Source organism: Ixodes scapularis, unplaced genomic scaffold (assembly GCF_016920785.2).
Source record: "Ixodes scapularis isolate PalLabHiFi unplaced genomic scaffold, ASM1692078v2 PGA_scaffold6__148_contigs__length_123643588, whole genome shotgun sequence".
NCBI lineage: Eukaryota > Metazoa > Arthropoda > Arachnida > Ixodida > Ixodidae > Ixodes > Ixodes scapularis.
In genome coordinates this window covers 10099518-10171606 of record NW_024609881.1, presented here as the reverse complement: position 1 = coordinate 10171606, position 72089 = coordinate 10099518, and the positions used below count along the sequence as shown (strand labels likewise).

Here is a 72089-nt window from a genome sequence, read left to right as displayed (position 1 = left end):
TATTTGGGGGCATACATTGCCGTGATTGGTATTAATAATAATATTAAAATTCGGCATTGCAATACGTAATTTTTCAAGCTTTGGTTATGATCTAATTTCAAACGCGCGAACAAATATGACAACCAAAAGTGTGCTAATTATCATCACTGGTGCCAATTGCAGCATTTTTAATTACCAAGTAATAAAATAAGAGTAGTCTAAAGTCAATTAAAACATTCTAGCTATTGTGAGAAATCCATGTAAAATTAATTAATTGTGGTTAAAGTATATTTTTCTATCGAAGTCGCAACCTTTGACAATCAGCAAAACGCAAGTCGCCGCCAATATTCTTCCAAGCGAAATGCCCAAAAGATTTAAAAACCAATTAAATTATTCATTTTTTTGTGACATTTAGTTACTTTCATTTTTACGCTCAGTCGGTTTTTCCAATCCCAGCCTTTCCAGTTCAAACGAACGCCTACTTGCTTGCACCTCTGCTCACTGCAGCACGTTTCGTTGGTGTTGGAAGCCGGTGAAACAGTAGTGAGTTTTAGCATTGCGTATACGAGCGAACGCAAGTGCTGTGTGTTTGCGTTAGCTTTGCGTGTTCCTCACTGCGCGTGCGCGGAGCCCACAATTGCGGTCATGGATAGCGCATGGCGATGAGGCGCACGCACAACGTGGGACTTGCAGCTCTAACGCAAAGGCACACCGCTTGCGTTTGCTCTTATGCGGAATACTAAAACTCTCCAGTAAGGTACAATCCCATACCGGCTGCAGCACTACGTAGGGACAGTGAAGAGCGTTGTTTGCATTCGGAAATAACATTTCGCGAGCCATGATCGCGAGCAGTTCCGCCGTGCCCGCCGAGCAGGAGAATCGGGGGACCCTCACTAGAGCGCTTCCCGTTTCCGCCGCGGGAGGGCGAGCGTCGAGCTGGAGACACGAATACTTCTGTTGTCCAGTCCTCAGTCACTAATTAAATATAGGGTGAACACTCACCAGGCTTGGTCTAAAATAAACCGTAAAAATCAAAGCCTGCACGTAGCAATCTAAACTTTTCGTCAAAGGTGTATTTCACACGTTGGTTTTTATTGTCAAATTAGAAAGCGTAGCTCCCTTTCTGTAAAACATAGGGCCAAGCAACTTGCCTGGGTGAACGGCGGGCGGCAACGCAGACCGAGCTTTTAGACCAAGCCTGGCGACTTAGGTCACCCTACACATTTCTTTATTATCATGAATAAGTTTACTTATGAAGTTCACATAACGACTTGAGACCGACACGTGAGGGGACAATATTCGCTGTTGAGTAAGCGGAAACATGATTTTTCGTTTGCTGTTTGGAAGTGCCAAACCCTGGTTGCAGGGTATGCCATAAAAGACATTGTGATCATAGGATAGATCTGAAGGGAAATACACGACATGTGCAGACAGACGAGGATAATAAATTAAATTCTTCAAAAGAATCCAATACACAATGCTTACTGCAGAAAGAGATACATAGATATGTAATATATTCCTATTGAGGGCCACGGCTTCACGAAATCCAGAGCAACTGCCCAAAGTATGTTTCACATTAAAAGGAAAACTCTGAATTTTGTAGACAATGAATTAAATCTCTAGAAACCTCCGGATTTCAGGTAAAAAATAAACCCAGAACAACACGCTCCAATTTCACTCAGAAATAAACTGAAAAAATCTGAACCCTTGTTATGTCACATACTTGGTGCCAGAGGGCAAAAATAAACTTCAAGATGCTCCAAGCCCTTCTACCTCATTGTTGGGTCCACAGGGCAATGCACTCAAGTGCCACTCATGATAGCATGGCACACTTGCCCCACTTTGACCACCACGAATGCCAATAATGCTCGACAGAGGTGGCAAGCTCTGCCTTTTTCATCGCAATGGTCATCAGCCCAGTGGCTCCCTGGGTAACGGTTACCATTACCAGTTGACAGTGCCACCCTGTTTTCTCCGGTTTCAGAGGAAACCAGCCGGAAATGGAAGACGGGCCATTGGAAACCAGCAAGACAAAATTGCGTGAAATTTAAATGTAAAGATTCTTGGCTTGACAATCTTTTCTTATCCTGGGCGGATGGATAATCTGGGACAGAAGGCTTCGACTCGAGCAAACCCTTGAGCCACTCTGCCTAAATTAAAACTAAATTTTGTTCTTGTTTTTTTTTTATTTTTTTTTTGTCACCTTCCAAAGCCATTTTCACCATTTCCCCAGCAATCTTAGTTTGCTTAATCTTTTAGAAACCACATATTCCTTCTTCAACCCCTATAATTCCAAAGCAACAAAAAAGTCTGACTTAGTCTCGGTATGTAAAAGACTTATACCTACAATGCTAGGCTGTAACCTTCGCCTGTCCCCATAGTGTACAATTCATATCTCTCTCCTCAGATCTTGATCTATAAGTTCTGGCTCTCAGCAGCCATCTTTGCCACACAGAGAGCAAACTTATTTTTTGAATTGTGAAAACAGTTGTTTTCTTAATCCAAGTTTTTCTGCATAGTATACTTCTTTTCCATTCTCAACTCTCTCATATCTCTTTCAGCTTCCTTCACTGCCCTTTTAACTTTGTCCTCTTCATTCTTTTCTTGGATTAGCTCAGTACTTGGTAAACATCCCGCTTCCCGTCTTCTTTCTGCACACCCTTCATGTATAGGAGCCCGACATTTAGCTTGCCCAAAGTCAATTCGCCACTGACATTAACATCTCCTCAAATTCAATTTCACTGCTTGCCTCCCTCTCCTTCAAAGAAAAACCGAATCACCCTGCACATCTTCATCTGGGCCTTTTGCTCTCCTGGTGGAGGATCTCCGAATTGGAACAGACTCCAAGGAGGCTGTGGACATCAGTACAAGACACACTGCTTTAGAATATGACTGCCTGTAATCTAGACACCCTCACTGTTCTCTGTTTATAAAAGCGGTAAAAACAAACAAAAAAAACTCACGACTTGAGGACTGAATCGGTTCCATTCCAATCGCTGCCCAAGGTCAGGTTCGTAGGGAGTCTCGCAAGATCAACAGGGACGCACGGGACCACTTGAGATGCTAGGAACCTGATGCAATGAGCAATGACAGTAATTAAGAACAAAGTGAGCACACAAGCTACTCAGACACCTATGAGAGTAATACACAAGAGACACCAAGGATTTGGTCATTTCAGGATAACTATGATGAATGGATGAGGAAAGGAAACGCCTCCGTGCCTAGTAATAGGTGGCAGCCGTTACCACCTGACGTTTGAAACACGGTCATCTAAAATCATGGTGGGAGAGTGCGACTAGTGGAACGATCGACATGATCCATACGCCAGGCCCCGAGGGATGGGAATCTGCCATCCGAGCAGTCACACACTGTCCGAGCAAAATAGAATTGAGTGGCACATTCGTTCCTTTCATCTTTCTGCACGATCATGATCGAAACATCACGTGCACTCTATGTTCAACCATGAAGGGTTACTACATTTAACTCTTACCCACTTAATAAAATGATTAAAACTGTTTCTCGCTACCACCACTAGGGGATTCTTTTCGGCCTCTGGTTCGCCAAGAGAGCATGTCAAGCCCTCTTTCTGCATCTGGTGCACGCCCTGGCTCTGCCCGCGCCTCCCATTGAACAAACCCTCTCTATACACGGCTCTGGCGATGACTACTCCGCAGGTTTCGCTTCTCTGCAGTACACCAGTACGTGGTGAGAAGTGCACTCAACGAGACTAACTAACCTTCCAGCAAAACAGACCACGAATATGAGAATAATTCCGAAACTTCCAAATACTGTTAGTCTTTCATACGAAATGTGATCGAATAGTACATTAGTTGAGACAATAATCAAAAGTTCTGAAAACTCGCATAACCATATCGCAACCATCCGCCAGCGCAGCACGGCCTGAGCTATTATATTGTATTATTAAAGTGAAATCAAGTTTTGGCCCAACGTTGGCGCGAATTCCTCACATTTTGGTAAAGCGTAGCAGGATGTAGCAGGGTAAGCACTTGGCACAGCAATCACATCACTGCATTAGATGTCCCTATATTAACGCTAAATTTGTTTGAAATTCGTTGAACCACAGGACCCTCAGATCCACCTATTCGGGAGAGCCGCCATGTTCCTCTTTCCAGAAAGTTTCGAGTCTTGCTCAATGTGGAACATGTACCAGGGAAAACTATTTTTTTACTATCTAAAATTTAAAATATTTGAATTAAACTTTCAGTTTATACTGTTTGATCTCCTTTATATAAATCATGCATCAGTTTTGATAAAGGTTGTTTTTTATGCATTGGATGCTTTGAACATGTGGAAAAAGCCAAGGTCTTGGACATATGTGGGGCAAGCCACAGAAATAAAAGAGCCTAGTAAAAAAAAAAATGAAAGCCGTTTACAATTCCCTGTAACGCCGGTTAGAGCGCAGCTCTTGAGGAGGAAGATGGAAGCATACTGAGGGATAGGTGACTCATTGAGGTCACGTGACCTCGTGGGGTCACGTGACCTCGTGGGGTCACGTGACCTCAAGGCTGTCACGTGGCTTCTGGGGGTCACGTGACCTAAGGGGGTCACGTGACCTCAAGGGGTCACGTGACTTCAGGGGGTCACGTGACTTCTGGGGGTCACGTGACCTAAGGGGGTCACATGACCTCGGGGGTCACGTGACCTAGGGGTGTCACGTGACCTGGGTGGGTCACGTGACCTCGGGGGGGGGGGGGGGGTCACGTGACCTCGCGGCGACGTTGACGCCGCTCAAGCCGGAAACGGGCCCCTAAGAGCTGCGCTCTAAAACACTCATTTGTTCCTTTTAAACCACTGCATGTAATGAACAACAAAAATATTGTGTGCTAGACCTATTCGATTTTAAAATACTTGAAAACATTGAAAACACCACTTTCAAAGGGATAACAAAGGTTTCTCAATGTTTTTATAAATACAAAATATATACATTCTATTCAAACCTAGAAAGTTGTAATCCATATATTCTAAAGCATATGCAGGCAAATTCGGTTGTATAGGAGAATAGTTAAAACAAAAATTCTTGTTTGTAAAATGCTCCAAAATTAGAGAGAGAAAACTGTGTTTGAATGTTACAGTAAATGCATAGTGACAATCTTCAAAAAAGGGGAAAATAATTTATAATTTAATGCAAAAAATTGAAGCTACAGAAGACTGCAATGGAGCGGAGACAATGTGGTGGCAACGACAACCATTTAAAGAACAGCGCACGCAAAAATGGCTGAAATTTATGCAGTCATGGGTTGCCAGTTTTTAAAGCACTTATTTGACTCATTTCGCTTAAAACCGATCCTTACTAGTTTTTAATGAAATATAAATATTAAAAAAATTAACACCATAAAACCCCAAAATCGGTTGTTCTGCAAAAGATTGCCATTATTCGACCCGCATCTCCGCTTAACACATTGAGCAATCCAGTGGCGTAGCCAGGATTATATTTCGGGAGGGGTTCAACGGCATTCCTTCCCCCCCCTCCCTTCCCCCCCTCAATGACGCAGGGTGAGCTCGCCAACACGGACGCTCAGGCAGCGCTGTTAGATAAGACGGGTAACGCTGCATTGTCATTTTTCAAAACAGAGCAGGCTTCATTTACAGGAAAATGGGCATGGTGGCTCAATGTTCTACCGTCGTCGTACTTGCAGTCCTCACAGCACAAAACTCCCTCCGCTTTTTGAGGTAGCACTGCATTACCAACGCGTGAAGGCCAGACAAAACACAAGGATAGCTTTCAAAAAAAAAAAATAAGCAGAAAAAAAACATCTTGAAGCAGGAAAATTGAAACAACCGACCACGCACAAACACTAGGGGCTCAAATCTAGGGCGAAGGTAATTCTGAGCAATCACACAACCAAAATCTATTATAAGTTAAAGGTTTCTTTGCTAGGCCGCTTTATCTTGTAGCGTGGTCCAAAAACAGCAGCAGCATATCCTCGGAGTAAGAAGTCATCAGTCCGAACTTGTTGTTCCGTCACTCAGAGAAATGGCATGACGTACCACACAGAAACTACACGCCGAACGTGGAAAGGAACTTGACAACCTTTGCGCCTATGCGTAGTGAGAATATGAAGGCTTGTCTCTTCGGAGTTTCTGATGTTCCGTGCAACGAAGAGATTAATCTCATAAGGAATTGCATCGGACTCCACCTCGACATACAAAGCAGAAAGCAAGACGGACTTCGTCGCATCCGTGAGCGACGATTTTCGTAAAGTGAGATAAAATTCGCAAAAAAATAGGGAAATTTTAGGCGTCCAATGCAAGAGGAAGAGACGTGAAGCACCCGTCACGTCTGCAGTATAGACCTTTCCAGAAAAGGGCTGCTGGCCGGTTTTATTTTCAGTGTTTGTGCGTATCGCGCGTGATTTGCTCGCTTCCCGAAGCGACGCACACGCGCGTGCTGAGCTGTGGAGATTGCACGCTGAGCTGTGGACTTGTAAACATTGGAAAGGTCTATATACGCGGTCGCCCTGTCCAGAGGCCCTATTTCAGAACGTCCATCATCTTCTCAAGATCCTAGAGACTCTGCTGAGTGCTGATTCTCTTCACTACGACGGTTGAAAACATAACTGGGAGCATCCACTTCAAATGCGCGACTGCTCGGTCTATGCTTCGTTTCAGCTAAGACCAGACGCAGCCGATGCTACAAGGCCAGGCACGTAGCCAGGGGGGAGGCCCATGGGGCCCGGGTCCCCCCCGAAATCTTCCATTTTGCTGGGACCTCCTCTCCCCCCTCCCCCTCGTACAGCATTTTGTCATGGACGCCCCCCCCCCCCCCCCCCCAAAACAAAATCCTGGCTACATGCCGGCTACAAGCACGAGTATGTGGCCCTGAACAGTGCTTGCACCGCACGAATGCGCGTGCTTGGCAGGGACGCTGAAAGCCCGCAGCTCGCGCTTTTAGCATCGGCTGCGTCTGGACCTAAGCTGAAACGCATTAAGTATAGCGCTTTTGAATGTTCGCCGCGACATTAAACTTCACGCGGAGGATGTCCCGAACATTTTTTTCCGTGAACGCAGGCGGCTGCATTTTAATGTTTGGGTGCTTGGAAAGCAATTTACAGAGAACCTGTAAATTGCTTACTAATACAACTAGTCGCAGTTGCCTTTTTATTCGCTGCAATTTCTAGTCGAGAGCATGCAATTCTGATCACGAAATGTGCGCGTAAGCGCAGCGCCACCCGTTCCTTACAGTGCAATATGTTTTTTTTTACAACTGATTTATTATTCCTTACATCACTGACATGACATTGTTTTATATTATCATTGTGGGTTTGTTTTATTATGTTCACTTTGGTTTGATTGAACTGTGTATTTCAGTGAAAAATAGTTTGTTATACCTTGCCTTGAAATTACCACCCTTCACACCACAAATGTTTCAAAATAGCCGTTCTCTATCTACCTGAGATCAAGTTTCGCATCCCATCGAATAAACATGAATTAAGCAATAATGCATATTTTATTAATTTGAACATTTTCTGCCCCACATACAATTTTCCCAAAAGCATATAAGTTGGAGATGGTCCGCGCTCCCCCGTTGCTCCGTGCCTCGCGCAAAACCGACTGCGTGAGCAGGAAGGCGAGCGGGCCCCGCGGGGAAGGGGGGGGTAGCTTTGGCATTTCGGAGGCGGTTTCAACCCCCCAAACCCCCCCTCTGCCTACGCCCCTGGAGCAATCATATATAGTTTGCACTGGAGCAATATATACTTTGGAAGATGCAACACTGCCATCATTGCACCAGGTCTGATGCAAGCAAGAGGGAACATGTTACAGTGCATTCATACATGTAAAATGTATGATCCAAGCTTCATCGACCAGTGTTCAACATTTTTGAACCTGAAATGCAAACCAGGCAAACCCTCATCACTGCAGCTTGTAATCGTATTAACAAACAGTGTCTCCCCGAAAGAATCTACGCTCTTCTCTTTCACCACAGAAATAAATGATGCATTTCCGAGTGGACAGTCTCTGCCCAAATAGCTCTAGTAGTTCGAACCAGATGCCAGGGTTTCAGAACTCTTATCTTATTAAGAAGTTATGTTATTTTCTGAAAATATAGACGAAAAAACAGGACCCATTCTCGGTTTATCGCCGTCATTCAGCTTCATGTATTCCGTCACTTTCCCATTGAAAACTTCAGAAGATCACTTGTAACCTTTTAATTAGATAACAGTTGGTTCTGAAGCTCCTCCATCTGGTTTAGAACACTAGCACTACATTCGGGAGGAGATTGAGCGCTCGCCAATGTATAGCTTAGCTTAATTTTGAAGTGAAAAAAGCCCATAAATTTTTTCAGGGCTTCCACGTGACGTTGTTGCACCATGCTGGTGGTTACTCCACAGTTCTTCTTGTTGAGAACAACGAATTCGGTAGTGCGAAATGAATATTGCAGGAGGCTGTACACACAGTAGCAAGGCCATCAGAATGGCACCTGATATGACAGCAATGACTGCCACATATATATTTAAACTAAAGGAAAAGAATAAGAAAATGCTTCGTACGTAGTACACAGATTCTGAGTATTTTGTTGACATATTGTCACTGCTGGTTTTCAGAAACGTAGGCACAGGTATACAACCATGAGTTGCGGACAACAGAGCCAAAGTTTGCATCCTTCTAGTTCAGGCCACAGGCAAGGCATTGAGATGCAAAAGTTGAAATCGGGAAAGATGCTGAAAATGGGTGGCAAACGCCAACAAGCACCAACAAACAATCAACGACGGTACCTTTTGTTGCCTCTGTTGCCTTTCTTCCCGCTCTTCTACCCTTCCTCCCGTGGCTTGCTCCGCCGCTCGACCTTCAGAGATGTCCTTGGCGGCCAGTGATTGTTCCCGCAGTTCCAGACCTTCGATTGCCCGTGGTGGTCGCGGGCACGGCTTGCTTGCTGGCGGTCGTGTTGCGAAAGGAAATCTGCTGTGGCTGGTTTTGCTGGCGAAAGCTTGGTGCACAAGGTGGTGCTTCAAGATGCCACGGTTTACACCCCTGCATCAGGATAAATACACTTATGTTAGAGGACTGACCAAAGAAAGACCGCTCACCACGAAGTAGAACACGACATTCTGCGGCAAGCCATTCCAGCAGACGAGAGACTTGTCGTCATGTTCTGTGATAATCGGGATGCCATATTGTCCTCCGAAAAACGCCTGCCCTCGATCATTTGAATATGAAGTTACAAACATCTTCAATATCGGCGTGAAATTCTCTGGCGCTCACCTAGAATGCCTCGAATGACCCAAAGAAAGGAACGATTCAGGGATTCTAGTTCAAAAAACGTTTGGTGTCGATTGCCACGACTGCTTGCGGAAAGTCGCCTACGGCAAATGAAGACAAGAGAAAGCTTTAATGAAGAAATAAAGTAATCGTCTCCACTTTCACCTTGTTTGTAGGCGCGTTTTACGCCTAAAGAGCAAAACACGAAAACCGCGTTGCCAGACTCTGTGTATTTTGAAGTGTTGTGTTGACAATTTTAGTTCCGCTAGGAAACAAGTTTCCTTGTCCCCGTGTTCTGTGTCGTGTCCGCCAGGTGGGACGGCGGACTCCGACAAACAGGCTGTCTGTCAGTGTCGTCTCTCGCTCGTTATCGTATGTCGCTGTCGTTTGTTGCTGTTTGTCACTCTAGTGGGATGCGGCTATCAGGGCGACTAAAGTCTACAAACACCAAAACGGCATGTTCTTGCCGTTTCTTGACCTAGAATTGAAGTTCACTGAGCACCACGTGTGTTGGCTCTATCACTCTCGCATTACGAAAGGACTCTTACCTTTTGACTCTTATCACTTGAAGCTAGTTAAGGGGGCATTGCATCATGTCTACAGGCAACCCTAGAAAAGTCTGCCACCATGAATGATGGATGCGGTATTCAACCTTTTTGCAGCAGGTTCTGTAGCAGGCAAAATATTGGTCTGGAGCAGCCACCGATGCTTTTGGAGCAGATGCCAACATCTGTTAGCACATGACTTGAGGATGAAAAAGTGATTGCATCTCTAACACGTTCATTAAGGATGGTTTTAAAGAGTTCCTCTTCGATACTCAAGCATATTACTTATTATCGTTTTTGGTAAGAAAGGGTACGCAGTTCTCTTAAATAAGGCTCTGGTCACAATAGGTTTCGTTTACAATGAGTATTAAAAATTGTTGAAAAGTGAATCGTAGCGCAATAGTTCATTGGGATAAATTCTCTCTCCGCTCCCAATTTTACGCTCGGTAGTTTCCTTTGCCTGTAAATATTTCTGTAAAATTCCAGCAAGAACCAGCATATCCGCTAACACGTCTACCAATAAAAATGTGTCTACGTTCAATGCACCTGCCAAACTGAAGACTTCAATATCGTACACTGAAAAAACAACTGTCCATAAGAAATATAGAAGCCTACACTGGCACTTTAAAGGTCACACTGTTCTTTAGCGGCGTAGAAACCAGAGTTACGTCAAAGTTTGTTGCTCCTTCGATCGACAGCTGCACAGAAACTACCGTGACTAGCGTATTTATTTGAATATACATAAGCCGGTGTTTTCTTCTCTCCATCTTTCTCTCCTTAATTTTTTTGTTTTTTTATCATTAGAGATTAATTTAAAATGAGGACAAAAAAGGTGTACCCGAATAATCCTGAGCATAATTTGCATGCCTATCGCGCTAAGCCAGGAGCTTCCCCGGGTCAGCCGCTGCTCCTAGCACCCCGGTGCAAAGCGGTGAAGCACGACACGTGCACGCCGGTGAGAGGCAGTAAAGGTTGACGCCAACGGCGCAAGTGTTACGGTACTTTGCATCCACAGAACGGAGGCATTTGGCAGATAGGATTATCGAGTGATATCATCAGAAGTACAAGACCCTGGTTTTTTCTCACAGTAGCCGCCATCGCCTATTCTTTTATTCTGAAAAGTTTTCTCAGTTCCCGATACAGATGAAAGCGTCTGGAAATTCAGACGATGTTAGCGATCAATCAGCCAGAGTCGTTGATGCCCAGCATCAACAGCTCTGTCCAGTTGATTAGCAACATCAAAGCACATCATGGCATTTGTCATCTCCTTGTTTGTGTTCTTTCGTCGGCTAAACCAATGTTTTCGATCCTTCGACTGTGCTCTGACCTAAGACAAAACAAACTATACGGTGACTTGAAACGCCGTGAAAGTCATAATTGTACAATTTTCCTTTCCCTCTACTTCTATTAATATTAGGGTCAACCAATAATGACTTTTTTTTTTGGTTGGTTTAAGCCTATCTTGGCGCAGGTGTGACGCAAATCTTGGCAAAAATGGCATTTTGCCGCAAGATGCAGCAGACTTTTGTTCATGGCACAATTGGCACAGCACTTTCATCACTGAATTATTTTTTTTTTTTTACTTTTAGAGCACAAGGCATTAGATAGGGGAGTGAAAAAAATAGTAATGATAATATCAATGGAACAAAATATACAATACTTAAAGAATGGGGAACTTGAAATTGGCAATAGATGCACAAAAAGTGCAAGGTTATTAATTGATGTGAGCGATGTGGGTAAGCGGTTCCAGTCTTTGGAAGTTCTGGGAATAAAAGAGTCATAGTAAATGTGAGCGGCAAAATAAGACACCGACTTTGTGACGATGGTCAAGGCGCGCTGAAACAAAGTGGGGGGGGGGGGGGGGAGGGGCGGATGATTAGTTGTGATTTAAGCTGAGGATTATGGTGATAGATTTTATGAAAACAACAAATACGAGAGACTATGCGACGATGTGCGAGGCTCGAGAGTAACAAATTATCTTTGATTGATGTTGCTCTTGTGGTGCTTTTAAAAATGGCTGTTATGAAGTGTGCAGCTCTGTTCCGAATACCTTCGAGTGAGTCAATGAGATAAAGAGTAGAGGGATCCCGGATGGAAGCTGCATACTCCGGCTTGAACTTAACTAGTGTTTTATAAAGGAATAGTTTTAATGATGACGGGCGAGATAGAAGTTGTGTTTGAGAAGACCAAGCATTCGATTGGCATGGTTAGTCGCATAGTTAATATGAAGTTTCCGAGAAATGTCAGAACTTAAAATTATGCCCAGATACTTGTATGACTTTACAAGTTCTAGGGGTGTGTTATTAATACTATCAGCCAAATTGAAGTTGGCTTTACATGTTATACACATTATTTTACATTTGTTAATATTGAGCTCCACTGACCAGAGTTAACACCAGTCTAGTATGGAATCTAGGTCATGTAGTTTTAGTAAGTCAGTCATTAGGTATTACTTCATAACTGGAACAGTCATCAGCAAAGAGTTTGAAAAAAAAAGCGCCAAATGCCAGTCATTAATATATACTGAAAAGAGTAGAGGTCCCAAAACGGACCCACAGTGACATACTTCACTGTTCTGTCGTCGTTCCTTCGTTGATTGACTGACGACAATAAAGTTTAATCGCTCGTCGAGCTTTTCTCTGTTCACCGGAGACTTTAACCGATAATACTGGGAGGTCTGCATCTTGACGAAGGATTTACCTCACCTTCAACAAGGCCCTAGAAGAAACTTTTTCCGACCGCACAGTTAACACTTATGGAAGCTCTTAGTCGCACGTTCATCATCTGTGTTAGGCCTAGGTTCTCTGGGCCCCGCCTACAAACAAAGGCGGTGTAGTTAAGTGGCATTAAGGACCCATTCCCGCTCATGTCCTACAGGCTCCGGTTCGGGACAAAGCCGGACAATTTTCATGTACCTTAAGGTCTGATCCCCCGACGTTCTACGGTCCCCGGCCTGGAACAAAGGCAGCGGAGTTAAGTGGCATAAGGACCCGTTCCCCCTCACGTCCTACGGTTTCAGGCACCGGACAGAGCCCAACAATTTTCGGTTTGTCTCTTCGGCGCCTAGCAAGATGTTGCAACTATGCCCCAGAGTGGCTGACAGAGGTGGGAGGGGCAACAAATGTTCGTAAATCACAGCAATAAGTATGTTGAGTGCATAGTCGGGGTGGTCTATCGTATTCTGCTGACCTGCGACCGAGTATGGGGCCATTTGGCTAGGCGAGGGGGTACGCTGGAGCAATACCAGTGGCGCAGTGCCGTGGCACAAATTGGCCTTAGCCGTTCGCCCGTCCCATCGTGCTGCCAGTTGCAATGGCAAGCACCGTGTTGAGGCTTCTTCTCTGTTGAAGAACTGATCATTGGGTTAAGTTCTAATAAAAAAAAAACGAAACAGGACATCAATAACACCACCACTCATATGTTCCCAGGTCTTTTAAGCGGGTCAGACAAAAAAAAAAAAGCCGTTTACAACTCCCTGTAACTCCGGATTAGAGCTGAGCTCTTGAGAAGGAGGATGGAAGGGTACTGAGGGACAGGTGACTCCCTGAGGTCACGTAGCCTCAGGGGGGGTCACGTGACCTCAGGGGGGTAGCCCTCATGACCCTCGTGAGGGTAACCCTCGTGAGGGTAACTCTCATCTCATAACCCCAGCAACCCTTGTGAGGGTAACCCTCGTGAGAGTAACCCTCGAAACCCTCCTGAGTGTTACGAGGTTTACGATTGTGGTCACCCTCACGAGGATCACGAGGGCTACCCTCGTAATCCTCATGAGAGTAACCCTCGTAATCCTCACGAGGGTTACGCGCAATTACGCCGACGGCGACGCCGCTCAAGCCGGAAACGGGCGCTTAAGAGCTGTGCTCTAAATTTAAAAAAAAAAACTTAATTTACCGCTGAGATTCCTTGCTCTGTCTGCGCGCATCTGCCGCTGCTGCCAAAGTGGTAGAATCGCAATACATGTATGTGTGTTAGTAACCCACTTATAATTTTGTTAGTGAAGAAAGTGACCTCCAATCGACTTGCATTTGCGTCGTAAAACACTGCCCTTTTTCGACTTATTTTCTATGTGACCGCAGGATGACAATTTTGAACACTGTTGCGGTTAACTACTGTAAGATTTTTTGGGTCACTATTTGTTTTGTTTGCTGTTTAAGTACAATTAAATTTAATATATCTTGAGTCTTTGTGCCAGGAAAGGATCGACAATATTACTTCACTCTCTCTGCCAGCAAAGTTTATTTCATTTTGAATTTCAGCCCTGAATGTTTAGTTAGAAGCATCTGACATGCCCATTCGCTTTATGTTGCTTTCAATTTATACATCTAACATTGCCAACACATTCTTAATGGACGACCAAGGCACGTCCTAGGGTCTAATGTTCTATAATTCATTGGAAAATAATTATGACTGTTGTGGGTTAACAACATCCTTTTAATAATATATAAAAAAAAATCTAAAGTGTAGCCATCAGTGTAAATCTCTTTTCGACTATGCGCTCAAATCAGTACAGAATTGGCGGCGTGATGGGAACTACAGGGAGCACTCCTCTAGCGATAATCATCATGATCATTTGTGACGTCACTAGTAAAACAAACTGGGACTAACCGCGCAGATAAATTGGATGCCACGGTGCGTCGCTTCATGCGCTGTTTGGGTAATACGCGGCAAAGCCTGTATCACAAGTTGCATTTATTGGCTGAAGTGATATCTGTAGTAGGACATTTTACCAAAGCTTGAAACCATTTTTTAGGCGTAGTTGTGCTAATCGGAAACTGGAAAGTAGTTTGGCACTGTGCTTTCGAAGCGCTCGGCTGGTGGTGTGCTGTTCTCAGCACCAGTACAAAAAACTGGACGATGAAAATAGAATATCCAGTGCTTTACCCCACTGAAATGTATACCACTGCGAAAAGAGTGTATTTTTTTTTTTTTTTTATTGTGATTCAAACAAAATAAAAATGAGAAGAAAAGATGCCTCATCAATATGAAAACAGGAAAGTGAAATTCGAGGACCTCTCGCGTGTGTAGTAAACGCTTCAGTGAAAGCGACTCCATGTATTCTGTTGGTTCGAATGTGTTGTGCGAGTGCTGGCCTCTTATTAGTTCCAAGATGATTCCTTTTTTTAGCTTTGTAACCCACAAACAAACATTTCCTCAGAACAACTGGCAGGAACAAGCGGCTCCTGGCTTCCGGAGTCGTTTGAACTAAACCCCTACTTATTCCCCCGGTCGACACGAAACGTGCGAGACCCCCTCACGATCGGTCTTAAATCTAGTAACTCAGTGACACTTCAGCGTCCCAAAAAATAAGATGTACAACTGCTATGCATTACTACCGTTTGCGTGTTTAAATTTGCTCATCCAAATGTGCATAATGCGTAATGCGCTTCTCAGCGAGCGATTTTAAATTTGTAAGTAAGTCTTAGTAAAACTTGAACAGAAGAAATGAATCAATCACCTGAATTTGCCGGGACCATGTCAGACTATTTAAGAATTTATGAAAATGTCTGACTTTTCTTTCGAGCAGAAATCGTGATGTGATAAACATTTTTGCCAAGTATTCGATGCAGAAGGAGCTAAGCGCCAGCAAATGTCGAGCAACACTTGGATAGAAGCGTCGGTATCGGCAAGCTCAATTAGTTGAAACAAGTGCACCGTGCTTTGCAACACAACTGTGCGCGCGTAAACAGCTGAGAAGACAGCACATCATTTACTCTGGTTAATGCAAAACCTTTTTCTACACCAACCTCCACAAAACCCCAAAAAAAGAAAAAAAAAAAAAAAAGAATCAGCGAGACTGTGCATCGCCTTGACGCACGCCGCACAATCTGTAACGTGAAGTTCCAGGCTTGTTTTTGAACATTTTAAAGTTCTTTTAATATAAAATGAAACTTCATTAGAAAGATCACTCACAAAAGCGTCATACATGTTTCTTTAATAAATAACCCATTTATAATCGGAAGAGGTGCAAACAAACATAGCCACTCTCTGCTTCGACATAGCGCGTCCTCTGCTTGCGTCCTACCGGCACCGTCACACGAGGGTGCCTGCGAGGTGGAGCCAACAAAACATCTCGTCGCTAATAGGGGCTACGATTATCTGCCTAATTTTTCCTCGAGTCTTTTGCCGCTTACTCGCTTTCTCTTGTTGAGATTGGGGAACAAAATTACCGGGTAAGGAAAGTGAGCTTAATTCTCAACTTCAAAGTTGTTTTAGAAAAATGGTAACTGCACATTCAAGTTTATTTTGTCGACAGCCATAAGGAACCATCGTAGCTAATACATTAGGGACTTATCGTAGAACGACGGCGTTGGACTGCGGGCCCCATACGAGCTCCGTCCACCCTGAAATTGACGGCTCCCCCAAGCAACACAAAACTCTCGCATGCTCTCGCATGTGATCTACGAAAAGTGCCCATTAACGTGAAAAGCAAGCGCAGCTAAATTATTGATTCATGCGACAAGATAGAGAAACAAAATTAACCCTGTCCTTCACACAGCTGCCAATTCATGCTTCTGGCTATCTTTCTTGAATCACCTCCAAGGAACCAAAAAAAACTTTTCGGGAGACAGATACAATTGTGTTTAATACGATGCTGGGGCATTTCAGTACCTTTTGCATTCGGTACATTTTTTTACGAAGTGCGAAGCCAGCACGACAAACGCACCAGTCTCCCGCGTCGTCTGCTCCTCGTGCCGCTAACAAGTATGGGCGCGCCGTGCCAGGGGGAGGAGTGGCGCTGCGTATGCGGGGCGAAACTTAGCCGCACAGCCCTATATATAGGCCAAACTGGCTGATCTGTAAATGATCGAGCATGCAAACATGCACTTTCGCTGCGGTCTACCACCTTCCTTTACACTGCGTCAAATGTATGCGTCGGCCAAAGTTTGGCAGCATCACGATTTTGGGCAAAGGGGCTGATAAAACAGCGAGAGAATTGCTGGAAGCCTACAAGATAGGAAAGGAGGGTGATAATTGTGTCAAACAACGCTGTATTTACACAAGAGATAACTTTATGAGCATGTGGTGACGCTATTACCGTGTGGTCGTTTACCTCAGTATTTTCTTTTTATTAACGCATTGTCTAGCGTTACGTCCGACAAAACACAAAATAAAAATTCAAGTTACGCCCAAAGTAACTTTACCCCAAGGTTCGGAGTTACGTCCGACGTAGCTCAATATAAAAATTAAAGTTACGTCCAACGGAACTCAAAATAAAAATTAAATTTATGTCCAGCCGAACTCGAAATAAAGAGTAAATTTACGTCCGACTGAACTGGAAATAAAAAGTAGAGTTACGTCCGACGAAAACCGAAATAAAAGCTAAGGTTATGTCCTTAGCTTTTATTTTTAATATAGATTGCATAGCTAAGGCTATGCAATCTATGCGTATGTTTCGCTTTACGGCCGATGCACGACGTAAATACAAAAATATTGTGAATTATTACTGCCTTACGCCCGATGCAGCATTCGTGAATCGGTTAAAATCTCAGCTCTGTCCGTACCTTCAGCTTTGTTGGGAGGGCTGGAGTGTGTTCCTCACACATGGAGGCTGCTGAAGCTGGGTGGGTTGGATGCCCGTCACATACATTTCTTTCTTTTTCTTTCCCCTCCTTTAAAACAATTTATTGAATTTCTTTTTTTTATATGAAAACACTTCTTGCTATTTTTGCTGTGTTTGTTACACCTGCTTGTAGCCCTTGCTGGCTCGGGCTGATAACATAGTTAATATGGCTAAAGGCTGAGGGTCTATTGCCATTCTCGTACCAGGGCGGCCCTCCCGAAACATTTCTTCATTTAAGACACCCTGGAAGAATACACTGCCAAAGCTAATGCGCGTGGCGACTTGAGTGGTACGTGGAGATTGTGAGAGTTTTCAACAAGTCTGCCAGAAACCCTGCTGCTGTAAACAGCATGTTCGTATCACATTACCATTCAACCTCTCTCAATAATTACTCCGAATGTCTATGATTCTCAGAAAGTGTTGCAAGAAATCGTCTTAAAGGAGAAAAAAATTTGTCTTAAAAAAAGGGGAAATAGGAGAAAGAAAACAATAATAATGTGATGGGCATCTGTACCTTGAGGTACAGATGGAGTCACAATTTTAACCAATCAACGAATGCTGCATCAGACTTAACGAGTAATAATTCACAATATGTTTTGTGTTTACGTCATGTATCGGCCGTAAAGGGTAACATTGAATAAGGTTGCGTAAGTTACACAGGGGCGTAACTTTAACATTTATTTCTACCGGACGTAACTCGAAACCTTGAGGTAAAGTTACGTGGACGTAACTTTTACGGGCGTGTCGGCGGCGTCTGGACGAGCGCTTCCACGACGCCTCGAGGTCGGCGTAAATATGCGCATATTCAGCGACCCTACCGAGACAAATCTAGGTGCTTCAGCGTATTTCGGCGTGGCGTATCCGGAAGCGTACGGCGTGGTGCCAGCCAATCAGCTCCCGAGTTGACAGCCAGATGTTGCTCCAGGATTGGCTTGACTAGCTATGCGGATGGCAGACTGGCTCGACTAAGCCGCCGAAACGGAAGCTCGCTTGGTGCGTTCGACGGTTTATAGCGAACTGTACAAAATCGCGATATTTCTTTGGAACGTGCAATGAACGACTGAGACAGAAGAAAGTACTATCTCTGTCGCGGGTGATGTGAAACAATTATGAAAGGAAGGGTTCTGAGCGGAGAACGTCCTCCTGCCGGGACTTGTTGGCAACTTGCCGATTGCAAGGAACATTTATGAAACAGTCGTTAGCAAATTAGGCTTTCGTGGTTGATTAACATTTAGTTATTTCTGTCCCCTTGCGGAACGCAATAATATAGCTGCCGATCTAAACTTTGCCTCCTTTCATGAAAGGCGAGAGTCGGGCTACACTACACCAAACGCCGTGGAGACGTCGACGAAAAGCGCCGCGTGCGGTTTGGCGACCTTCCCATCTTCCATTCTGTGAAAAAAGCGCCCGTCAAAAGCCGTGATTACGCCCGCTGAAATGTAAGTAAATTCGTCGAGAATACGCCCTGTGCACGCCCTGTGTGAGTCGGCCTTATTTTTTTTTTTTTTTTTTTCTGGGTTCCGTCGGACGTAACGCTAGACACTGCGTTTCATTAAACGTTCAGTCGAAGTTGGGCACTCGTCCAGTCCATTCCTCCCTTTGTCTCTATTTTTTGCGCGCTGCTAACAGTTTGTATTCACGAATCAACTCGCCTGCATCACTACATTGATCCACTACAACCTAAAAAGCGCAAAATTTAGACGAAGGACGAGTGAGAGGAATGTACACGACAAGCGCTGACTTACAACTGAATTTTTATTAGGAAGAAACATGAAACCTTCGAGCCGCCAATCTAATCAATGTGATTACAACCTTGCTTCGTAACGACACATGTAAGCAATCTCGCTGCCAAACAAGGCAATGGACGGCGAACTGACAAACATACCCTCCTCGCACCGTGACACTCGTCCACTACTCGTTTACCTGCGAGTCTCCTTTTAATTTTAATTAGTCCGTTTATTGCTTCAAACGGACAAGTGAGCACGACGTTTTCACGGCTTCAAAGGACGCTACTCGGGCGCAAAAGCGCGACAAGTCAACGTTGAAACAATGTTACCGCCGTAAGCAGGGACTAGCGAAGTTTATGTCAAAGCTATCACCTCGCACCTAACGATTCAGTCTTAGGAGCAGTACCTGTTTCTTGAGTAGTGAAGTCTTCGAGCGTGAAATCAACTTCACTCTCACGCGGGGCTGCTGTTGTTGCTGAAAATCATTCGCTGCTGAAAATAATGCAAAACGGGCGATGGATCAAGGAACACGGTTAAAACAGTGGTTAAAACTCAAGCCCTCGAAATGGGCGGCGGCTCGCGCCCCCTGGTCAGTGAAAAAAAAAAAGGGTGAAAAAGGGCCCCCTCCCCTAACCAAAGACACATACAAGGCCAATGCCCGCGAAACTTCCTTTGCTTTCCCTTCTGGCGCTCTGACGCTCTGGCGACTTTGCTTTCCCTTCTGGCGACTGCTGGTGACTAGAGAGCTATATAGTGCTCTACTGGTGACTTGCTTTCCCTTCTGACGCTCTGGCGACTAGCGACAGTCACGAGAGCGTGGCGAGAGCGACTCATAATAATTGGGGTGTGTGGATATTTATACACCGTGTAGTCGGTCAGCCAAGAGCACCCAGTGCCAAGAGCGACTCCTACGACAAGCGACCACCGACGTTCACACTGCGGGCGCGCCTCTCGGTAGCCGCCGTCGATTCAGTGCACCCCGCCAGAGGATCGCGCTTCGCTGCTTTTCCATTTTCGTTGTGTCACAGCTGTACATCCGTCGTCGTTGCCATATGAAGAAGACTGGTTATGTTCACCTGGGTCCTTCGGAACCGAACAGAGAAGCACAATCGCTACATGAGCGAGCCGAGCTCGCTCGAGCTACGACCGGCTTTTCGCACCGCAAAAATAAACTAGACAGTGCGGGGAGTTCCAACTATTAGTCAAAACGTAGCCCCAACCGTTCGAGCAAGACACCAAAACGTCAACACTTACCATTACCGGAATAAAAAGTTAGAGGTAAAAAACTGTTTTCGCCTATGAAGGAACGCCGTCCGTGAGGAGCAGCCAAGGGAAGCAGCAGACGAAATGCCTCTGTTTGTGACCGCATCTCACAGATGACGCTTCAATCGGCCAAAGGTTTTCTGGTTAGTTTCGGTTTTACTTACCGTTTCTCAGGTGCTCCGCTCGGTTTGGGTACAATTCCAGATTGTTAGTAAACTGTTTTTTTTTTTTTTTTTTTTTTTTTTTTTTAACTTAAGTTAGGCTCGCTCAGTTGTTTATTTGTATAATGCTTTTCTTTTGTCGTAAATGAAGATGTTTTGTTGATTCATCAGCTGGCTCTGCATTTTTGTGGTTGTGACGTGAGCCTTTCATTGATTTACAGGTGTACGTAACATTGTGTACGACGCCGGACTGCATAAGATGAACTCTATGTAATAAAGTAAGCGATATCTGAGAAGATAAGAGGGCACAGACAAAGAATATAATCTGCATGGGCATTCAGAGACACGGGGAAGCAGGCGCGTCAAGAGTGGCCAGGCTCCATGACGACAGCTTTTGGCAGCCCTAAAAAGGGCCTTTGTCAGGGTATTAAAATAAATAAACCGTACACTTGACGGGAAGGTGTGAGCTTGTTTCTTTTCAGATCAGTTCTAGGCAGGGCAATGCGGCTCGAATTCGGTTGGAACCAGGGCTTCAACGTGGCTTCCTAGGCGCCAAGTGCACAGGCCAAGTCCTGGTCACGTACTCTCCGAATGTAGCAGCTCGCACCTCGTTTACGTAATGAGAGCTAACGCTGCCTCGATGCGCTGCTTAAGGCGTCGAGTGCGCGGATGCGGCCCTTGTACACCTGGGACTTCACAAACCCCCAAACGAAACAGTCGGATATCGTGAGGTCTGGAGATCGGGGCGCTTCCACGGCATGTTCGGCAATCCCCGGCCCATCCATAGCATCCTGGGAAGGTGTTGTCCAGCCCGTGCCTACAGTCGTCGATCAGTGGGTTTGCGCACCATCCTGCAAAAAGATATGCATACATTCCGCTGCGTGCCGTATTTCCAACTCGGGAAGGAATTCATGCTGCATCATCTTGGTGCTTCCATATGTTACGTTGTCATTGAAGAAAAAGGGGCTGTGACAGTATGTAGCGCTCCCGTCCACCCGTCTGTAGCCGCCAGGCTCGGCGGATTGGTCACCGCGCCAATAAACACCGTGGAGCTTACGCCGCCCCGGTCAGTCGTCGTCGTCGTCGTCCACCCTCACAACCAGGCTGCGTGTCGTCTCTTCTCGGCGGGTGCTTCGGTCCCTTTCGTCCACGTTCTAGAAGGATCGTGACAGGGGCCAACGACGCCCTCTCGCCAAATTCCACGCCAGACTGTTACCTTCGGCGACTGCAAAGCTTTCTCGAGCGTTCAGTGCGGATTTGTCGAACTCCGATAGCGGTAGTTCTGTCACCTGCCCGTCCAGGTGAAATGTCACCTCATCACTGAACAACAGAAACTGCAGATGGTATGAATCTTGTCCAATCCTGAGGATCTCGTCGGTGTAGGACGGACTGAACTCCTGAAAAAAATTTTGAAGTGTCTGGATCGGACACGTATGTCACAAAATAAAGTCTCCGCGAACCACTTCTTTGGCTGAAAAGCTACTGGGTGGGACTTGAAGTAGAAAAGAAACCGAAATTTAAATCTATCTCACTGCGCGAAAAAGTCAATCCAAAATAAGGTTAGTTTCGGTTTCGTTCCTGAATTAAAACGAGCCTCCTGGCGAATGTATTAAGTTACCGTTTTGAAAGAAATCAAACTAAACTGGACAAAAACTAATTGAAATATAATAAATTAAGAATATTCATAATCAAGTTTACAAGTTTGTTTGAACAAAATAAAATTCTAAAATCGGGAAATATTTGTAAATGTATTCACGGCCGACTCAGTGTTGCAATTTTTGGCGACTCCTTCTGGTGGATAGCTTCGTTTGTTGAGATCTTCCTTCTGGGGTAAATTTCAAGCACTTCAAGGAGCAAAGGAGGGCGCCGATACGGATGGACTGGTTTTGACTCTGCGCACGCCAGCGGTAAGTGCCGATCTCGATAAAGGGAAGATCAGGTAACTACCGCGTGGGTCAAAGGGATCGACGACCGTTTGAAGGGACGGCATAAATAGGGTTCTTAAAGGAGCTGTGCAACGATTTTAACGTTGAAAGAATTGGCATCTTCTGCTTTTGATATTTATCACGGTGTCACAAATGGCAGAAAATACACCTTCTTTTATCTAAATGTTGCGATTCCGCCGCGTAATAGCGAAGCAACACATAGAATATTTCCCGACCTGCAGCCGCGAGCGGCAGCCATGAGAAACACGCGGCGTGACGTCACTTGGGTAGTTGTAAAAAATATCGCTGTGTCTAAAGGTACGTCGGACGTATCCGAATCCCAGAGTCTAAAGATACGTCGGACGGATCCGGAACTCGGAGTCTAAAGATACGTCGGACGTATCCGGAAATTTCGTCGCGCGTGCACCACTGGGACCCGCGTTAATCTATGCCGACTACCCGTCCACGCCGCTTCGCGGCGGCAGACAGGCGGCTCATTAGAAAAAGTAGCTCATTCGAGGTGGTAACGAACTTTTGATGAAACGATCTTTCGATAAAACGTCGTCCGATGAACGGATTGCCACCGAACAGCGGTACATGAATCCCTCGAGCATCCTAGCGCGCGACTCCCGGTAGAATTTCGGAAAAATTATTCTTCCGGCTTCGGGAAGAATAGACACTGCCTTTAAACATACGTCGGGCGTATTGGGATCCCCGAACACCGGCACGGCGAGCTCAACCGGCTCAACTGTCGAGTTTGAAGAGCATCAACCGATGTACCCGTAACCCGGAGCCTAAACAAGTTTCGTTTCGTACAGACGTGCAAAACATGCAGTGTGTTTTATTCTTGGCTAAAATGACGATTGACTCAGTTCTTACCCTATTGCAGCTGCTATAGAATAATAATTTACTACGGAAATATTGGTCATCACGCAAGCATTAAAACGATTAAAACTGACTTATGGCTATAGTTCCTCCCCCTATGCAAAAAAAAAAAAAAAATGAAAGCAAATTTTACAGCCTTGCATACAACGAAAACAATCAAAAGCTGATCTCCAGAGGAAAACAGAAAAACTTTAAGCACAAAGACTGGATCACGAAAGGGAACATCATTTCATTCAAAAAACAAATACCCATTAAAGGGGCAGTGCAACGATTTTAATGTTGAAAGAATTGCCAGTTTGCATTTTTTATATTGTTTATACAAGCCCAAGTGACCAAAAACGCGTCACCTTTACCGAAAAAACGGCTATTCTGCTGCGTAATCGCAAGGCAAAGAGGAATTATTTGCCGATCTGCAGCCGCCGGTGGCGGCTACGGGAACTAAAATGACGGCGTCTCTGGGGGATGCGCGGAAGTCAACAAACCCTGTCCCCCTCCGCTGCTACACTCGCCGTCAGCCCCCTGGCGAACCGTCCTTTGTGTCCATCGCTCGCCGCGACCTTCGACGAGGCTAATCCTTTGAAAGTCGACAATCGCGGAGGAAGCGGCTGGGGTCTCTGAAGAGAAGGCCCAAGGGGTGACCACGTGAACCCCCAGAGACGTCACTCGAAAGTCGGCGTGGAGAGTTGGGAGGCACTTTGACCTTCGATTTGGTTAATTTTTTTAAATAAGAACTAGCGGTCGCAAGAAAACGCGGCTTTCGGTTTTTCGTTCCATAGGTGACGCAGATTAATTTCCGCAGTTAATTGGACAAAGTCTGAAAATTGTTGCACTGCCCCTTTAATGTTGACCTGTCAAGCTTTCGTCAACAGAACACTTCGCGGTCACGTGGATAGGCCGCACCGGGTCACAAGCTGACAAATCGGACAAATCCTCCCTTTGGCGTGCGATACTACTCTAAAATAGTGACCTTTTTTTGTTAAAACCGAATTTGGATTGATTTGTAACAAGCATCAAAACTTTTTTTTTTAACCTAGTCCTAAAGTTGTAAATGCAAAACAGAGCAACGAAAACCATTGTCGTCTTCCCTTGAAAATAAAGCTATCATCATCATGTAAATGCAAGTGCGAGCGTGCGAGAAAGCGCGACTCGCGATCGCGGAGCGCTTTTGGACAGCTCGAAATGCATCAGCGGGTGCGTCCGACGGACCGGTGGCATTCGCCGGCTACGTCCGACGTATCTTTAGACTCTGGGATCCGGATACGTCCGACGTATCTTTAGACTCCGAGTTCCGGATCCGTCCGACGTATCTTTAGACTCTGAGATCCGGATACGTCCGACGTACCTTTAGACACAGCGAAAAAATATAGCAAGTTGTGCTAATAACTGCTCGATAAAAGGTAACTTTTCTATAAATCTTGTCGTTCCAACATACATATGCATGCGTCAAAACCCTGGTATCATCAACAAAACTTTATTATACGAAGTTTTAGTAACGCCATCTATCCGAGGTCAACAAAACCGCGAATAGCTGCCAGAAGCCGGAGGGGGACAGCGCCGGACGGGGAAGGACGGGTATGGCCGGACCCGGATGAGACTTTCCTCCTTTCACCATATATTTCGCGGGGCGCCCGCCAGCACGTGGTCACGCGGTCGCGAGCGGATGAGTTCTCGCTGCTCGCTGGTGGCTCTTAAGAGAGAACTTTTCCAGAACCCCGCGCCTACTCAAGTGACGTCACTGCGCACGTGACCTGGAAGACGATGCACGAGTTGAGAGGCGGCAAAAACCTGGATTTTTTCATTTTTTTAAATAAAAACTAGGGTATCCAGGCAAAATCTGTTTGCTGTTGTTTATTGCAGAAGTGTCAGGCATCAACTTCCACAATTATTTAAGCAAAGCCCTGAAATTGTTGCACAGCTCCTTTAACGTATAAACCGCATGCAAGCGATTAGGCGAGCAACAAGACAAGCGACGGCGACCCGCTTCGCTGTCGCTCGGTCAGTCGCACGACGAGGCAAACCGCATGAAAGCGATGGGAGCAAGCGACCGAGGCGATGAGCGACGTTTTCTAGAACGTAGTGTAGAGTACCGTCTGACGGCACCCTTGCAGAGCGTTCAAGTGCCGTCCGATGGCACTCCACTCACGCCTTCAAGTGCCGTCCAAAAGTCTCGTGTAAAGTAAATAGTCAAAACGAGTTTTTCAAAGCTGTAGCGTAGTAACTTTACGTCAAGGTTTTGAGTTACAGGTCCCCTCAAAGTAAAACGGAGCGCCGAATTGGAGACCGAACTACATCGCCGCGCTATGTAGCACCGCCGGCTGGATCTGATAGGCTACATCTGCGCATGCGATCGTGCCTTCCGCCGGGGCCTCCGTTTTCTTCTTCCAACCTACACGTTATCGGTGGTTCGAGTGGCGCAAAGATCTTTCTAAAATCGACGCCTGATAGCACAAGGAGCAGTGCTCATCGACAACACTGGCCCTTTCCCACTTGCCCTCAGCGTTATCTCCGTGTGTGAGCCGAACACCTAGCGGTGTTTATTCGAACAGCGTTTGGCAGCTCGAGACCCCGATAATGCAAAGATCAACCAAGAAAGACGGAGGACACTGTGAACGGCATGCGCGGATGCGCAGACGGCACCTATCAGTTGCAGCCGGTGCTGCTAGATAGCGCGGCGATGCAATTCGATGGCCGCTCCGGCGCTCCGTTTTACTTTGAGGGGTACTGTACGTCCGGCGGAAATAAGTTACGGCCTGTGTAACCTACGGAACCTTATTGAATGTGCTAATATGTTCCAAAAGCCAGGGGTAGTCATAATAAAATAAGTTTACACTGGCTTAACACAACAACAAAAAATATAACAACAACACAGACGTTCCGCCACCTATCCGGGTGGCATCATCAGTATCAACTGGCCCGGTGGTGGGGAGAGTCAAACCAGTCGACTCTAATCCAACAAGTCCCCGTAAACGTCCGGTAGGAGGCCCCCGTTTCTGTTGCACGCCCTGGGGTCACGGCGAATAAACCACGATTCTCCGAACTTCCAAGTAGCGTTGGGGCCCGAGGAAGTTCGTGGAATCATGGTTTATTCGCCGTGACCCCTACCGGACCGGGGCCCCCTACCGGACGTTTACGGGGACTTGTTAGATAAGAGTCGACTGGTCTGACTCTCCCCACCACCGGGCCAGTTCATACTGATGATGCCACCCGGATAGGTGGCGAAACGTCTGTGTTGTTGTCATATTTTTTGTTGTTGTGTTAAGCCAGCGTAAACTTATTCCTTATTGAATGTTACGCTTTGTGGCCGAAACACGACGTAAACTCAAAAATACTATAAATTACTTCAGCGTTACACCTGATGCAGCATTCGTAAATTGGTTAAAATCACGACTCTCCGTATCTCCAGGTTCGTTGAGGGGGTTGGAGTGTGTGCCTCGTATGTAGAAGCTGCGTATGCCCGTCACGTACGCTTTTTCTCTTTTTTCGTTTTTCTTTCTTATTTTTTTAGCAATTATTTTTTTAAGAGGATTTTTTTTGTTGATATGACACCACTTCTTAGATGCGACACACAAAAGAAAAGAAAAACATTAACAAAATGGAAACCACAGCATGCATGCTGCGAGCCTGAGATATCAGTGTTGGGGTGTTGGTTCGTGGATCATATGACAGATTGAGGGCCCATCGTCTCGTCTAAAGGGTCTAAAGCCCCTTCACTGCAGCATTTCTTACTGCAAAAAAGTGAAATTAACGTTCCTACCTGGGCCATAACCAGGGGGGGGGGGGGGGGGTTAGGGGGTTCTGACCCCCCCCCCCCCCCCAAAATTTTTTTCTGGGTATGGCCCTAGTCGGTGCACTTGCAGCCAGCCGATTTTAATCTCGATCTCTGCGCACGCGCAGTGGCACCGGTCGGCTACCGGGTACCAAACCGGGACCGGTTCTTCGGTTTGCTATAACTCTCCATTATATGCCGCCGATGCACATGATTCATAGGCGAAAATAAGACAATAGACATTTTCAAAATGGCCGCCGTTGTCCTTGAAACTCCCCCCCCCCCCCCCTGAAATTTTTTTCTGGGTATGGCCCTGGTTCCTACCTACCTATATGCGCCATGATCTAGAAAAACCGTGTTGCTCGTATGTTTAGACAGTTTTGATGCTAGTACGCCTCCACACGTGACTTGGTTCTTAGCTGTAGATGAGAAAGTTAGCCAGTGCAGTACAATTGCTAACCTGGAGTCTTTAACGTGCACTACGCAGTAGTAATTACACGGACCCGTGCCGATACCACGACCTACGCCGGTACGAAACTCATCCAGGTCGAAACGGGCAGCGGGTGGGGGTAACTTCATTTTTTATTTCGAGTTCCGTCAGACGTAACTCGAAACCTTGGGGTAAAGTTACGTCGAGCGTAACTTTAATTTTGATTTCGAGTTCGGCATGTAACTTTAATTTTCATATTGGGTTACATCGGACGTTACTCGAATCCTTGACGTAAAGTTACGTGGGACGTAACTTTAATCTTTATTTCGGGTTCTGTCGAACGTAACGCTAGACACTGCATTCTTTTTTTACGATTAACACTGAAAAACAAAGAAAACTAAGGTTGTTGACAAAACCTTGCTGAACAAAATGGCATGTGACTCCCTTTCTGGAAGTGCATGGGGGACAGCGTAGCTTGTGTTGCCGGCTGGACGCCGCGAAGCGGCGTGCAGCCGCTTCGCGGCGTCCAGCTGAAGCGGCGTGCGCAACGGGGCCAAGTGCGTTAATAGTTTTGTAATTAGCAGCCGCATTCTGTCACCGCCAAGCGGTGTGAATTCAGGCGGGGGGGGGGTTAACGAGCTTCCTGTGATACACGCGTCGTCCAGCTTCCCTTCGGACGGCACTGCAGACACAGATTTTTAGAAATTTCTAGAAATCCGAAAACCGAGCGATTCGGCAAGCGACAGTGAGAAATCTCCGTTGCTCTTCACCAACTCCCGTTGCTTTTTCTGTCGCTCGCTAAATCGCTCACATGCGCTTCAGCCTTTACTGTGGCGTTTATTTGGACCAAATGAAGTGTGCCAAGAAAATACTTGCCCTACCTCATACTTACCCTACCTAAGCTTACCTAAAATCTGCACCCATGAAGTTTGAATATAATTAAAGACCTACCTAAAGGTGGCTTTGTGAAAACTTTAATTGCAGCCAGTTCAATGTATTATTTATACAAATTTTGTTATGCTGCTGAGCACATACCTTTCCCACTATTGTTTCGCATGGCCATATTTGTTTTTCTAGGGAAGAACAAGTAGGGCAGATCACTGTCAGGATGGAATGAGCAGTGATGTGATTGCTGCGCCAAACTGCGCCAAGGGGCTAATTCTGATGCATCCTGCTACATTTTGCCGAAATATGGGTAATCTGCGCCAAGCCTGTGCCAAAGGACCGATTTCGGTCGCCTTTCAAAATTGAAACTAAACTGAGTACCGTAATTGAGCCTGTGTGAGTTAGGTGGCGCAAGCGGCCACCTGACACAAAGTACCCTGCATTAATCATCCATTCAGTTTTGCATAGTGTTTCCCGCCGTCTTTCGTTTCCTGCTCTCGTCGTCTCGTGGGTCTGGTCTCGCGTCTTTCTTAAATTTTTGTAACGATAGATGCAAGCGTGTGTGGACGCTCCGACGCTAGCGTGCTGGGTACCAGCCGTGCTGTCATGTTGTGAAATGAAACCACGTTTTTGCGCGGCGGGAGTTACTTTGTGACCTGAACCTCTCGCTCCTGAAAGCATCGGCCGTGGGGAAACTATATTTGATCTCTGCCTACCAGTCACCGTGGTTGCATGACGTCGGGTGTTGCCGTCCCCACGTCGCTGCAGATATGGCGCTTTCTAAACTGAAATGTAAGGACCGCTACAAGGTCATCAACATTTCTATCCTTGTTTAGATCATATGCTACTACAAAAAACCCTCCTTAACCCAAAGACCTGTGTCGAAGTATTGATTACCTAGGTTTCTCTCGGTGGGCTTTTTTTTGAGAGGGATCCTGGTATATGAAAAGTTTGCCGCGAAAGAAAGTTGGTGAAGACAAGTGAGCTAAAGCAAAAAAGGCAATGTCTGCACGCTGAACCCGCACAGCGCGCTTGTTTGTTTCGAGTTCAGTAGTTGCACAAAGCACTCCAAGAACTTTTTGACCCTGACTCGCAATGTCTTGCATCGATGCGCCCAGGTTCTTTTTTTTTTTGTGTGTGTTTAGCTTGTACCTCGCCTGCCGGCCTGGCAAGCACGCGCCACTGGACTGGACTGTGTTTTGTGGTATTCTGGACCGTTACATTTTGGGAACCAGTTGCCGACGGAGTGGAGTGGCAAGGTTTTGGTTTTGATAGAACAGCTGTCTCCGCTCGCACGACAATGCACATGCAACTGCAAGCTGCCGAAGTTTCCCTCACGTGCAAGCGAACATGATTGCACCACAGAGGCATCAGCCAGGATGCTTGCAATCCATTCCTTTACATTTGCTTGCTTTTGACAAAAATCTGGCACATGGGGAACCAGTAAAACGGTGGCAAGTGGTTTTTTGGAATTGCTCGGCAATGCCTACAGCACTGTACACTTGTGGGATAACTGAATGTCTCTTAAGAGACATTAGAAGTGGACATTCATTACTTGCCAAAGGCAAACCGAGGCTTTCAGCAGCCTTGCAGAAAGTTTCGAAAAGCAAAAGGAAAAGCACCGGCTAGTCGTACTGGACCTTTTTCTTGTATACAGTTTCGCATTGCACTGCACTACTTACGTGTCTCATCAGTCAGAGACTGCTTCCCTTTATTATATTATATAAATACTCTAGTCAACTTTTTGCTTTGATACTTACTACCACTATGCTGGTCATTTTCAAATAAATATAATATGTGCCGTATGGTTCTTATTTATCTATAGCGGGTACATATACATATCATTTAACTGAAGCATTGCAAAATGTGTCATGTCACTGGCATTTAATTTGTTTATTCCAGCGAGCAAAGTGCCCTTCATTTATCCAGCACTTAAAACAAATATTTTTATTTTTCTAAGAATATCTGCACCAAAAGCCACTTTTTGCTGCTCCGAAACACTGTTTTGGCTGCTCCAAAAGGTGCTCCAAAACGGCTTAGGCCAATCACATCACTGAATGATGTTAGTGTGGGTTAGGGTTCTTGTATATAAGCTCCAATGAGCGCGTTCAGTAGCGGCTCCCTCAGCTCCGAACGGAGTAACTCGAGTTGGAGTCCTCGATGCGCCTATTGAACGACAAAAAAAAAACATGGCTCCTCAGTTGCTTCTACGCAATTTCCGCTTTCTCCCCTGCCAGACAGTCTCCGAATAAAATGGAAGCAGACGATGCCAAGCACGATCGCTTTTATTTGACGCCGGTATTGAAGAAGTCTTGACAAGGTTGTTCAAGAAAAAGCGAGTGGCTGTACACATCAGCGCTGCTGTTTGAAGCGATCCAACGCCATCGAGCCCTTCGCAGGGCAGTGCAAAGGCTGCTTCTGTTATAAAAACTGAGAAAAACGTCGTCAGCATACCCAAAATATGGAGCTCAGTGAATCTCTGCCGCCGGTTGCGATACTTTGATACGGCCATGCGTTTGTTCTGCCCTTCTTTACGAACTTCCTATAAAATGTATTTGTATACACACGGGAAGTTTGGCTGCACTCGGCAATCAAGGTTTCGTCGGCCGAAGCGAACGTCAGCCAACGTACACCCCGGTTTAGCTACGCAAACAAACCATTAAACGGTATCATGCTCTGCGTGAGTGTCGAACTGGCTACCAAAGCCGCGTGCATACCCTGCCTTGCTCTGTTCAGCGCGGACGGGACTATCGTCGATATTCACCGAGTTTCCGTGCAACAAACGGCGATCAAGACACAGCTACAAATGAACCATTTGCGTTGTTTGTTAGCATATTTAAACCAAACAAAATATGGTCCAATGCATTTTCCGACACGTTATTCGTCTTACCTTGAGCACTTTTCATTAACAAAAGCAAGCAAACTGCATGCCCACGACAAAACCAACGCACCAACGCAGCTTATCCCGCCATTTTTTTTTCTCTTTTAGCGTTGGAATTTTTTCAGCGATCCGGAATTGTGTCATGCTGCACTCCTTTCACTCCTCATGCACCGATTCCAGAGACGGTGCATGAGAGCCTGACTCCGAAAACTCGGGAGTAACGTGCACCGAAAGTCGGTTTTGCCGTCTAGTGGAAGGAGCGCTGACTCCTGGCGCCGCTACTGAACGCGCCCATTGGGAGCAGAGTTGTTCATTCATCCATCTTGAAGTTCAAAGTTATGCGGGGAAATCACTCTCCACGCATGCAAATGCCATGCTTCGACAAATGCTGCTGGCACTTTGAGCTCATTCTTTTCATCATCATTTTGACGACCACATCGCACTTGATTATGTACTTGCAGGAAATATTTCGCCGAAGTACTATTTAGAAAATGAGCCATGCAGCACGACATGCAAAGAAACTTTCAAGTAGGTATACTTTTTGGCGACAAATTTAGTTTCATGAACAAGCACGTCCATGCATCGTTGGTTTCGGGCTCTTGATGCCAATTAATTATCACAAAGTTTTTATCGCAGTATCCATACTAATTCCGCCTGCAGGTATCAAATGTAGGGTTGCGACATTGAGCATATTGAATGCTAGCAAATTTGCAATTTAGTGTTAACAATGAACTGTGATTCGAATATATAAAAACGTGTTACTGGTCATCTACTTTTAAAAAGAAAGTATAGTGCCGGTAATCCAGTACTTAAAAAAAAAAACATTGGTTGCCTATTTTATTTTAGTAAAGAATCAGTGAAATTATGAACGCTTAGAAAAAAGCTTTCCCACCAGTTCAAAGAAAACATATTTGGTGCAACAAATTAATTGAGATACCATGGTTCTATAATGTAATGGCACTCCTTTCCCTCATACTAGGACTTGACTTTTTGTATGTGGCAGAGTTATCTTTTTCCGCTAAAAAATCAATGTAGTTGGTTTCGTAATGGGATTAGAAAGTACCTGAAAGAGTGATTTATCATTCACAATTTAGTTGCAACTCTGATAATTATGGCATACATGCCCGAAAATATTTCATTGTCTAGAAATAAGGCAGAAAATAAATACATGTACTCATGATCATACATTTATTAATATGCTGCTAAACAAAGGTCACAGGCTAAGAACGCAGTTTTGGCAAAAAACTCTTGTTCCATGAACCCTTGCACGGCAAGTGTCTTTTAAGTTGCTTGCTCGCTCGCTCCTTTGACTTTCAAAACACGAGGCACAGTGTGTGGCTATTTTTATTTTTAATAAATTATTATCATATTCGCAGTTTACAGAATTTTGATGCGAAATTCTGAGGACGTTAGGTATGAATATTCATTAACTATAAGAATCGTGCAACGAAATTTTGTTTATCTTGTACAGGTTATGTTAACGACATTTTTTGCAACGCTCCAAAGTGTACTGATCGCAGAAACAATTTTAAATATCAAGAAACATCCAGCATCAGGTAGGATTTGATGCAGAAGGTCCCTCAATTCTTTCTAATTGAAAAAAGAATGATGGACAAAAAATAGATGAGAGAAGTGGAAACATGACGAATAAACGAGGATCACACTTTCACTCTCCAGCCTAAAAAAAAAGGTATATCTTACAGTTCCTTTTTTATGCTCTGATGTACCTTAGTAGAATAGTCTGTTTGGTGCCGAGATAAGCATTTTGGACAGTACTAACGAACTCAAAAACATTCTTTATTGCTTTGCTGTAGTTTATATCCCTACATACTGAAGGAATTCCAGAACTGCATTTTCCGCTAGCTGTGTAAAAAATTTCTTAGTATAGTGGCACAATTTTAGTACGATAGCATCAAAGTCCCATATGTTGAGTGTTCATTTGCTTCACACTAATGAATGTTGTCTTACCAAATATCAGCGTCCTGAACATATTTCTAAGTATCAGCGTCCTGAACATATTTCTAAGTCCATTTAAAATTCCACTTGTCATTTAAAACCAGGGCTGGGCAGTATCGCGATACAAATGTATCGCGATAGTGTCTTCGAGATACTTTTTGAGTATCTTTATCTCTGTATCAAGATACATTTGTAAAATGTATTTGTATCTCATTACTCAAATACATTTACAATGTATCGCTTGTATCGTAATACTTTGCCCGACTTAGGCATCTCATTACATTTGTTGCCCTTTTTAAGATAAATTTAAAGGATAAAAACATGTTTGGTGCAGCTTGCTTCGAAATTTATAATATGAACCTGCACTATAACTTAATCCATTTCAATCACCAACGATAAGAAAAATAAAATTGCGGTTTAAAGAAGGTTACTTGCAAGGAACACAAAATCAGCTCCTTTCACGAAGCCCTCTACTCTTTCCAATTTAGCGGAATGAACACTGTAAAGAAGTTGGGTGGAGAAAAAGTATGGCCCTGTTGTCCAATCTCCCTACACTATGGGTGACTCAGAGGCTCATAATGTGACAGTTTGAGATGCACCCTTACGGCAAAACTGGGTTCATTTCGGGCAGACGCCTTTTGTCAAGCAGGGTGCGCAGTCTTTACCGTTCTGTAACTATGTGGTTCAACGGGGGTGACATGTTTTTTTACCAGAATCAATGATAGATAAAGAGTTTGAGGTAATGAGCAGTGCATAAAATGGCACAAAAAGAGGAGCACAAGCATAAATTGCCTTTCGCATTCGCCACGAATGGCACCCTCTCTACGTAGCACCGTTCGGGAACAAATGTATTTCTATAAGTATCTGTATCTGTATTCCGGAAACTTTTTCGCCGTTATTGCGGAAGTATCTCAGGGATATCCCGTTGCATAAAAGGCAAATGTATCTCAGTATCTATATTTTGGCCTTAAAAAACATGTATCTCAGAATTTGTATTCCCAAATACTTTTTGGAGTATCTCTGTCCAGGCCTGGTAAAAACATGTTAGCACTAATTCCGAGCGGTGCGATTATTTTGTGTAAAGCAAGGTTGAGTTTGCTCCTTCCAAAGCAAAGATGAGCACAAGCGGTCGCCTGTGCCAAGTGTTCCTATGACAAGATGACCTCGATCGAGAAGGCCGTTGTGACCAGTTGTAACAAGTTTTCCGGTGACGAGTTGGACTCTGATGAGTGACCCGGTTCCAGGGGAAAACAAACAAGCAACTCGGGCTCCCTTCCTGGGAGCCAATCTAGGATGTCTAGTCCGAGCCATGTGTAAGGCTATGACAACCAGCTGCAACGATCAGTCTCTGTGCAGTTTGCATTTCAACTTCGTAACTCTTTAACACTGATCTATCAATTGTTGGACCGTACATTCGGGAACTGCAACATCTATCTTCTCCCCTGCTTGCATAAGACCAGGTGCAAAGATGCGGAGGTGGCATCCTCCAAAGTTGATGTCACTTCATTGCAGACTATACCAGCTGTTTCTGCAAACGCTTTTGAAAGTTTGTAGGAACTTTCAAAAGCGTTTGCAGAAACAACTTAAGAGTTAAAAAATAAACTCTTTTCGGGAACAAACTGCCGACCATGGGGTAGGTCGAAGATTGCAGAAAAGAACCACAAATTAGTGAAAATGAAGATATGGTCCTGACTAGAAACTTGCTGAGCGTCATTACAAACTCAAAGATTAGTCAATTATAGGAAGACAGCGTGTGCGAACCGTGGGGATACGCTAAAGTTCCCACTCGTGAAGCAGGAGGAAGGCTGGCAATGTGAAAATGCCGATGATAACAAAATCATTAGTGTTTTTGCATCGCCAACCTTCCGCCTGCTGAACGAGTGGAAGCTTAAACATATTTTCATGTTTGACACATGCTTTAACTCTTCCCAAGGTTGACTGATTTAAGGTTTTTTTGATGAGTCTTAACAAACTTCCTAATCAAACCGTGTTTATTTTTACTAATTAACAATTTAGCACACTTTGGTATTTGATTTGCTAATTACCAAAAATACCGGAGAGGCGCCCACTTCGTTCCAGTGCCAACCATTAACATTTCCCAAACTTCGGAATTTAGAAATTATACGATAACCGCCCGATTGGACCGGACAAGTGCCCATTTGCCGTAACTGACATTTGCCGTAACTGCCAGCTTGTTCCCGAAAATATATTTTTTCAACAACCCAGTTTAAAGGAATATTTGAAACTTCACAATGTGCGAATACTCGTAATGTTAAGCATTAAGCAACACCCGAAACGTTTTTTGGAAAGAGGAACATGGCGGCCTTCCTGTATGGGTGTATCCGAAGGTCCCAAAGCTCCCAGTTCGATCTACTTAGAAAAACTAAGTGCTGTCTATTAAACAAATTTAGCAAATTTATAGGGAAAACTAATAGGTTCCAGCATCATTGTTATCTCAGATTTTATCTTTTGCAAGTCTACCCTTTAACTGATAGGAATTAGACTGTAATGGCAATTCGACAGAAAGCAAGAAAACGGATTGTGTTAAGATACGCAAACGACCACCCATTGCTAGGCACACAGCATTTCATTTTCTCTTCCATTTGTCACTGTTATCTCAAAATGGCAAAATTGTGGGTGTGTCTCTTTTGTGTTATCCTCATAGCTGTCTACCTAGCTTGATATGCTTGGAGGGTGTGCCTACTTTGTTCTTAATTACGGTGATTGCTTTCTACAGTTGGTCCTAGTCATCTCAAGTCCCTCCTTCGTGATCGTCCATGCCTACTTTCAAACCTGATCGCAGCCAGCCATTCTAATGGAACCGATCCAGTTCTTAAGTCTTGGTAAGTTCTTCGTTTCCACCTCTTTCATAACGGGAGTACACTGGCTGTGTTTAGACTACAGGTGGTCATAGCCCAAAGCAGCGCTTCTTGTACAGCTGTCTACGGATTCCTACCAATCCATGCTGATTCGGAGATCCTCCACCTGGGACGCTCAGATGAAAATGTGCAGAGAGATATGGATTATGCTTTTCAGGGAGGGAAGCAAGCATTAGGATTGATGTTTAGGGAAAGTTTGTGGCAGTAGGAAAAGAGTGTGAGGCAAGGTTAATTTGGAGTTCTTACATACGGGAAGGTGAAGATGAGATAGAGGAAGCAGGCTTTCTGCAAGGTACTAGGATAAAATTGGTAAACAATGAACAGTGTAGAATGTCAGCCATTGCTTCCCAATTTTTTTAATTTGCAAAACATGCCACAAAGTTTTATTGGAAATCTATAATTTTTGCGAACATTAGAGAAAACATTCCTATTCTTGGCCATCTGATGCGTACATTTAGTAGCTGTTGAGCATGTCATACTCTTGAAAACATTCAATAAGGTAGGGAGCAACATCTAAAAGCCAGGTGAATGTTTTTTGTTTTTTCAGTTTTCGTACAAATTATGGTTTCAAATAGAGTGCTCAAGGTATCAGAGGGGGGATTGCAAACGCTTGCAAACTGAAGTCTTTGAGTATTTCTTCGGCTAAAAACATGCGCATTGAGGCCATGCCACCTTTTTTTACGTTGCTGACATCTAATTTTTTTCCGGGTTTTGTGTGTGTGTGCGTGTGTGTGTGTGTATGGGGGGGTCAGGGGGTCGGCAGTTTGATAAATATAAAACAAACTACAAAAACCCTACATGCTGTTATCCGTTGGAAAGTGAACAAATAAGATCTCAAACTGAAACATTAGCCAGACTTGTGGTTCATTGTGGCCCATAACGGAAAGCACGAAAGAAACTCCTATTACCAAACTACTGTGCGCAAAAATTAAGATGGAGAAAGGAGAACTTTTTTATCAGTTCAAAATGAAATTGTCTATCGTCTGAGGTAAAGACGGGGGTACTACAGACCATGAGTTATAGGTAGCGATATGAGGAGACACTGGGTACAGGCAAAGGTAACAGCAGAGCATGTAAGTATGGGAGTCCGGTACATACCTAAATTGAGGTGGACTTCTGTATTGCTTTGGGATGGGAGGGGCTGATGAAGGAATAGGGGATCTCCAAATGGTTAAGCAAACTAAGAGAAGGCTTGAAGTATAATGGGAAAAGCTAAAGAAGGCCATTGAAGTGAAGAAGAAAAAAATCAAGGAGGAAATTCAGTTTATTTTTTGGGCAGAGTTTCTCAAGGGTTTGCTCAAACCAAAGCGCCATGCCCCAATTCATCCATCCATCCAGGATAAAAAATATTGTTGAGCCGAGAATCTTTCCATCCAAATTTCATGCAATGCTATCTGTCTCGTTCCAGAAGGCTGCCTTCCATTTCCAGCTGTTTTCCTCTGAGACTAGCAAAATCTATAGGTAGCACTGACCACATGATAATGGTAACCTTTTCCCAAGGGACAACAGTAAACTGCCACTGTGGGACAATGGCCATTAAGTAAAGAAAGACAAAGCTTGCCACCTTCTAGGAGGAATGGACCAAAGTGATTCCAAGTTAATTGGCATATGTAAGGATTGAAGTGAAGCAAATCTGTGTTACGCATGAGTGGCACTTCAGTGCATTACCGTGTGGACCCAACAGTGGGTAGAAGGGCTTGGATTATCGCAGTTTATTTTTATGCACTGGCACCATATATGTAACCTAACTGGGATTCTGCTTTCTGGAAGTTCATTTTATGGCTAAATTAGAGGGTGTTATACCTACCTAAGCCACATACCTAAGCTTGCCTGGGTATGGGAGGATTTGATGAAGGAATAGGAGATCTCCAAAAGGTTGGATCAAACTAATAAATGCTGGAACAGGAGGAAGTTTAGTTATACCTTAGCCAAAGTTGCTCAAGCGACCGTTCAAATCAAGTGCCTTGACCTAATTCATCCATCCATCCAGAATTTAAAAAAATTGTTAAGCCATGTATCTTTACATTTAAATTTTAGACAGTGCCGTCTTGCTGGTTTCAAAAGGCTGCCTCCCATTTCCAGCTGTTTTCTTCTGAGACTGGCAAGAACTCTGGGTACCACTCGCCGAATGATAATGCCAACCGTTACCCTAGGGACAACATTACACTGCCATCTTGGGATGGTGGCCACTGCGATAAAAGGGCAGAGCTTGCCGCATGGGCCAAAAGGGTTCCCACTTTATTCGCGTGCATGGTGCTCAAAGTGCTACTCATGAGTGGCACTTCACTGCATCACCTTGTGGACCTAAGTTTGGTGTAGAAGGGCTCAGAGCATCATAAAGTTCATTTTTACCTGCACTCAGCTAATACGTGACCATATATCAGTGTTAGCAAAATTCAGTTTCTTTATTAAGTTTTGCCGCTATATGGGGATCACCACATCTGCAAATATATTAGAACAGATTTTTCTTAGACATCACGTTGTAGTAAACAATGTTGAAAATAAGTGCATATACACTTAGTTGAGCCATTGGCAGTGATCTGCAAAGTACGTTGCTTGCTTGTTTACGGGGTTCGTTGCTTTGATGAGTCAAGGCAGCCTAGACAATCTAATGATCAGGAAAGGGGCAGTGGCGATCGTAAAGGCGCAGCTAGCCAGAAGCTTGTTTACGGTAGATCCTGCTACGATATCGACACGACGTGAGTGGTAGTGTGTCAGGGCTGTGGATCCCCCAATATTATGCTTTTGGAGTGACGTGGGAATGAATGAACTGAACATGTTTTTATATCCTTTAAAGGGTAACTGCAAAGAAAAAAAAGTTTTTTCTAAATAGCCTAATTAGGACAAGCATGTCAAAAAACAATTTTTCCGCGAGAAAAAACATTTTTTACAGCAATATTCATTGCGTGAAACTCATTTTAGTTTGCGGCTATTTCGTCCGTTTTAAATCGCGCGCCATGAAGTTGTGATTATGTGACGTCAATCCCAAAAAGTTCTCATTGGCTAAGAGTTTGATTGACAGCTTAGATCCGGTTGTTAAACCTTTGTTATATGTTGCAATTTCCTTTTGAGCCGCATATTTTTACGTTTAAAGAATAACCCATGTGATGAGAGTTATTATTCTTTACAAAAGGTTTACAAGACGGGCACTTCCGTTTGGATTCATACAAACAAAAGCTTCGCCGTTCTTTCATGGCCGCCGAAGTCTCTGCTCCCGCCTGTCTCGCCTACCTCGAATAATCGTTTCACCGAAGTGATCAGTGTTTCGTCGTTTCGTGCTGACCCAGGTGCTTGAGTGAGACTTCTTGAAGTGAAGTAGTGTGTGTTTAGTTGCTGTCGCAGGTGTTAGTGATAGAAAGCGACGCGGGGTTTTGGCTTTCATAGCGCGGTTCTTTCGTTTTCCTCTTTGCTTGCATAGCGTGTTTTTTTTTTTTTTTTTTTGCTTGTTGGCGCGTGCAAATGCTGACTTTTCGGAGATGTCAGATGTGTGATCCCGACAGTGAGCCTTCCAGCAGCCATGTCGCCCCGAAAGGAATTCTATTTGGCTGGAGGCAATCGGGCGTTCGCGTAGCAACCAACGTGTCTAGTTACGTTCTCGTCATATCACTCTGGAGGCCGTCGAGATTCGCCCCGTGTGCACCTAACGTCCGCGACTAGACAGAAAATAAAAAAGCACTATGTCCACTACGTAAAAATGGTCCAGTTCATGCATCTGTAGGCAGGTACGAAATCGTGCCCAAATTTATTTACACCGCACGATGCAACACGTCGCTGTACAAACGCAGTCCAACACGAAGCATAAAAACGGCAGATTTACGACAACAATTCGGAGTCCATTGTTCAATTAAAACGACGTAAGTTTGTTGAAAACGCCCGCAGCTTTTTACTCACGGTATGCGTTGGAAAACTTCCACATTTTGAAACAGAACGAGGCAGATTTACTTTTAAAAACGCTCCCAGTGTCCTCCCGGACCAGTTTGACTGGATCAGCTGACGACGACGGGACTTAACTGGTTGAACGTCAACACCACAACAACCAATTTGCGCTCCGTGTTAGCACCGCATTACACACACCACGAACGTTTCAGCTCTGTCGCATCGCCGTGTTGCACCAAACAGAACGAGATCGCCGAAACCAACGCAGCGCTGTCGTGAACCTTGGCTTATGGTTGCGCACTCGTGGATTCTGTGACTCCCTTCGCTTTCAAAGCGCGCACGACGATTACGAACGATACTTTCCGTCTTCCGGGAACATCACAGGGGCACTTCTCCGGTCAGGTCTTCGCTACATGTGCTCAGTGATGTTCCATACCATGTCCAAGAATTCCCTTTCTTAGGTACAAAAAGCCCCTTTTTGAGGTACTTTTTCCCTGCAAAGTTTTGAAATATCTCCGCATATTACCCTGCATTTGATACCTTTATTTTCGCATCAGCTGATTTCTGTGGTCATGCAGGCCACTATATGCGTGCATTTTACCACAAAAGCTACGTGAAATCGCATGTTTAAAGAGAAGAAAATATTACTGCCCTACCAAGAAACCCAGTATAACTTTTCACTATGTGGGTTACGGAACTGGGATTCCAGGTTTCGAGAAACAATTTCAATTAGATTTCCAGTTTAATAAGTGAAAATTTAGACTGGCTTTTTAATAAGGCGGTCAGTTTATATTTTTATTAACTAAATAATATAATATTTAGCAGTGTTTAATAAAGTACATCTAAAAAGTACTTGGTGTAAAGTACAAAGAAAATTAGAGGTTATGTACTTTAAGTAAAGTAGTAAGTATGTAAAGTACTATAAATATCATGTACTTCCAAAGTAAATTACAAGTACTTTTTAACATAATCTTTCATGGGGGTAATCGAGGGTGCATCAGTTATTTTTCAAAATAAAGTGGCCACGGAGTAGTCATCTCACTTTAGCTGACAAATTATTTAACACTTAATTGCATCGATCTTATTGCCGCTATTACTTGACTCAAATAATTACCGAATAACATCTTGAAAGACAATAGCGTGTTTTTACATAACAATACACTTTTCTTTTTCTCAAATTTGGAGAATGTATTGAATTCGGAAGTTGTACTTTTTCTCGCAAAGTACCGGAAAAAATTACTTCAAATAATGTACAAGTACACGCACGGAGAATGTACTTCAAGTCAAGTAGAAGTTTCCTAAACCTACTTCAAAATGAGTCGTTCAGACACATTTTTCCTGCACCACAACTTTCTTTCTCTTCATAAAACTTTTAGACCACTCAACTTGTTAGTGTGCTTAGCTCCCTCTAAAGCTTTTCCCGGATTCCCTCGTTAATCCTTAAAATTCCCTGCAAACCTGTTAAAATTCCCATTTCCCTTTTCACCAAAATTCAGACCGGAAATTCCCTGGAAAAGGGAAAATTCCCTGCATGGAACATCACTGCATGTGCTCGCAAACCGCGTCAAACCAACCGCGGCCTGGCGTAGTTGCCAGATCTTGCCGGAAGTCGAGACGCTGCGTCGTTCAACTCCGCAACGCAAGGAGAGTGAGGGGCGGGGCGTACTCCTCTTCCGCGGGGGTCAAAAGAGCGGGAGTTTCAAATGTGGAGAGGTTCTGACTCTACTAAATTACGTCCTGTGGCGTAAATATTGATAAAAAAAAATAATTTTTTCCGCGGAACATTTGTTTTGTGACATGCTTGTCCCAATTAGGCTGTTTAAAAAAAAAACTTTTTTTTCTTTGCAGTTACCCTTTAAGGCCATGAGCTAAGCTATTCAAATCCTGCACAATGTTTTGGGGCAGTTGGATTAAACTAAATTTTGTTTGTAGGGTCCTAGTTTTCTTTGGGAAATTGTTGTATTCATCAAATGTGAATATGTTAATCCACACTAATGGCCCCTTGCACTCTTTATGGGGGATACAAGTAGGCTATTTTAGAATATTGACAGTAGTCTTTGTCATCTAATTTTATTATTTGTCTAATAAGTGGTGCCTTCTCTGGCACACGCAGCATCAAACAAAAGTGTTACCATTTTGAATATTTTTATTTTAATAGACTAGGAGTTAAAAAAAAGATTTTTTGCGGTTATCTAGTAAAATAACTACAGGTATCTAACAAACTAATATAAAGCACTTAAGTTAGCAAAAAACATAAGTACATTGCACATCTCTAAAGGAAAGTGCTGCTCAGCAAGATATATTTTCGTGCGACTTTTCTGTAGAGTCTATTTTCTTATATTTCCTATCAAAAATCTGCTGCTTCTCGTGACGAAGGCATTGGTAATTAAAACATCTGGTGTATCTGTGGTGGTATTTCGCTATAGAAAAGTTGACCAAGTTTTAAAGAAATATTTGTTTATTTTGACATCATCTTATGAATGATGAAATACATAGTATGTGTAGAAATTCAACATGAAGAACAATTTGTACTTTTTTCACTGAAATAAATGCAAAATAGTGGCGAGCTACAAAGTAAAGGGGGCAATTCTTAAATAGCGGCAGTTCCGACCAGGTGGTTCTAACCTTTTTGCTCCCTGTACTTTGGCAAAATTATGATGTTTCAACTTAGCTAAAATCTACACCCATGAACTTTCGATATAATACAAGCCCCACCTAAACACAACTTTGTGAAAACTTTCATTGCAGCCAGTTCGATGGATTCTTTGTACAAATTTTCTTATGCTGCTAAGCACATACCTTCCACATTATTATTTGACACTACCATGTGTATTTTTCTCTGGGCAAACAAGTAGGGTAGATCAATGGCAGGGTGCAATGATGTTAGTAGATTGGGCTAGGGTTTCTGTATATGAGCTCCCACGGGAGCAGAATTGTGCATTCATCCATTTTGAGATTCACTGTTATGCACAAAAATCCACTCTTCCTACGTGCAGGAACTGTGCTTTCACAAATGTGGCTGCTGCTTTGAGCTCATTCTTTTCATTATCATTTTGACAAACATATCACACTTTATCATGTACTTGCAAAAAGTATTTCTCCAAATTGCTATTTAGAAGATCACTCAGGCAACACGGCATGCAAAGAAACTTTCAAGTAGGTATACTTTTTGGCGACAAATTGCTTACGGGTGAACGGAATAGTCAGGTTGGGTGTCGTGTGACATACTTTGCGGCTTTGAGTTCGAGTGACATGTTTGGGTACCGTGGATGTATCGCAGTGAAAAAACAGAGATATGTCAAAGAACAGGAGGTACAAAATAGTCTGCTATGTTTTCAGATGTTTATACCAAAAAATAGGCTTTTGCTTTTCTACCTTTTTTAGCTTACAAAATGATATGCTATTAGTTATACGCCAATCTACATTTTTTTGTCCAACCCAAAATTTGTTTAATTGAGTGCTTTGAACTGACGTAAAAATGGCAAAAATGAAATTCAACCACTCAGCTGATGCAGAACTACAATAATGGCTGCTTATTTCTAAAACATGTGGCTATTTTTGTTGTGCTTTCCTAGTGTGCCCTAATACACATGAGGCCTTGTAGGAGAGGGAGCTGCACTTTTGGGAGAGACCAGCTGCCCATTGAAAGCCACTGAGGACATCTGGTTCGGGTGCTGTTCCTGTACCTATGTCACCAGAGATCAGCGTGGGATTGTGAACCACCTGGTCGCCCATGGTGATGAACAGTTCAAGTACCAGCATCCTCCCATGTCACCTGCCTCTAGATCCAAAGCGTCCAGCAACACTGAAAAGCAGAAAAGTGATAGGTTGTTCAAGTGCACGCTATGCGCCCAAGCCTTTTCTAAGAGTTCTGGTCTGATCGTCCATAATCGAAGACATTCAGGTGAAAGGCCATTTAAGTGCAAGCTGTGCCCCAAAGCCTTTTCTCAGGGTTCCTGTCTGATCCGCCATAATCGAACACACTCAGGTGAAAAGCCATTTAAGTGCATGCTGTGCTCCCGAGCCTTTACTCAAAGTTCCAGTCTTATCTGCCATAATCAAACACACTCAAGTGAAAAGCCATTTAAGTGCAACCTGTGCCCCCAAGCCTTTTCTCACAATTCCAGTCTGATCCGCCATAATCGAATACACTCAGGTGAAAAGCCATTTAAGTGCAAGCTGTGCCCCCAAGCCTTTTCTGAGAGTTCTGGTCTGATCCGCCATAATCTAACACACTCTGGTGAAAAGACATTTAAGTGCAAGCTGTGCCCCCAAGCCTTTTCTCGGAATTCCAGTCTGATCCGCCATAATCGAACACACACAGGTGAAAAGCCATTTAAGTGCAAGCTGTGCCCCGAAGCTTTTTCTGAGGGTTCTGATCTGATCTTCCATAATCGAACACATTCAGGTGAAAAGCCATTTAAGTGCAAGCTGTGCCCCAAAGCCTTTTCTCAGAATTCCAATCTGATCCGCCATAATCGAGACCACTCAGGTGAAAAGCCATTTAAGTGCACGCTATGCCCCCAAGTCTTTTCTCGGAATTCCAGTCTGATCCGCCATAATCGAACACACACAGGTGAAAAGACATTTAAGTGCAAGCTGCGCCCCGAAGCCTTTTTTGAGAGTTCTGGTCTGATCGTCCATAATCGAAAACATTCAGGTGAAAAGCCATTTAAGTGCAAGCTGTGCCCCAAAGCCTTTTCTCAGAGTTCCAATCTGATCCGCCATAATCGAGACCACTCAGGTTAAAAGCCGAAGTGCAAGCTATGCCCCCAAGCCTTTTCTCGAAATTCCAGTCTGATTCAACATAATCGAACACACACAGGTGAAAAGCCGTTTAAGTTCACGCTGTGCCCCGAAGCTTTTTCTGAGAGTTGTGGTCTGATCGTCCATAATCGAAGACATTCAGGTGAAAAGCCATTTAAGTGCAAGCTGTGCCCCAAAGCCTTTTCTTAGGGTTCCTGTCTGATCTGCCACAATCGAACGCACTCAGGTAAAAAGCCATTTAAGTGCAAGGTATGCCCCCAAGCCTTTTCTCAGAGGCAATCTGATCTGCCATAATCGGACCCACACAGGTGAAAAACCATACAAGTGTAAGTTTTATCCACAAGCATTTGGTCTCTATTCTAAAGCAGCCGCCAAAACCAAATACACAGTAGGAAAAGCCATTTAAGTACAGGCTGTGCTCCTGAGCCTTTGCATGGAATTCACATCTGAGACATCATAATCGAACACTGGTGAAAAATAATTTAAATGCAAGATGTGGCCAAATGCCACTTTTTCAGAGTTCTTATCTAATCTGCAATAGATGAACACAGTTGTGAAAAGCCATTTAAATGCTAGCTATGTTCCCAAGCCTTTGCTCAAAGTAGTAAGCTGATGAAACACAGTCGAGCACACGGATTATAAGCCATACAAATGCCTGCATACACCCCGAGCCTTTGCTCAAAATTTTCACCTCAGAAGCCATAATCAAGCACGCAGGTGAAGAGCCATACAAGCAGGGGTAGAAGCGCTGCGCCATTGTGTGCCATTCCATTTTTGCTGCACCATCCTCTTCCCAAGCACAAATGTTGCGCCAAAACTATCCAAAAAAGTTTTTTTTAGTTATGAAAGCAGGTGACTTTTTTATGAAAACAGGTGTCGATTGCCCATTTTAATCTAACGAAAATTGTGAGAATTTATTCAAGACCAGGTAAGTAGACAGTGCTCCGTTTTGTGGTCGTATGTTGGTGAGCTGTCAAGTGCCAGCAGCACAGGGGAAAACCGCACGAGTTGTTTGTTAAAGTTGTCCGTTCCGTACCAGTGCCGTCGAAGCACTTGTTTGGGTGCGTTGCTTTGTGCCGTCAGTGCCAGAGCTCGGCCAAGATTGCATGTAGGTGTCTGATCTTCGAAAATGGGAACTGCATAGGTGGTTTTGTCAGAAGTACTGAGACTTGCTAGTTTTGTCAGCCACGTTTTTTAGCAAACTCCTAAACAAGCTTTTTTATTCTATTTAGTCATGCTTGTTTTAGTAAGGTCTTAGGCAGTTGTGTATGAGCAGAGAAGATATCATGAACTTTTCAATATTCTGCATTTGTACTATAATGAGAGATTTGTATTCTGTTGACTTGAGTATAGGAATGCATTTATGTTTGCTAAACAGGACTTGGGGAACATTTGTATCCCCTAGTAATGAAAACTATAGTCAGTTAGCATTTGGCTTAATTTCATCCCATACTATTGCATTTTTGAATGTTTTTGTTTTCAAATTATGGATACTTGTGATTTGGGTTGTTAAATAGGCACAATGTATTGTTTTTATGACGCTTAAGCTGTGCTTATTTTGTTGACTATGCTTTCTATTGGAAACCTATAAGAGGAACCAACCCTCTACCAGGACAGTTTTCAAAACCTATCATTTAGATAAATTGCATTTATGATGTTTGCTTTTTAATGGTAAGGGCTGGATTAGGATTTAAGAAAAGGGTATTTTTGGAAATGGTGCTGTACGTTACATGTAGATGCTTTTTCGTTATGATATTTGTTGTACTTAGAAACAATTTCTGTGCTTATAGACCCAAGTTCGACCTGGGTGACCAGCTCCAGGGTTTACTTTAGCAGCTACGAAACTCTACTTTTGTGGTTCCTGAGCTGCTCCAAAGGGGCATCTTTGCTGCTCTCAGACCTGCTACAAAAGGCTGAAGCTTGCTTTCACCCCTGTACAGGCGTCCCCTAGCCTTGGCTCATTCCAATCTGATCCACCATAAACAAACACAGCTGTGAAAAACCTTATAGTGCGGCTGTGTTTCCATGACTGCTCGGAATTGCAATTTTATGAACCACACCAAAACCTCATAAGTGAAAAGATATACAAGTGCAAGCTTTGATCTAAATTTTTGTATCCCTCCGTAACCGAGCGTGCACGGGTGAGAATGATATTTTGATCCGCCACAATCAAGTGCACTTACACGGAAAGGTTTACGAAACAGCTGCAAGTTTAGCCTTCCATGCTCTGTAACTTGTGGAATCATTTGACTCATGTAGAGATATACACCATTTCAGTTGAAGTGTATAAATGCATGTGGTGCCCTAAACTGACATTAATGCATTGACTTAAAGTACAGCAATTTTCCTGTACATTTTATGATGCATCTGTTTTGTGCTGATCTGATCCACCATAAACACAGAGCTGTGAAAAACCTTATAGTATGGCTGTGTCTTTGGATGACGAACCTAAGGGCACTTGCACTAATCAGGTGGCAGGGAATGGCCTTATGAGCTGTCTACTTCTCAGAACGGTTGGTTGCATATCCAGTATGGTTACCACATTGATTGTGCACACATAGCCAAACTCTTGCATTGCTACAAGCCTTTCATCTGAATGCTACTGTTTGTAATCACACAAATGTGTTGACGAGTAGGAAGCAATTCCTTGCCAGAAGTGATCAAGGGGTTGGTCAGTGTAATGACAAACCTTTAAAATTTTCAATAGATGGAAATAGGTCAGTGTAGCTCATTTTAGGTTTTTTCTCATATGTTTGTTTTTACTCCTGTCTGTTTAAAATATAGGCACTTGCAGAAAATAAATATGTAAGCAAATTTTCTTTTGATTATCAAAAAACGAAGTGTCAGTTTTAATTCCTATACTGGCTTTTTTCTGCTTTTGCGATCCTAGTACCCTAGTGTAAAGTAATTTTTTAGGTTTTAATTTCTTCATGCTGTAGCGTGCCCTTCCATTTTAGCAATCAAGTTGGCTTGGAACCGATTTTTGAATGTGTGTGCACTGCAGTGGTTCGTGCTCCCGATTTGAACCTTGCTCTACTCGGGGATTCGGGGACGCAAAATCGTGAAGCGTTCCACATTTTTTTGCGCTTGTCTCTTCTCTCTTCCCTCTTCTCCGTTCCTTTCTATTTGTGCACAATTTTAATCATGTTCAATCATTACCAACTCGCCCAACTAACCACTTTACTACCGTCAAAGGCACTGGCACGCATTCCCTCTCCAATTTTGAGCACTTATGGAAGTTGTGCGTGCGCTCTCTTCTCTGAAAGTCCGAGAAAAGCTGTCCCCCTAGTATAGTCGTATTCCCACTCCACCAAGCAGGTTTTACAATTGACAGCGTGTCAATTTTTAATACTCCATAATGCTTTTTCACCACTGTGTTGAAGGAGGGATATAGAGAATTGAACTGACTTGAACTCGCCCAAATTCTAAGTGTTCTTGCATCCTTTCCTCCACTGGCACCTTCATAATCATGTATTCATATGACACCTGCTTTGAGATATCGCTCTTGTGTTTAGGTGGTCACAATTTTCTGTTGCTCTGTATTCTTCTTCTTGATAGTTGTTTCCGTGTACCTGTATGTCGGAGTTCTCGGATCGTAGGTGTCATGTATGCCAGACAATGACTTTTGTACTAACACATCCATTTTTTTGCTCGGTTTACTGCATCCTGTGTGTTGTTGGTCAATGTGTGCATAGTTTTGCATTGTGTAATGCATTTTTATATCTTAAACTGCAGATGATAAATATGTAATCAGAGTTCTGTATTGGTGTTCCTCCAAATAAATAGAGACAGTTCAAGCATCCAGTGTTAGTGTTCTTTTCCAGCCATTGCATATCTTAGCTGAAGGAATGCTGATGGCAGAAAAGCTCTCTGGAAAGTTTTATTTTGGCATCCCCGCCCCCCATCAAAAGAAAAAAAAATTACAGCATTTTTTTACCACGAAAGTAAGCTATGCCTAGGTGAACGCTCATTCTCCACCCAAATGATATCCTAGTGGTTCGAACCAGATGCGAAAGTTTCAGACCTAACCGATATCTTAATGAAAAGTTATAAGCAAATTTCTGAAGTTTTTATCAGAAAATGGCAGTCTATAAAGTACTCGAATTCACGAAGCTGAATGGCACCAGTCACCTAAAAACGAGCTAAAATGGGCCCCCATTTTTTCCATTAATTTTTTTAGAAAATCACCTAACTTTTAAATGAGACAATCGTTTGTTCTCAAAACTGGCATCTGGTTCAAACTGCTAGCACTGCACTTTAGCGTTGAATGAGTGTTCAGCAATCCATAGTTTATTGCGGCGGTGAAAAAACACTACATTTTTGGGGGGGAGGACCCGTTGTACATCATATACACTCCGTGCGACGCGAGTGGTGCGCCGCCGCGCGGCCATTACCGAAGGTAGGCATTGAGAACCCCAGAGAAAACGAAACCGAAACCACGCCACGTACGTTGGTACGCATTGAAGTCGGAGCGGTGCTGTTGCGCTGGGTTCACAGCATGAAGTGCTGCCGGTGTTGCGTCGTTAAGTACTTCAATAGTTATGCGTCGTATCTCGTGGGGACGTTTCACAGTTTTTCACCTCGCTGATATTTTGTGGGACAGCGACAACGATGGACCCGTGCCGTACTACGCGAGAAATTCAGTCTTCCGATCGTATCTGCCACTGTGTCGGCACGGCTGACATATTCTACACTGCTGCTTTACGCTCTGCGTTTGTTTTCGTACCAGTGACGTCTATATGTGTTAGCGCCGATGGGACGAACTGAAATGCCATCCCACACTCGCGGGTATACAGTGCCAATTTCGTATTTCGTTGGAGGAATGCCCTCCAAAGGAGTTTCGTGTCCATAGTACGTGTCGATGATATTTCCGGACAAGTATGGCACGCAATCTGTACTTCATGTAGAAAGATTCGAACGGTAAAAAAGAAAAGTGACAAATATGAATTTAAGGGAAACTACAATGAAACTCGGAATCACTGGAGAATCGACGATTGAGTATGGAAGTTTATGTGGTGTGCTTTCTTTTTTGATCAGCCTCCTTTTGAATGTGGAAACACTGACACCCCGAGTTCTGTAGACAACAATTTTTTTCTCGGCTTTAGAGCCACCTATCACAAAGTTGTTCGAACTGGAAGTACCGCCCCACTTGTCCCTTTCTATACCTGTAAAGTGTGCACCTCCCACGATGAGTGGTATTATCTTGACAGCCTTTGACGGTCGAAACTGGTTCCCATTTAGTTACGCCGCCCAAACTAAATTTCCACTTGGTTTCACTATCCCACCTCTTTTTGGTATAATAAGTGTTGTGTCAAGTTACGGTCACGTCAAAGTACCTGTGTGCTCAAAGTCAGCACCTCGCGCAACAGGTTATTACACAACAGCTGACCGCAAAAGCCTTTGGCGGCTAAACCTTGTGTTGGCCAACAACTTTGTTTTCTCGGCTTTAGAACCACCTTTCGTAAAGTTGTTTCAATCGGAAGTGCAGTCCACTAGTCCCTTCCTACCTGTAAAGTCTCCGCCTCACACGACGAGTGGTATGGTCTTGACAGCCCTTTCATGGTCAAAACCGGTTGCCATTGGGTTACACCACCCAAACCAAATTTCCACCTGGTTTCCCTATGCCACCTATTTTTGGTATAATAAGTGCCGTATCATGTTACTGTCAAGTCCAAGCACCTGTGTGCCCAAATCTGAACTTCGCACAGCCCAGTTATAACACAACATTTTGGGTCCAATATTGGATATCCCGTACAGCTTTATTTCTTTATTCGTTAGAAACATAACTTCCACGCGTGCTGTCTTAATGAAACTTGGCACACTTCGTTTAGTGAACATCTCACTCGCCTCCAAATATCATCGTTTCAGCAGTTCCGTTTACAGCGACGAGCCAAACAAATTTCCCACTCAGAGCAATTATGGTGACGGCCGTCTTGCTTTTCGTAAAATTGCTCTAACCCCTTTTTCGGCCGCAACTAGAGAAATCACACCTAATAACGACTCAAACTCCATATATAAGAAGTGGAGAACAGCTAGATGCCATTTTAGGTCTGCCCCAGCACTCATGCAACGTCACCCTCAACGTATCGGCTTAAAAGCAAAAGTTTCGTCCGTGCGCGCTTCCGCTGCCACAGCTTCGCATGCGAAAAGGCGTCGCAGGCTGCTGAACGCGCCTCACTGTCGAACGCCAGCTCCTCCGCTAGCGGCGCTACGCGCGTTTTTCAAAGCGCCCCCTATAGTTCCCGCACGGAGTGTATACTTCTTTCTCTAATACTCTGTTCTTGTCTTGCTTCTGCCGAGTCTATGTTGGCTTCTACCCCTGTCCCAATGGCAAGAGCCTCCAGGAACAAGTCCGTTCCTGGCTGTGGCCTTATACCTTGGCAGTCCATCACTATATGCCTCCTTCCCTCAGCTGGCGCAAGCAGTCTCTACGTCTTCGGTGAAATGGGCCCTCCATTCGGAGAGTCCTCGCTCTTGCATTGAATAAGAAACTGCTTCCCCCAGTGTTTTCGTAAAAACTCTCTAAATTGTGTCCTTCTCTACCCCGTGCATCCATGATGATGATTTTTAGGCCATGCTATTTTGGCAGTGTCGTGTCTCTTCCTCTTGCACGAGCGTCCTCGCCACCTTGGCTTCGGCTGCAGCGTGGTGCTCCGGTCTTTGCTATCCATCAAAGGTCGTGTTGGGATGTGACAGTTATGTGAGAGCGTCCTTTTTCTTTCCCACCACTTGGTGTTCTGGTTCCTGGAGACCATGTAGGTGCAGATCTTGTCCACCTTTTCCGATCCATCTGTCTCGGGTGTTTCTCTTAGCTGGGCTTCACCACTGTCTCCTTGTCCTCTATGCTCAACCAGCCGAGGTGTCATTGGACTGCTCTGTTGGAGCCGTTGGAGGAAGCTCCAGGGGTCATTCCTTTTGCCTCTTGCTGCCTTGTCTTTAGAAAATTATGCTTGTTTGATTCGAGGCCAATTGCCCCGTTCCCGTACGTGATGCCTGGAATAACTGCCACCTTCCACAGACTTCTTAACACTTCAAAACCGTATAGATTTCCTTCCAAGGATCAATTTTCACTCGATTGCTCTTTTGTGGACCTGTTCTTTATATTGTGCCAGAGAATTCCGCCCGCCCTGCTGTAGAACTTTCCGGAAATGTGTGGTGCCCTACCATCTGCTTGACGCATTGTGACGTTTCTATGTGTAGCACGTGAGGTTATCCAGGAACTGAAGGCAAAGTTCATGTTGGTTGACTATTTTGCAATTTTAGAAGGCAGATAAAAAGCAAAGCAGTATGTGATAATCAGGGTTGTAAAGTGCCTACCGTAAAATACCGAGCAAGCACCCACTAAAAATTTGAAGATAATTGCGAAAAATAGAGGATGGGTGCATGTGAAGTCATCAATTTGATCTTACATGTTCTGTGCATATTTTTTCAGATGTTTCAAATTATGGGGGTGGGCGCTTAGTTCCGAACGGGCGGATGTACGATATTCTGCGGTAGGTACACATACCTGGCAATCGGTACCTAGGTAATTTTGTTGTACCTGAGGTACAAACCTAGGTACTTTCTATTAAAAGGTTAAAAGGCGCGAACAAACAGGACGAAAAAAGAGACACGTACGACACGGACAGGCGCGTGTCGTACGTGTCTCTTTTTTTGTCATGTTTGTTCGCGCCTTTAACCTTTTAATCGATATGAACCAACTAGCCCCAACCAAAGTTTTACTAGGTACTTTCATTTCTCAGTGGTACTTTTTCCAGTAACTTGTAACTAAGTGAAGTTACCGTAAAAACCCGCATATAATACGAAGCATGATTTGAGGACAGCGAAGGAAAAAAAAAAGTTTTACCTGCGTATAATACGAAACAGTTTAAGGACCGCGAAAATTTTCCACGTAAAATACTACCCAGAAAGTCTTAAAAAAATATTTATTTGCATCAATAGACTTCTTCCAAAACCGACGCGCCCCATCGCGGCAAAATACCACGCAGTCCACTCTAGGAACTAGTTGGCCACTCAGTTTCGGTTTCGACTCAGCAGCTTCATCTCATGCTATCACGCCGCGACCGAACGCGCTGTTTGCGTTTTCAATTAACTGACTTTTCACGAACGTACAATACACTCATTCTCGAGCGATACAAAACGAAGACCGGGGCACTTTCTTTGGTTCCCGATACGCCGGATATTGTGCGTGCATATGCGAACGTAGTAAGTCGTGGCTTAGCCACCTCATTTGACGAGTGCATCTTTGAGCTCAATGTCAGTAATCTCGTCTAGTACCAGTGAACTACAACTGAAATTTGTTCGTCTGGAGCCTTACACGCATTTTGTTTGCCAAACGTCCGCTTCTTGTTACTTCATTGGGCGAAAAGCAAGCCACATCCTCACAGGAGTATCAAAGTTGAGGCCAGCATTTACGCATGAACCTTTAAGGAAACGCAATAAATTCAACCTCACTACTGCACAAAAGTTACTATGATGTCTTCCTCGTGTCATCATATATCTCCCACTCAAATTTTATGCTGATAGAAGATTAACTTTTCGCAAACGCTGAGATCGGCTAGCTACGACGGAGGCCCTAACAAGCGTCCCCTACTCCTCGCTAAGCCTTTTTGGATGAGCTTTTACTAACGCCCGAGATCTGTGCCGGGAACGGTGTGTCTGAAATTATCTCGGCATGCTCAGGCAGGAAGAAAGCAAACACATAACAAATATTATGGCCATTAGCAACCGTCAAATGCGCTTTGAATTCGTTCAAGCACTTGTGAAGAATGTCGCACCGTGCGCCGGACGGGCATGAACCCCAATGCGGTGCTGTGCGCATAGGGGTTTATGCCCGTCTGACGCACTTCCGGCGAACGGTGCGACATTCTTCACACAAGTGCTCGACTTTTGCATTCTTAAAACGGTCTGTATGCGCGAATTTGCCTATATGGTTGCAGGATAACTTTATGCGCATACGCAATGTTAAATATTAGTGGAATGCAATCGGGCGGGGACTTCACTTCGTGCAGTACTGCGGGTCAGTACAGATAAGGGATAAGAAGTGTGTTAAAATTAAGCTTTTCAATGGAGCCTCCGAGTTTTACCTCGCATACTCAGGCATATTAAGAAATACAGTAATTGCAAAAAGTAACATTTATTCTATGAACGCACGAAACAAACAAACTTCTTGATCAACAACACTAATGTAAAGGCGCGAGCTCGATGTATGCATACTTATTGTTTGCTACAGCTTGTTGATTCGTACACAAGCAAGATCCCCGAGCTTCGCAGCTTCGAGACTCCCAGCACTGGCTCGTCCACATACCTCGATTGCAACGCTAACAGGAAGGCTAAAGTAAACAAATACTGCAGGGTATACGTCTCGGGCTTGTGCTAAAGCTTCGAGGTCTGACCATTTAGGTTAGTTTAGAGACCACAAATGACGCTCTCGGGACCAGAAAACAATCTCTTGTCGACGTGTCGATCGAAACCGAAACCATGCCACCCTCCTCCCTGGCTAACTAGTTCCCAGAGTGCAACGCGCGCCGTGTTGCATGCACGGCTTTATGGAAGTAGTGTATTGAACCTTAATCGCTGTCATCACTTTCATCAGACTCCTTATCTGACGCCTCCTCCCAAAGGCAGTCGTCTTCAGTGCCGTCGAGCGCATTTGAAATCCCGCACTTCTTGAAAGAGCCAGCGACGAGCGTGTGCCGACGCACTGAAAACCCAATGTCGGCTCACCGAAGTTCTCTCGCCTTCTCTTGCAGCCGCTCAATATTTACGGCGAGGTGCTGTTTACGCTGCTCTTATACAAAGTCGCCGAGACTTTCCTCGACGTCAGCGAACATGCCATTCTTTGGGCCTCTACAGCTTCTTCTCGTTCCGTTGCACGGCACGAGAAAAACAGCTTGCTTTCGTCGTCTTCATCCGTGGATGGTGCCTTCATTTACGACTAATTGTCGCCCAGCAGCACTGTTGCCGATGTCTTCCGCAACCAGACTGACTCCTTTTGAAGGCGACCGAGCCAGCTGGAGCATTGTACAGCCTGACTGAGGACGCATGATGGCGCCTCGGACATTGTAATTTTAATGATGATGATAGCTGTTTTGAACGCCGTATTGCTTCAAAACCGAAACTATGTCAAACTGCGTCGGATCGCGCCTCATCGAAGCTAGAAATTGTTGGGACCCGCGTATAATACGAGCCGCAACTTTTACATGACAAAACTTAAAGAAAAAAAAACCTTGTATTATGTGCATGTTTTTACGGTCCTTTTATAGGTACTTTTCTATTCACCTCGTCAAAATGGAAAAGAAGCTATAAATCTTGAAGTATTGGCACAGTACCATGTACCCGTTAGTTGAGGGGGGTCCCCTCAAGAAGGTGGAGGAGGGGGGGGTTCCGACGAGATGTAGTATAGTCGGTGACAGATCAAGAACGAAGTGGAAGCTCCTCCCACCTCTTTTCACTGTAGTAGAACGAGCGATGGAGAGGAAGTGACCTCTCTGCTCTCCACCGGTCGTTTTGCTGAAGTGGAAAGGGGTGAAAGGAGCTTCCACTTGGTTCTTGACCGGTCACCGACTATAGACCTTTTCTTTGTACTCTCGTCCCCAGCCACCTAGTAGGCGTATCGGGTATGGGCGACGAAAAAATATTAAAACGTTTCAACCTGTAACTAGTAAAAATATAAAGGGGGAGGCAAAGCGATAATGTGAGACGGTTACGCTTATATCTTAAGTGTCTTCTACTGGCGTGGCGACGGCAAAACAATGTTTTCGCCCATACTGGAAGTGACGACAATTGAAGAACCCCACTGCTGACTACCCATGCTGTACCTGCAACCCTCAAATTGCTAATTCCCAAATGTCACATCCTTGAAAACAAGCTATTTATTGCAAGATATGATTGTGATTTCACTAATGCTGGGCCGGTGGAGGAGGGTCTGAGACCATCCTTTAAGATCAGTGGGGGGTCCGAGACCCCCTAAGACCCTCCAGACTTTAAAGGGGCAGGGAAACGAAACTCCAGCGCTCATTTTCTAGCTTGAATCTGTCTGTCTATGCTGGAAAAAGCGATGAAGAAACTTCATCGTGACGTCGCCGGTGGGAGGAGCCTAATCTCAATCGGCGGCGAACTCAACTGGCAGGGAACTTCATCGCGGTGCGTTGATGACGTCGACGGAGAGTGGCGAATGAGTTGAAACTTCATCGGGATTTGTCCCCAAAATATGTCCCTAGAGGGAAATGCGCAACGCCGCATCGAAGGGTCTTGTAAAAGCAACATTTTTAACTTCTGCAAAATGTATAATGCGGTAAAATCGAAATATAATTACCGGTGTCAAGTCTAGGTCGCATGAAGCATGTCTTTTTACGTAAGTGAAACAATTTAGATGATCGCAATGCGTGAGCTGCATCGCGATCGTGATGAATCGTCATGGCCGACGGTGGATGTCGCACGTAAAGTGCTCGTGTGTCTGTACGAAGATTTGCCTAACTTTTGGAATTTTTGCTGTCAAGTCGGGCTTTTTCACGTCGCGATTACCACTCGGCAGTCTGGTGGGGGACATGAACCAAGTGTCCTCGCTGAACTCGAGGAGTAGGACAGAATCTTGGCCCATATGAGAAAGGTTCCTCGCTAAGACACGGAAGAAGGCGCATGATTTCGAGGGCGGACGCGCCTCGTCCGTCGCCACACGGCATCTTGGCTGCAGTGTCGGTAAGAAAGTGCATGGCATCTCAATGGGCGGTTTTAGCGTACCGTTGCCGTGCGCAGCGAAATTGCTACTGGGAGCTCGCGCTGTAACTTTGAAGCATGCTTTTCAGCGCGCTTGAAGCCTTACCAGCCGTACCGTGGCCACCGCAGAACACGGTAACGGTCTCCTAAAACTTGCTACTTGTAGTAAACAGACAGTGTGTTGTTTTTGGTTTTATTGACTTTGCGCGAGTGTGCTGCCTCGTGATATTTCTTTGAAAGCTCGGATCGTAGCGCTCAAGCTGACGAGTTAATTTCTCTAGAGCTGTGCATGAGGCACTCCGATACCTGAATTCTAAAGTGTAGGCAATGGGCATTACATCAACGCGGAACCAGAAAGGCTGCCAATTGTGCGTTAACTTGTGTTTGATTGGATGATGCAGGACTCATCTGCTGTGGCCAAAGGTGCTAGTCAGGATCCAGCACAGATGGCAGCTCCACCACCACCAAATGGTAGGTATAAAAAAGTCTGGATTCATCTCCATAATACTTGGTTTGCGCCTGTGTCAGGACATGTATTATGCATGAGTGCCGTCGGTAGCCTCATGCTGGTGGCCATTGATGTTGTGGGGTTGCAGCTTTGCTACACTGTGATCATGGTGAACTGCGCTGGCTCCAGTGGCCCAAAGTGACAGCTTTTGTACCCATCTCAGCAATTGCACAAAAATGTGAACATGACCTGCACTGTGCATAACTATGTAGAAGATGCTGTCATTAACATATTGTGCCTGGTTCATTTTTTGCACTCAGGTATTCACGTCCTCCACCTTTGGCTAGATATCACAATCTGTCACAGTTGAGAGTAAGTAGCAGATGGTTTTCGCCACCACACAGAGCAATATTTTCTGCATACTGAACTGGACAAACACAAACAAACTTTGTCATCGTCACTTGACGGTTTAAACTTCTGCCTAGGCTTAGCCCAAGTGCCTGCACTAGCACATATTTCCCCGCACGTCTCCGAGCAAGCGCGCCCGTGACCGAATGGTTCTCGTACTTGGTTCTCACACAAAGGGCCAAGGTTCGATTTCTGGCCGCGCATGCACCTTTTTGTTAATGTCCCGCACATCCACCAAAATTTCGTGAGTGACAGATGGTCAGGTGACGAATGAACAGAAACTAAATGTTTAATTTGGCAAACTTGTGCCGAAAACAAAAATACAAAGAGGTAGCATCACAGGCATCGAAGGTCGGCGGAGTAGCACGATCGAGCGCAAGAGCGAGACTCTCTCTGTATCGCCACGCAGAGTCCCTCATGTACATGCGTGGACTTCTGGAACAATCGGCATAGAAAGTTTGGTGCGTAGAACATTCTGACTTTGAACAAGCAATGAGATTCTTGAATTAAACCAGAATGCAACATTTACAGAAATAACAAAAAGGTGCATGTGCGGCCAGGCATCATACCTCAGCCCTTTGTGTGCAAGCTAAGCACAATAACCATTCGGCCACGGGCAAGCTTGCTCGGAGACGTGCATGGCAATATGAGCAGCCTCTGCCATTAACCACATCTGACATGTACCAAGTGGTGGTCACCAACACGGTGCCCTTGGAAGTACTCAAAGGTCTTGTCTTTTATACTGACATGACATTACCTGCAAACCATGTATGCATGCTACTGAAACTGTGTCATGTCAGCTGTGCAGCAGTCATCAGCAGGGACGCCGGAAGTATATCGTGAGTGGGGGGGCTAAAGCCATGTTCCTTTTTGTCGTTTTTTGTATGATGTACTATTTTTTTTTTTTTTTTTACTAAAAATAATTTAAATATTACGATCTCAGTTTCGTTTGAGAGAAAACACTATCCTAGCGGGTTCGTTTTTGTTCCTTTCACTAGGTCCTGTGCGGTTTCTATTTTTTGCATGAGAAAACAATTTTCTTACGCAGTGCTCCTAATTGCTAAATACTGTATATCATCAAGAAGGAACTGTACATAATAAGATTCAGTGACCACCAGCACTGCTCGAGAGGCCTTTCAGAACAGGCGTCTGGTAGCGATAGGAAAGCGAAGAAACAAGCAGTGTGATTGAATTGACGCATTTACACAAACGGAACTCATGATGAGCTAAGAAGAACTGCGGAATATCTTACCTTGAGAATCTCCGCTTCCTAGGCATGTACGCTTTGGGGCTGGTAGGAAGAAGCTGGTGATCTTCTTTGGATGGCCAGACATTGCATGTAATGCTGGAGTCGAAGAGACACTGACTGACGCTGACTGCATACGCCTCTGACGGGTTGGACCCTCCCGATGTCGTTGGGAGGGTAGAATCAGCCCCGATGATCTTGGAGCTTGGTGGCGGGCACGTTGTTGAATGATGCTCTGACTCGCTGCTTCTCGTAAACTTCAACGTTTATCTAAACGCATTCAACTTGGACGACCACCTCTCTGGTTCCGAGTCTCGAACTCCGCTAATTTCATTTCTCGCTTTTCGCATCACAACTCTAACTTTCCCTCGCTCTCGAAGGAAGAGCCAATAATTTCAAACCTGAAGATCATCACGTGCTCTCGACCGGACCAGTCGCCGGCAAGGACATCTTGAGACCTTCCTAAACGAAAACAACCGTCAAAGCTCGTCAAATATGACAGAAAGCGTCCGGTCCGAGGCGACAATCTGGCGCCACACATGTCTCGTCGCAGTATCCCCCACGCTACGACAACAGCAATACCAACAAAACTATAATCCCCGGGCTCTAGAGGCCCCCATACTAAGCCCCAGTTGGCCCCCGCGCGCCACTCCCCGGCCTTGCCACGGGCAGATCGGGTCCAGCTTGCTCTAAACCCTTTAGCCGCCGTGCTGATGGACAACAAACATTGGATTAAAAAAAAAAAAAAAAAAAAGCGCGCTCCCGAAACTAATTGTTCTTGTCTAAAATCTCTACGTGCGACAAGACTGTGCCTTGCTGCTCCGTGGCTTGCACCTAACATGGACGCACGTGATGCCTTCGTGACGAGCGCCTGGCTGGCGTTATATCCCCGAACTATTCTTATGAGGGCAAGGGGGCTGAGCCCCCCCATAAGAATACTTGGGGGGGCTCTGGCCCCCCCTGCCCCCCCTCTTCCGGCGTCCTTGGTCATCAGGTAGAGCTGCAGCGGAAAAAGATAAGCACAAGCGACCAACGACCGGAGCAGCAAAATCGCGACACACGGTGGTGGCCGGCACAAAGCAGCCCATCCTAAAGCTTGCATTCCGAAAGCTACCTTATCCCTCAATTTTCTGGCAGCCACCAACGTTGAGACATGAAACATGACTGGCACTTGCTATCGGCGCGCTCGGGAACAATAGCGCTGCCTGTCGCAATTTTGCTACTCCGGTCATCGGTCACTTGTGCTAATCTTTTTCAGCTGCAGCCTGTACACTGCCAACCTGGATGGTGAGGGCCTGAACTGCCCCCAGCTGCACTGTTGAGGACCTCTCGCCCACTCAGCGGGAAGCAGCTGGTTGCATTGCACATGCTGCTGGGCATCCAACATTACAGCATGAGTGTCCTAGATGTAGAGAAGTGCAGTCAAGGTCTAAAATTGGCTGGTAAGCATTGTTTGGAGAACCGTCGAAAGAAAACCTGTGTCATATGGCACTAATGAATTATTCCAGGCCAAGTTTCTTCGTCCTTGCTTTATTGAGTTACACCCAGAGCAGCTTGGGCTCACAGTCTTTGTTGTTTGCTCAATGCAATGCAGAAGAGCTGGACTTCCACAGCACCAAAAACATTGACGGGAACAACAGTTAACTTGTCATTGGGAATCAGTTATGACAGACAGTTATAGCATAAAGGAAAGTGAATGCAGGACTCTTCTGTTTTCGCTCCTTTTCATTTTCGGACCTTGTGTTGTGTTTCGAAGTGAGTGATTTCCAACTTTTCACTTTCCATTTTTCATGTGATGGACAGAGCAGGCCTGTCTGCTGCAAAGTAATTGGATCATGCTAGGTGCACATTGCTCAAGGCTGCTTGCTTCATAGGTTGTGTGTTGTACTGGAAGACCCACAGCATGAGCTTGCTGGTCTGAGCAGTTCCTTGGTTAGGAAGGTGCCCGCATAAACAAAATGTCTTTCAGGAGTCTCGCATTCTTGATATTTCCAGCACTGCATAAGAGTTCTAAAAGAAGATAAAAGCAGTGGTATGCCATACACTACTGCTCACCACACCCCTGTGATTTTCTTGTTCTATGCAATTTCTGTAACATACCTAGTCTTTAAAAATGCTTGTTTTTATAAACATTCACCCTTTTCGTGTACTTTGTTTGCAGGCTGTGGAGGGACAAGCAGCTGCAGATAGCCAGCAGTCATCTTCACTGACCACACTCGTGCTGCCCCTCATGGGGGTGCAGAATTTCCATGCACAGTAAAACATGCTCCCCAGGCACCATTTTGCGTCTGTCATGATTTCAGTATAGCATGGAAAAAAGGTTTGCAGCACTACCTTGGTCATACCCGACAAAATTGTCATACATCGAATACAAATTTTGGGTCAGGAAATCTCAGTGCAATTGTTTATGTGCCGGGACTCGTATCTCGACTTCAGATGTCGATGTACATTTCATATACAGGGAACCAGAAATTTCACAATTAACAACGACACGGCGGTGCAAGTTCAATCGTTCAGATACCAGCAACCACAGTTAATTCTTCACCTTTTCTTCCTCTATGCTTGGAACAATATACTGTTAGAGCCAGAATGCTTATGCAGTCAATGGGAAACAAGATGCCACCCATGAGGAGGCCCTCTTTTATTCTCTATTCTAATGCCTCGACGTTTCACTTATACGGTTTGCATTTTTGCAAGGTTAACCTGCCAAAAACATTGTGTTAAAAAGCTTTTTCAGAAACATCCCCTTATTACAAACTTCTATTTTTAGGTGCCATACCAAAACTCCGCTTGAACTGTCTTTTAGTAAGAACCACTCGGCAGCCAAAGGGACTTACCGTGTCTACTTGATTTGGCAAGTTACAAAGTATGACAAAACATTGCAAGCGGATACACACAAGTATATTTCGCAGATGTGACGAGAGACAAAGCTCGTAGTAGCCTCAACAGCTGCCAGGCTTCAAGTTTGAGCAGGGAGACCCTGGTAGGAAGCACATACTTGCAGAGGCGGCCACCTCTCAGATTTTGAGCACTGCACAGCTTGTCCTCTGCTGTCAAAGCTTACACCGTCCTCGGGGTCGGACTCTTGGGGCTCAAGGGAGAGGCCCCAAAATAGAGCTATACAAGCCCGCATTGTGCAGAAAGTCAAATGATGTTGCTGTGCCTAGCACCTTTGGAACCACCGGAACCTGCTTTTCGGCATCCTATTCACTGCTCTACGACAGAATCCTAAGCAATGCTTTTTGTTAAACTTGGCCTCAGAACAGCAGAGCATCCATTGGGGTTGCGAGGAATTGGTGTGCAAGCATGGCTTCAGGGTTTTGTCACTGTCACCTGCACACAACAGTGAGGCGGTATCTGACATGAATGTTTCATAACATTTTCAGTTGTCCAAAAGCACATCAAGACTAGATAGAAATTCTATATGCTAATGCAGCCTCTACTTGGAGATAGTAGTTGCATAGCATCCCAAAAAGGCTGAAAATGTAATAATAAAAAAGTTGAAAAAAAAAGTGGAGATATTCCACTTGTCTTGCACAATACCCAAAATTATGCCTTCAGAGCAAAGAGGTGTCAATTGAGTTTATAATCTCTTTATTTTCCTTTATATACAAAGGTGGGAGATGGGACATATAATGTCAAACGTCAAGCTGCATGGCTTGCAGCTTGACGAGGCGCTGTACCCGGTGTGGCAGAAAAGCAGCAGAAACGTTTCAGACAACACAAGCAAAGAACAAGATACTGTACCAGTTTGAACCTGCAATCGTAAAATGAAAACGTACACAACGTGCTGCAGCAGAACAATTTCCAGATGTTGAGGCCCGAGACATTTGGATGATACACATGCAATCACGGGTAAGCTTGAATCCGTGCGACTATCTCACACGACACTCATCACGGTGAACGAGGCACCCGTTTTGTACCGAGAGCTCTCGTGCAAGCGCATTGAGAAAATGTGTATTGAGCACTTACCGACAACACTGCTGAATTCACATCGCTGAACTTCTTGGTCGTCGTCTTTCCGTCTTCACTTGGCGCGCGAAGCCCACCCACCTTCAGCCCCGGGTTATCGATTATCGCCTCTGTAGCATCCAAAGAATGCGACTCGCAGCACACCGACGCACGGTGACGTCTTCGTCGCAGCAAAATCTGCCGCCAGCAACGCTCAAAGAGAGCACTTGCTGCTCGGCGGTCACCATATGGGGCCCCTCGCGACGCCGCCAAAGCTTCCACGGCAAATGTCAGCACCAGCGAGTGTCGGGCAGTATTCCCCGATTACATCCCCGACGAACCTTGAACGGCGAACACATAAAAACGTAGCGGTAGTCCGCTTTGGTCTGCCCCGTCCGCGAGCTTGAACGTCGCCATCTTTGTTGACTTTGGCAACTTTTGCTGCCCGACTACTACAAAGTTATCTCCATCATCTCCATCGCCAAACTCAATCGTGACGACATTTTGACGTCACCGCGAACTTCATTATTTCAACAGCATTGCTCGAACTCCATCGGAATCGGTAGGGAAAAACTCAATCGCAACGTCACATCACGTGACCAAAAGGGCAGCCAATCAGCGACCCATTGAGTTAACTTCATCGTTGAGTTTGCGATCTAGCATAGACAGACAGGTCGCGTCGGCTCAGCCGGGCCGCCTGAATGGGTGGCGGATTCAGTTTAACAGATTTTCTTTTGTTTAGTGCCCAATTTTATGGGTATTTGAACTAAGACGGTTAAGTGTAGCCGGTGCGCATAAACTTGCCGAGCATAGTTTTGTTTTCCTGGTGTTTTTGGTTCTTTTCATGTCAAACTTTCGGTTCGGAGACTTCGTTCAAAACCGAAACTATGGGCTCCGGAGAAACGGTAATAGACTCTAATTAGTTTTGATCATCTAAGGAAAGCGGCGATGGCTACAAAATTTTTCCACCGAGAGTAATGTTTAGCTAACTCGCATGCCTCGACCATGCGCCTTATCTGTCCGTGAAATTGAGCTTTTGTGCGTGTCCGCGTTTCAAGAAACAGCTCCAATCGTCTGCTCGGTCAAGAACACAGGCTGCAGGAAAATTACGAAAATTAAGCAAGCGCTTCTTGAGCCAAGGAGCATGTTAACCCGCTGGCGCTTCACTAAGCAGCTGATACTCGTATTTAAATTCAGGTTTTAGTAGCAATCGAGAAGTCATTTTGACGAATATGTGGATTATGTATTTTATTACGTACTATGTCCCACTAAAGCGATATTAGTATACTTTCGGGTTGAAATATGAACTTTGTTGACTAACTATTAGGCGAACTGCTGAATAAAAGTATATTTGACAAACAGAGAGATACTACTTAAACTTAGCCAAATGGTTCTAGCCTGTAGAACGGAGACGAATGCGAACAAACTGAGGAGAGTCTTCATCGGAGATTCACTCAGACCTCTCTGTATTGAACTTGACTTCGAATCCTGAACGGATAATTTTTTGTGGCTGGTCAACCTGAGCAATGTAGACGTATATTGCTGCTGGCTTCGACAGGGGTTATAATATAAATATTGAAGGCGCGATAGATCCTAATGACGTGACAGCTTCTAACTTTGCGAGACGCGTCCCCCACCTTTTTGAAAGCAGATAATTTCCCTCATTCATCATTTGCAGTGAGCAGGTTTTCTGAATCAAGTAATTGCGAAATTAGCCCAACTCCTTCAGTGTTGTCTTTTTCGGCGAAAAGCAGCCAAGATGAATAGCCAACGCACCGGCCGGTGTAGGACGCCGATCTCACTACCCCTCCGCTTCGACTACGGTAGTGGTTATGGCGTACGCCAAAATCAATACTGTAGTCGTTTCGGCGTACGCCATAGCCAATACCGTAGTCTTTTTCGCACACCCCAAACACACTATCCTTACGCCAAATTCAATACCTTGAATAACGTCGGTTGAGCAGGGATTGAGCTCCGCATTTCGCTAAAACTGGCGGAAGCAACTTTCTGCAGCAAAGTACCCTGATTGTTTGTTGTTGTTTGTATGAGCAGCGGAACGCGCGCGGCAGGCGTTGTTAATTTTGATTAGCGTTGATACGGCTGACTGCGCACAAAGCTAAAGGCCACAAGCAAGGAAGCTTGGAGTGATTCTGTGTCGATGTGATTTGACGTCTCTTCTTTCTCTTTCTTCAGTCATCGTGCGAATGCAGGTGCCCGACTCTCGAACGATTCGAAGGCAAGAGTGGTAGCCCGCCTATCCGCTGGTCTTTCAATCGCATGCACTGTCGTCATTTTGGGCACAGCGGAAGAAAATAAGACGCTCACTATTTTAAATAGCGTGCGATCGGCCTGTCTAGGTTTTGGCGACACCGTTTCAGGCTGTAGATGAGAAAATTCAGCCACTACAGTACGACTGCTAGCCTGGGGTCTGCGCCTCACAACAGATGGAAAGGGGTGGGGGTGGGGATCCCTGGCAGCGGGACCTTTCGCCGTACGAGCTGCGGTGCGCCAACACACTCGACCTCCGATACCCCCTTGGGTCACAGCGCTTGCTGAAAGAAGTTTGGATCGTTTTACGCAGATTTTGCAGTGCGTACGAGACGCACAACAGCTACGTACTACGTCCTAGATGCCCAAGCTGAGGCTCGCTACTTGTGCGCGGCTCTCGTGATCTGGGAAACAGTATGCTCGCCATGAAAACGTTGCAGGAGAAGTACGGAAAAGTAATACTATAAAAGTATAGTATCTAAAACTGGCTTACATTGTCACTGAGCATATGGAAATAAAACTTATTAGGAATGCCGATCAGATGGGTGGGAATGTTATATAATGTGCTCAAGTTATGTGTGAAGTTGCATCGGCACAGGAATTCAAACTTGTTGGCCCCACCCCCGCTCCTAAATTCTTCCAATGTTACTGGCAGTTTTTTTTTTTTTCTTTTATTATTATTATTGTAATTTCAAAGGTCCCAACAGGGGCATTACATAAGGAGTGGGGGGGGGGGGGGGGAGGGGGAGGGGGAGGGGGGAGGGAGGAGGAGTACATGAAAAATACAAGATCAACATATGAACAGACAGGTGGCTGATACCTACAGGGCTGGTGAGTAATATAAACAGTGAGAACAATTGTGTGTGAAATAAAACTGGTACATATATACACTTGCTAAAAGAGTAATCGAAGCATTGCGGAACAAGACGGGGTTACCTATTGCCGGGCAGAACCAGGGTAATCACCGACTCGCACCAAGCATACCGGAGCTTCCAGTCGGGCTCGGTGCCCTGAAAAGCGCTGCAGGTGCTCAAAAACAAAAGACCCCCAAAGGAGCCCATAGAATTTAAATGGGTACCTGCCCACTCCGTGGTAGAGGGCAACAAACTTGCTCACCAGCAGGCCTGCGCGCTGACTTACCGGGCCACAGCCATGGAAGAGGTGCAGGACCAACCCATGGTGACCTAAAAGGAAATACTAGTCGCACTCTACTGCAAGACCCTAGATGACGCGTTGCTGACACATGAGGAAGTTCTTGACCCAGGGATGAGCAGGCACAAAGAACTCGGTGAACCTGGATCTGAAAAAAGATGCAGCACTGCGTTTTTTAAGGCTAGCCCTGTTCCATTTGCAATGTGTACCGCAGTGGAGGCAGAACTCCGGATGCTCCAAAGCTAAGGCATAATCGAGCCGACACAACACTGGCGGTAAATCTGATGCGGGCTGTAACAAATTTTGTGGTGAGCGTGCTTGGAGGCACTATTTTTTCAGCAGTGGACCTCACTAATAATAATAATAATAATAATAATTTTTATTTGCACGAGAAAGTTTGCCCACTCAGCGGCGTGCGAGGCTAGACAGAAAGGTTAATACCCTTACGCATGTGCGCCTGCTAGCCCGCCGCTGAGTAGGTATAAACATAAACAAACTGTAGTCGTAAGTACAAGATAACACATATACACGTATGGAAACAATGAATAATCAGAGGGGAAGATAAGAAAACTCGCTGTGCCCCAACCCACCCCCACGCAGAACACGGCAGAGGCCCCAGCCACAAGGCATTCCACTAGCTGTGTGTGACAGTGGAGACAGCAGATATGCTCACCATAAACACCATCAAAGGACGTCACAGAGTGAAAAGGATGCTCTTAAAAATTTCGGCTGCCGCGGCAATTTTTCAGCTCTGCAAGGAGACAGTCCTAGCAGGAAAACCCATCGTGGAATTCTACCTGGGTAATGCTGTTGTGACGATCTGGATCGGTCATCAAGATAAATGGGCACCATGCTCAGGAAAGACATGTCAACGTCATCAACTACCATGCCAAAACTACTTCTTTTATTTCGATCATGAGCGCTCGCACGAGCCGCTTCAGAGCGATGTCTCTTGCAGCTCGTCACGTGCCAAGGGTTTTAAGTGTCGACCTGATATCACGCTGCCATGCAACGAACATTAAACAAACACTGCGTTGAGCAATATGCACATGATTAAATAATGATATACATACGACGTGATAAATGAGAAAAAAAAACTTGTAAAGTTTACAAAGTCCCCAGATAGAGGCTGCACAAATTTGACGACCGGCTTAAGTTTCTCCACATGCACTACATTGCGGCCAGTACCGTCCACGAGTTCAAGCTCGTAGTTCACGGGAGAGAGCCGGCTCACGATTTGGCGAGGGCCAGTAAATCATAGTGTTGCCTTGACTCTGATGAGTGGGCTCTCCTACAACACGAGCTAGTCCTTAAAAAGAACATACATGTGCCACTGTCAAAGTCGCTTTCTTGCTTTTCTTGAGCAAGCTTGATTTGTCTGGAGGTCAACTTCCGAGCTGCGTACCGCTGTCAAATGTGACACCAACGTTGGTGCTGAGGGTTGACAACTTTCCAAGGTTCTGAGACAGAAGTCCCCTGACAAAAAAAGGCTTGATCAACGGAAAATGGGGTCAGTGTCCGCATTGCTGATCTTAATTGTCTTGATGCCCACTGCAGCACCAGAGGTGATGTAACAAACTACTAATGACACCTTCCAGGCGGTAGGGGCATTTGGTTTTCACTTTTCTCCGTCAACAATGCAACAGACTCAAAGTGCCGTTGCCATTCCAGAAATTCTTGGGTTAGCTCTTGCCGGCATCACGTGACAAAGTGGCCACGTCTCTTACAAATGAGACGGAGCGGGCAAACTTCAGGGTATTCGGACGAAGAACATTGAAAGTCCCGCGAAGTTTTTGACACATGCCGAAGCGACGCATCTGCTTCTTTTGCTTCTCTGTTGCAGAAGGGTGCTGGTGACGATTGCTGTCGTCAGCGTTCCGATGAGGCGGTGGCCGGCCCTGCTTCAAGAGCAGGACGGAGTGCGCTTTCTTTGTCCCTGCGCAGCTTGCACTCTCTCTGCAGCGAGAGCCAAAACCGGTGTCTTTGGTTGGCTGAAGACAACCTGGTCAAAGCAAAGGAAAGAGTCCAGCAACTCATTCAACGAAGCGAAGCGCCTGTCGAAGCATGCTTTCGTGCTTTGTGGAAGAGTGTGGCCAGGATAACCTTGCATTTCTCCACCTTCGTCTCTGGGTAGCTGCACTCGTGGATGAGCTCCAGTAAATGGAAGGCGGAGTCGGTGCAGGACTCTCCCGAGTGCTGACTTGTGCTGAACATCTTTTGTTTTGCCTCAGCTTCGTTGTCCAGGTTGTAACGACGACGGAAAGCTTTCTTCATTTGCTCCTACATTGTTAGCTTGGCCGGTCTTGAGGTGGTACATAATCTACATGGAGTCCTTAGATGGTAGCTTGGATACAATCAATGGGATGGCCTCACCTGGTGCAACTTTAAACGTCTGGAACCTGAAATCTATCTGGTGAAACCAGGCGATGATGTCCGTGCGCAGCCGAGAAACCGAGCTGACAGTCACGTTGGTCAGCGACTGCAGTGTCTGCGGCTGACTCAGCTTGAACAGGAACCCTCTTCCTAGGTGCTTTGGACCTTTTTTTCTTTGCGGACTCTTGAAACAGTGTTTGTCAGAGTCCATGCTGCACGAAAACTTCGAGGACGAGGTTTTCGGCATCCTTGTCTCGAGCTGATCAAGACGATCCATGATGCTGACAGGTGCCAGCAGGCAAATTCAGTGTTGCCTGTAGCTGTGCGTTGAAGAATCTGAACGCAGACATTTTGAGCAGACTGCCTTTCCTGCGGGCAAGGATGAGCCCAACCCTCCCACAGTTCTGCTCACGTTGCAAGCGTTGACAAGGGCGCTATAGTCTGTTGCAGGTCAAGAATAGCACGACAGTGGAGAAGAGGAAACCACCTCTACTTGTCATGATAGGTTGTTTGCTTCTCTCCAGTGTTCGCTCCGCCAATGTCGAGAGAGAGGGACAGAGACTTCTCTTGCTATTCTTGACCTGCAGGAGACTCTAATTATGTTCCAGAAGCTGGCAGAAAAGACCACAGAGAATTTCACCCTTTCGCACGTGTCTGAAGCAGTTCAGAGTAGAAATGTCGGAGGCCCCAGAGAGGATATTTTTGACCTATTCAAGAGTTTTGTTACGCTGCTGCTGCCGCTATTCATTCTGAGAACTGCAGTCCCCTGCACGCGCGATAACCCCGCTGTGGGCCTGTGCGTGCAGTACACGAAACGACACCACCTGTCTTGTGCACGGCCGTCTGTCCCCTGTGAGCAGTTATGGCGTCACCAAGCATGTGCACAATAGCTGGTGAGATCAGTGTGTTGGTGACATGATGTTGTTTAATGCAGGGATCATGTGTTGTGATACCAATGGATCCATGGTCTGGGTCGCTGACTCTGGTGCACTCCGTATACCTCAGAATCATCGCCATGAAAGCCTGTGCCAGAAGCTATATATCTAAAGGCCAGGAATTGGGGAAAATATATCATATATGGGTGTAGGACAATATGGTCCCAGACAATATGGTCCCGGGCAAAATGGTCCCAGACAAAATGGTCCCGGACAATATCATCCCGGACGATATGATCCCAAACAATATGGTCCCAAGTGCAAACCTGGACAAAATGGTCCCGAGTAAAATTTCCGACACAATTGACGCACTGTCTAAAATGTCACTGATATCTGCAGCGATTACTTTTAACGGTCTATTCGTCACATGTCGATTCGTCATAGGGGGAATAAAGGCAATCTACCGTGCAGATACCGCACGTTTTGATGCAATGTTAGAAAATATGAATGGAAAATAATAAACATGCTTTTGAACACATGACATGTTTTATTATGTTCCCACAAAAGGTCTACCCTTCTTTGATGCTGTTTGGCCTTAGCAGCCCTTGTGCCATAAAAGCCCAATCCAGTCCAAAAGGTCTACGATCTTGAAACGGCACTTGGCCCACGCCTTTCATGATACGGCTCAATTGTTTGTACTGTATGCAGATTGTTTGAAGTTGCTGTTGCATTTCTCGGTAGACTGGTTGAAACTCAAGTTGAACACACGAAAAGTAGAACAAATGGCGAAAATTATGCGTGAAAAATATAAACTCTAGATTGACAAACGGCTCGCAATATAAGTATTTTGCGAATACATTTAATAACATAAACCTGTGAAGACCAAGCAATTAAAAAGTAACTTTAAAATAACCAATGGCTCATGTCACAAGTGTTTACCAAAAATAAATACATGCAATCTACAAACCTGTGGAAAGCAAGAAAAAAAAAAAGAAAAATGCAGTGAAAACAACATGGGACCATTTTGTGCAGCACTTGGGAACCATTTTGTCCGGGACCATATTGTCTGGGATCATAAGGTCCGGGACCATTATGTCTGGATCCCATACTCAATGCCAAACAACCAGAAAGCCAAGCTAAAAACACTGACAGTGAGAATGGCCAACATCCTGGAATGAAATTCGCATAGGCTTTACTGGTTCAGCGATGAAAAGCATTTCAGGTTGTTATACGCCTAAAGGCTGGGATAGCAGCATGTCGTCGAGCGTAGTAATCAAGGATTTATGGTCTTTGTTAGACACAATTGAAGTGTTAATAAAGGTTTGTTTGGGCAACGGAGCTGCTTTAGGTTACCATGATTTATTGCATGAATATCATCTGAGTCAGCAGCGCACCTCATCACCGGCAACTCACAGGCTGAGCAGATGGTACAGGAGCTCAAGCAATTGCAAGGGCAACTACAGTAGATAAAAAAATTTCAGGCTTATGATTGGTTAAACGTCATGTAGGTACAACAGCGCAAAACAAAGAGGACTAAGGAAAGGAACAAACACCACAGGACGAACGCTGCACTAGTCCTGTGGAGCTAGTCCTCGTTGTTTTGCGCTGTTTTATGTTTAGCCTTCAATAAAGTGACCAGATGTCTCCATTTAGGCGGGGACAGATAACGCTTTTCCGACCAAGGTCGCTGTCCCGCCAGCGGGCTTGTGGGACAGCGCGCTTTTTCTTTTTTTGGGGGGCGAAGCTCCTTAGGGGCTAGCCATGTTTAAGGTGGAGTCAAACTACTAGAAATAAAAACCATTGGTATAAAAAGAAATAAAAACAAATGGGTATGTGACTTACTGAAAAGTTTTACTCGTGTACACGACAGAAAACATGGCACTGGAGGTAAAGGACCGACACTTAAAACACTTTTAGGCTTCTGTGTCATTTTTTTACCGGCAGTCTGGGGGTTTCAGTAATGTGCAATTCACACCAGCTCGTTTGCACATTTACGTTTAGTTGAAGGTTTATTCACGGAAATCATTTAACTGCCAGGGCAGCATGCTTATAACATAACGATACTCTGCCAGGAGAGCACACAAAATAAAACATAACGATACTCTGATTATCAGCTTTATGCTAGCTCAAATTGAACGTTTCTGCTTTTTTCTTTTTTTTTTTTAGCTTTCAAACTATACAGAGACAAAAGCTGCACAAAGTTTCAGCCAACATTGTTCCGGGCTACACCTCTACTGGAATCACCTCCCCTTCACTGTTAACTTTATCACCGGCCCTTTGGCCTATGAATGATATTCAGGGCGCTTTCTCAGGAAGGCCAACCCGCACCAGACAATAGTAAAGCCCTGGTTGTACTCTGTCACCGAAGAAGACAAGAACCCTTCTTAGGAAGGCCAACCCGCACCAGACAATAGTAAAGCCCTGGTTGTACTCTGTCACCAAAGAAGACAAGAACCCTTTCGGATCCTCACATAACCTAAGGTTACACGTACACGCTGTCAGACAATAAAACACTACCCGCTTCCCAGAAAGCACATCGTGCTTTCTGTTTGTAGTATTTAAATTTTTCCATTTTAATATTTCTCGCCACACTAACTAGATGGCGCCACTAACCGCCACACCGATACTCGTGGCCAGGCGGCGCTAGTATACACCCATCGGGCCCATGCCCCCGGGTTGTTTCCCTTCTAAATAAGGAGTACGTTGTTGGACCCCGAAGCTAGTAGACGTGTCCTCCTTCCTCCGGGCGTTCCCGCCCTTGGGTCCCGCCGGCGCCCGCCGCATCGCCTCTCTTCGGCATGTGAGACTGCATCCCTTTTTAGCAGGCCGCCTCGGCCCTGCGTTCCTTTTTATTTCACGGGTGTCCGCATTTACATTTTTGGCGACAAGTTTTATTTACAACACTGTTTTTTTTTTTTGTCTCATTTTTAATTGTTTTATGTGAC

At 44.9% G+C, this 72089-nt stretch overlaps 1 protein-coding gene and 1 pseudogene across 3 annotated transcripts; one reads left to right on the top strand and one right to left on the bottom strand.

The window, feature by feature from the left end:
* Window positions 1-22233: 22233 nt before the first annotated feature.
* On the top strand, window positions 22234-48509 carry LOC115331575 (zinc finger protein 2 homolog). 3 transcript variants are annotated; one of them, XM_042294566.1, is made up of 5 exons: window positions 22234-22362; window positions 31689-31755; window positions 35921-36026; window positions 43543-44682; window positions 44764-48509. In XM_042294566.1, exons 3-5 carry the CDS (start codon window positions 35999-36001, stop codon window positions 44892-44894), a joined length of 1299 nt encoding a protein of 432 aa, XP_042150500.1. In that variant the 5' UTR covers window positions 22234-22362; window positions 31689-31755; window positions 35921-35998; the 3' UTR covers window positions 44895-48509. The 3 variants fall into 3 exon arrangements, with proteins under 3 accessions (XP_042150500.1, XP_040077438.1, XP_040360899.1); XM_040221504.3 differs by lacking the exon at window positions 31689-31755; XM_040504965.2 differs by lacking the exons at window positions 22234-22362; window positions 31689-31755 and having other exon boundaries at window positions 35998-36026; window positions 43514-44682.
* A 2463-nt stretch (window positions 48510-50972) lies between these two features.
* Window positions 50973-51612, bottom strand: LOC115331552 (annotated as a pseudogene).
* Window positions 51613-72089: the final 20477 nt, after the last annotated feature.

Coding starts and splice junctions, on each gene's coding strand:
- LOC115331575 (XM_040221504.3), top strand. CDS start 35,999: ATGGAACCGATCCAGTTCTTAAGTCTTG. Junction 36,027..43,542: donor GATCCAGTTCTTAAGTCTTG/GTAAGTTCTTCG, acceptor GAGGCCTTGTAG/GAGAGGGAGCTGCACTTTTG. Junction 44,683..44,763: donor CCATAATCGAGACCACTCAG/GTTAAAAGCCGA, acceptor GAACACACACAG/GTGAAAAGCCGTTTAAGTTC.